The sequence below is a fragment of the Lactuca serriola genome, chromosome 7, assembly GCF_051521515.1.
Source record: "Lactuca serriola cultivar US96UC23 chromosome 7, Lser_US96UC23_V15, whole genome shotgun sequence".
In the NCBI taxonomy this organism is placed as follows: Eukaryota; Viridiplantae; Streptophyta; class Magnoliopsida; order Asterales; family Asteraceae; genus Lactuca; species Lactuca serriola.
The window spans coordinates 80,626,765-80,697,974 of NC_136414.1; the positions used below are offsets into that span (position 1 = coordinate 80,626,765).

General features: G+C 37.1%; 6 protein-coding genes and 1 non-coding gene across 12 annotated transcripts in view; 1 reads left to right on the top strand and 6 right to left on the bottom strand.

The window, feature by feature from the left end:
• NFU3 (NFU domain protein 3) overlaps positions 1–377 on the bottom strand; it is a 1,761-nt gene extending 1,384 nt beyond the window's left edge. The window contains exon 1 of the mRNA XM_079010972.1: positions 60–377. Within this exon, the coding sequence (XP_078867098.1) occupies positions 60–179 (120 nt within the window). The 5' untranslated portion in view covers positions 180–377. The remainder of the gene's footprint in view (positions 1–59) is intronic.
• Positions 378–19,435: 19,058 nt separating this feature from the next.
• On the bottom strand, positions 19,436–22,184 carry LOC145062061 (putative glucose-6-phosphate 1-epimerase). Its single transcript, XM_079009677.1, has 9 exons — positions 21,966–22,184; positions 21,206–21,280; positions 21,044–21,100; positions 20,793–20,953; positions 20,550–20,690; positions 20,376–20,478; positions 20,194–20,293; positions 19,819–20,071; positions 19,436–19,587 (listed from the first exon to the last, which is right to left on the bottom strand). Exons 1-8 carry the CDS (start codon positions 22,071–22,073, stop codon positions 19,866–19,868), a joined length of 951 nt encoding a protein of 316 aa, XP_078865803.1. The 5' UTR covers positions 22,074–22,184; the 3' UTR covers positions 19,436–19,587; positions 19,819–19,865.
• Positions 22,185–24,005: 1,821 nt separating this feature from the next.
• TRNAG-GCC (transfer RNA glycine (anticodon GCC)) lies at positions 24,006–24,076 on the bottom strand. The gene has a single exon. It is a non-coding gene; the product is annotated as a tRNA-Gly (tRNA).
• Positions 24,077–31,160: 7,084 nt separating this feature from the next.
• On the bottom strand, positions 31,161–33,494 carry LOC145063367 (F-box/kelch-repeat protein At3g06240-like). 2 transcript variants are annotated; one of them, XM_079010970.1, is made up of 5 exons: positions 33,350–33,465; positions 33,215–33,267; positions 32,905–32,951; positions 32,584–32,687; positions 31,161–32,483 (listed from the first exon to the last, which is right to left on the bottom strand). In XM_079010970.1, exons 3-5 carry the CDS (start codon positions 32,947–32,949, stop codon positions 31,313–31,315), a joined length of 1,320 nt encoding a protein of 439 aa, XP_078867096.1. In that variant the 5' UTR covers positions 32,950–32,951; positions 33,215–33,267; positions 33,350–33,465; the 3' UTR covers positions 31,161–31,312. The 2 variants fall into 2 exon arrangements, with proteins under 2 accessions (XP_078867096.1, XP_078867094.1); XM_079010968.1 differs by lacking the exon at positions 33,215–33,267 and having other exon boundaries at positions 33,329–33,494.
• Positions 33,495–36,267: 2,773 nt separating this feature from the next.
• On the top strand, positions 36,268–39,575 carry LOC145064451 (F-box/kelch-repeat protein At3g06240-like). Its single transcript, XM_079011901.1, has 4 exons — positions 36,268–36,519; positions 37,352–37,398; positions 37,827–37,912; positions 38,034–39,575. Exons 1-4 carry the CDS (start codon positions 36,438–36,440, stop codon positions 39,307–39,309), a joined length of 1,491 nt encoding a protein of 496 aa, XP_078868027.1. The 5' UTR covers positions 36,268–36,437; the 3' UTR covers positions 39,310–39,575.
• Positions 39,576–47,299: 7,724 nt separating this feature from the next.
• Positions 47,300–49,729, bottom strand: LOC145063065 (F-box/kelch-repeat protein At3g06240-like). 5 transcript variants are annotated; one of them, XR_013687829.1, is made up of 3 exons: positions 49,542–49,729; positions 48,650–48,693; positions 47,300–48,422 (listed from the first exon to the last, which is right to left on the bottom strand). XR_013687829.1 is itself a non-coding variant. In XM_079010661.1 (3 exons), the coding sequence occupies exons 1-3, from the start codon at positions 49,627–49,629 to the stop codon at positions 47,470–47,472; spliced, it is 804 nt and encodes a 267-aa protein (XP_078866787.1). In that variant the 5' UTR covers positions 49,630–49,729; the 3' UTR covers positions 47,300–47,469. The 5 variants fall into 5 exon arrangements, 1 of the variants encoding a protein (XP_078866787.1); XM_079010661.1 differs by having other exon boundaries at positions 47,300–48,141; XR_013687827.1 differs by having other exon boundaries at positions 47,300–49,114.
• Positions 49,730–58,849: 9,120 nt separating this feature from the next.
• On the bottom strand, positions 58,850–61,458 carry LOC145064796 (cold-responsive protein kinase 1-like). Its single transcript, XM_079012163.1, has 7 exons — positions 61,010–61,458; positions 60,632–60,823; positions 60,412–60,542; positions 60,059–60,272; positions 59,746–59,977; positions 59,521–59,671; positions 58,850–59,410 (listed from the first exon to the last, which is right to left on the bottom strand). The coding sequence occupies exons 1-7, from the start codon at positions 61,026–61,028 to the stop codon at positions 59,051–59,053; spliced, it is 1,299 nt and encodes a 432-aa protein (XP_078868289.1). The 5' UTR covers positions 61,029–61,458; the 3' UTR covers positions 58,850–59,050.
• Between the last annotated feature and the right edge of the window lie 9,752 nt (positions 61,459–71,210).

Consider the following 71,210-nt stretch of genomic DNA (forward strand, 5'->3'; position numbering starts at 1 on the left):
TCGTAACCAATTTCGAGTAATAATGGAAAAGGTTTAGCGAAATGAGCAGAAATCAGTACCTTTCTGGGGAGGAAAACGTGTGAAGGAGAAGGTTTATCGTCTGATGAATAACAACAGATAGATGTTGAAGAAGATGGTGTTGATTTCAAACATCTTGTTTGAGTGGCGATTGCACCCATTAGTTTTGCTCGATCAATAATGAAATTACTGGGATTCGATTTCGATTGAAAACGGTTGATGAGAGATTGTTGATATGATTATGACGAAATCAAATTCGAATTTTTATGGATTTGGAGAGGCATTTTCCTCCCGCATATCTGTGGACAGAAACTCATCTTCAAATGTTTAGCTTCTTTTCCCCTCATCGACACGGATAGGATAATACATTTTCAGTAGGAAAAAGTAAATTTAAAAACATTTATATTTTGAAAAATTGAGAAATCTAAGTGTACGTTTAGTTGCGCAATTTTTCGGAAAAATTTTTCGAGAAAAATGAGAATTTTGAAAACTCCTTTAGTTCGTTTATTTATCTAAATTTTTCATGGAAAATGAAAATTTTTTGTTTTCGAAAATTACAAAGAAAAACTGATAATCATTGTTTTCCACATTTTCCTAATTTCAAAATTTTTCTATAAACACACACCCACTACACCCTATCCACCTCTACCTACCCCCACCTTAACACCCCCACCCACACAGACATACATACCCACCCGCACACACACACACCAACCCACAAACACACACACACATACATACCTACTCACACACACACACCCGCACACACACACACACACACCCACTCGCACACACACACATACATACCCATCCACACACACACACCCACCCACCCCCACCCCCCTCCCCCCCCCCCCACACACCCACCCACACCTACCCCTACCCCCACCCTCACCCTCACAGACACACACACCCACACACACACAAACCTACACCTACCCCCAAAAACACACACATACACACACACACTCGCACCCCCACCCACCCAACACCACCACAACAATCACCGACCTACCATCACCACCACCACCACCGTTGCCGCCACCATCACCACCATTGACAAAATTGACGCCGCCACCATCACCGCCTGTCATCACCACCACCACCGCTGCCGACCCGCTACCGTCACCGCCCCCACCCACACCCTACCACCACTACCGTTTTTTAAAAATGAAAACCGATAGAAAAATACACATCTAAACACGTTTTCTAATTTTCTAAAACTGAAAATGAAAAATGAATAAGTTTAACTAAACGCGTTTTCTAAATTTTTCAATGAAAAATGAAAACGGAAAATGAAAATCGAAAAGGGAAAACAAAAAACGGAAAATGAAAATTGTTTTTCCGTAACTAAACGCAACCTAAGGTTCTTTCGGTTACGGAAAAATAGTTTTCATTTTCTGATTTTCGTTTTCTTTTTCAGTTTCCGTTTTTAATTTTTATTTTTCATTGGAAAATTTAGAAAACGCTTTTAGTTAAAACTTATTCATTTTTCATTTTCAGTTTTAGAAAAATAGAAAAACACATTTCGATGCGTATATTTCTATCAGTTTTCATTTTTAGAAAACGGTAGCGGTGGTAGGATGGGGACAACGGCGGGGGGCAGTGGTGGTGGTGGTGATTGCGGCAACGGTGGTGATGGGGGCAGTGGTGGTGGTGATGGTGATGGTAGGTCGGTGATTGTGGTTGTGGTGTTGGGTGTGTGTGTTTATAGGGGTGGGGGTGAGTGTGGATGTGTGTTTGTGTGTGAGTGGGGGTTGGGGTGGGTGTGTATTTGTGTGTGTGTGTGTGGGGGGGGGGGTATGGGTGGGGGTAGGTGTGTGTTATGTGTGTGTGTGTGTGTTTGTGGGGATGAGTTTGGGAGTGGGTGGGTAGGTGTGTGTGTGTGTATGTTTGTGGGGATGAGCTTGGGAGTGGGTGAGTGTGGATAGGTAGGGGTGTGGTGGGTTGGAGGTGTAGAAATGGGATAAGGTAGAGGTGGGAGTGAGTGTGTGTTTTTATATATTAGAAAAAATTTGGAATTAGAAAAATGTGGAAAACAATAATTATTGGTTTTCTAAAAATTTCTAACTTCTTTGTAATTTTAGAAAACTGAAAATTTTCATTTTCCGTGAAAAATTTAGAAAAATAAACGAACTAAACGCATTTTTAAAATTCTCATTTTTCCTGAATTTTTTTTTTCCGGAAAATGGTCTATTTTCCGCAACTAAACGCACCCTAACCGTTTTTCAATATTTTAAAAACAATAATCATTTAAAAAAAAATTGACCATAAAGTCCGAAACTGGTTATTCTGGACATGTTTTTCGAAAATGGTCACGTTTATAAGATCCAACCTGACCCGGTTTTGTGGTCCCTATAAATTTCGTTTTAGAGATAATTTATATGATTTCATTTATTCCGGAGAACGTTTTGGACCTACATTCCAAAGACGTTTCAAACTTAATAAATCACAAATTTCTTATTCGTGAGGCGAAGAGATTCACTTTTTTATATGTAAGTTTATAATTATATGTCTTTACTGCAGATTGTATGTGAACATCGGCATAATTTATGTAATTATATAGGTTTTTTTATGTGACTTTTAGTGGTTTAAAGGTGATTATATAATTACATTTACTTATATATGTACATCACATCAAAAAATCTTACAAATATAATCATTTTGACTCGTCTGGAATGAATCCAAAATCTGTAAAACACCTCCGGTATACTAAGAACTTGTTCGAAATACAACAAACAGTTCCAGAATATAAATCTAGATTTTTATTTCCCGAAATCCATATCCGGAAAAGGATTCCAAATTTTTGATCCAAAATAGTGGTTTGTATTGTGTATGTAACATCCGGAATTCCAGGTATTATATTTTATCATTTATTTTTGGGAAAAAGAGAGGGACTCGACGAGTTGGGTCGTAGACTCGTCGAGTAGGACCGCGACTGCTGACTGGATTAATGAACGGACTCGACGAGTCGGAAAGGGTGGACTCGACGACTCCGCGCTGTGGAATGAAACCCTAATTCTCGGGGTCTGTGCCCTATTTAAAGGCCTTTATGGCCTCCATTTGCGGCTACCAGTCCATAGAGAGATACCCTAGCGATTGTGAGCGAGTTGTGATAGAGTTTGGGCCTTTCGATCATTTTTGGTGTGATTTTGCAAAGGAGAAAGTGTTTCCAGCAAGGGGAGGTCAAGAGGATTGCATACCAGTGGGTTTTCAACTTGGATCTTCAAGTTTGAGGTAGCTATTCGATCCTATCCTTCTGTTTTGCTTAAGGGCATTGAATTTAGGGTTTTCTATACCCTTTTATCGATTGTTTAATTGTGTATAGTGTCTCATTGAGTGCTAAACTCTAGATCTGGACCTTTTGAGGCCCAGAGAGCCTGAACCATGCTGCTTTTTGTGGTTCTATGGAGGAAATGGACCTAGGTTGCCATATTAGAAGGGATTTCACCAAAATAAGCCTTGGGAGCATTGCATGTGTAGCAAGATTCGACCTTTACGTGTTTATTGGTCATGGGGGAAGTCAGATCTATAGATTAGAGAAGCAGATCTGACCTCAAGAGGTCAAATGAGTGTTGTCATGGGAGGAACTCGCCGAGCCCATAAGGGACTCGACGAGTCGAGTCGGGTTGCCCCGCGATTCGCGACCTGTGATAACCCGTTGAGTGTAGGGTTGACTCAGCGAGTCGAGTGAGGACCAGGGGCGAAGGGGACACGCTTGTACTCGCCGAGTCACACGAGTGCACTCGACGAGTCGGGTCAAAGTTTGACCGTTGACTTTTAGGGGTTTGGTCAACAATTGGACTTGTGGACCATTTGAAGGGTAAAATGGTCTTTTAGCCTGCTTAGAGGATATGGAAGAGACTAGTCTAGCCTGGAGAGCCGTTATTGATTTGAGATGCTAGATCAGTATACACGTGTGCGAGATTATCCGAGATAGCCGAGGTGAGTCTTCTCACTATACTGTACCTAGAATGGTGCCTATGTGTGACCGGAAGGTCTTGTATGCCATGAAATGTATGTGCTATATGCTGTTATGAGATATTTATGTGTTATGTATGTTATGTATGACGTGGACCGGAAGATCAGGAGGTTACGGACCGGAAGGTCGATACCGGGAGGACCAGAAGGTCTACAGGGATTCAGGACGGAAGTCCCCTGAGACACTTGGATCGGAAGATCCTACAGAGTTATGGCCTGGAAAGGCGTATGTGTTGTATATGGTATTTTGGGGAACTCACTAAACATTTACGCTTACAGTGTTTTGTGTTATGTGTTTCAGGTACTAGTGAGGATCGCGGGAAGACGCCGACATGATCCGTACACACTCATAGAGATTATGTTTTGAGATTCTGGGATTTGTTTGTTATGATGACATTGGATACAGTTTGTTTTATATTGTCTTTAATGATTGAAAATATGATTTAAAAATGAAAAAAATTGTTTTGAAAATTTACGTTGTTACAAGTTGGTATCAGAGCCTTGGTTTGAGGGATTCGGATGAACCTTCGGGCGTATCTGAACTCAAACTGAGGATTTCAGAAAGTTTTTCATAAAAAGGAACAATTTTTCTAACAAAGTAAAAGATTTTGAGAAAAGTGGAAAGGAGCAGTGTGCACGATCAGTCAGCGCCCGAACGGTGATTTCCCAAAATACCCTTACATTATGTGCTATGAGATATGTTATGATATGCGTGCTAGAGTAGGCTAGGTATTCATATTAGGACTAGAGTGGCCTGATTTGTGATGCCTTAGCCTAGGGGGATTTCTGCTGCTATGTGATGCTTGAGAGTGAATAGGTAGCAGTGAGGAGCTTATGAGAGGTCTACCGAAGGGTAGCCTATGCCAGCGAGATGTAGGGTGCTTGTGATCTGGGATCCTAGGAGGAGGACTTAGGGTGAATACTGATGCGGTGTGGACGGTAGTATAGGGCCCATACTACTGAAGACACCGGAGCAGTGCGCACTCTAAGTAAGAACCCTTAGGGTGCTAAGGAACAAGTAGGGTTGAGTTATCGAGTGTAGGTATGCTTGAGCGAGTCTCTGATATTATTATGTTGTATTTCAGAGATATCATGGTTGGGACACGCCACAGACCTGAGACGAGCGGCGTAAGTGACGAGGAGCTTCGACAGATGATCCACGATGAGGTGGCAACGGCGATTCAAGTCGAGATTCCGGAGATGTTTGGGTCTATCATTACCACATTGATTGAGACTTTTGATGAACAGTATGCAACAGTGACTGAGGCTGCGACTGTTGCAGCTACCGCAGCTGTGGCTGCTGTCAGGCCTCAGGGAGGTGACTTGTTGTTTCGAGAGTTCAGCAACACGAAGCCACCAAAGTTTGATGGGACGCAGGATCCGATCGCTGCGATGAGATGGATTTCTGATATCAAGGGATGCTTCTACATGTGTTCATGTCCGGAGCATCTGAGGGTACGGTTCGCGCTGAACCAGCTTCGCTTGGGAGCGAAGGACTGGTGGAAGTTCGTGATGACGAGCTTCACTCTTGCAGAGATTTCAGAGGTGACCTGGGAGAGGTTCACCACCATGTTCAGAGACGAGTATGTTCCCCCAGTGGAGAGGGAACGGTTGGTTCAGGAGTTCTTGACCCTCAAGTAGGGTACTGATTCTGATACTGTGGTTACCAGGAAGTTTCATGAGAGGGCGATGTTCTGCCCTAAGCAGGTATCTACCGAGCAGGCACGCATGAGCCGGTATTTGAGCATTTTGAGGAGGGATATTTGGGAGGTCGTATCGAACTCGACTTACCGGACATTTGATGAGCTTCAGGCAAATGCCCGGAAGAGGGAGATTGAGTTGGAGACCCAGGCCAGGGAAGAGGCCGAGTCTCAGGGGATAGATCGGCGGCCGGCACAATCTCATCCGGCAGCCAAGCGGGCAAAGCCCGCCGATTCTACATCTGGAGGCCAGAAGGGCCGCACTTGCGGAAAGTGCGGCAAGGGAAATGATGGGGTTTGTCGATCGGGTGCTTGCTACAAATGTGGCAAAGAGGGGCATATAGCCAAGGATTGCCCCAAGGGATTCATGGTTTGCTTTCATTGCAACCAAACGGGCCACCGGAAGGCCGAGTGTCCGTAGCTGCGAGGGACATCACAGGTAGCATAGCAGGGATCGGCCCCTACCGCCGTGCGAGCTACTGAGGTTCGACCGGTGAAAGTCGAGGCACCGAAGGCTCGTGGGAGAGCCTTCTAGTTGACAACGGAGGAGGTCCGCGCAGCTCCCGATGTTGTGGCTGGTATGTACTTTTCTTGTGAGTTCTGTACCTGCTTTGGTGTTATTCGACTCAGGTGCGAGTCTTTCATTTTTGTCTTTAGCGTTTAGTTAGCACATCAGTATCGAACGGGAGGCATTGAGTCGACCGCTACGGGTTTCCATAGCTAACGAACGAGCGGTGTATGTTGCGGATGTGATTCGAGGTTGTGTACTCGAGATCTTTGGTGTTGAGTTCCCGATAGATCTGGTACCAATTGCGATGGGGGATGTGTGTGTCATAGTGGGCATGGATTGGTTGAGCCGTTTTGGGGCTGTTATAGATTGCGAGCGTCAGTTGGTGACGATACAAGACCCGAGTGGGGGAGTACTTACGGTGTACGGCAAGGGTACCCGATGTGGGTCAGCGTTTTGTTCGGCTGCCAGAGCAAGACAGAGTTTACAGCAGGGCTGTAGTGGGTTTGTGGATTACGTGATGGACACACGAGTAGCAGTGGAGAGGCCTAGTTCTGTTAATGATGTGCCGATAGTGCGTGAGTTCCCGGGTGTTTTTCCCGAGGAGCTGCCGGGTGTGCCTCCCGAGAGGCAGGTAGAGTTCTGCATCGATTTGGTTCCGAGGGCAGCGCCTATTGCCAAGGCGCCTTATCGCCCTGCGCCGCCTGAGATGCAAGAGTTATCCTCGCAACTTCAGGAGCTTCTGGGAAGGGGTTTATTAGACCGAGTAGTTCCCCTTAGGGAGCGCCGATTCTTTTCGTCAAGAAAAAGGATGGTTCACACCGGATGTGCATTGATTACCGGGAGTTGAACAAGCTAACGATCAAGAACCGTTACCCCTTAACGAGGATCGACGATCTATTCGATCAGTTACAGGGAGCGTCTTGGTTCTCCAAGATTGATCTGAGGTCTGGATATCATCAAATGAGAGTGCGGGATGAGGATATCTAGAAGACAGAGTTCAGGACTCGTTATGGGCATTACGAGTTCGTGGTGATGCCTTTCGGGCTCACTAATGCACCAGCGGCGTTCATGGATCTCATGAATAGGGTGTGCAGGCCGATGTTGGATCGTTCGGTGATCGTGTTTATTGATAACATATTGGTGTATTCGCAATCCAGAGAGCAACATGAGGAGCATTTGAGGGAGATCCTTGGAGTTCTGAGATCGGAGAGGCTTTACGCCAAATTCTCCAAGTGCGGTTTCTGGTTACGAGAGGTCCAGTTCTTAGGACACCTCGTCAACCAGAATGGGATATTGGTCGATCCGGCCAAGATTGAGGCAGTGATGAGTTGGGAGGTATCGAGATCCCCCTCAGAGAGCAGGAGTTTTCTGGGGTTGGCCGACTATTATCGGAGATTTATCAGAGATTTCTCCAAGATTGCCGTTCCTCTCACTAGGTTGACCCAGAAGGGCGTAGCATTCAGTTGGGGCCCAGAGCAGCAGGCCTCATTCGAGACACTTCGCAAGAGATTATGCGAAGCCCCAATGTTAGCCCTTCCGGAGGGGATGGAGGATTTTGTGGTGTATTGTGGCGCGTCGATATCAGGATTGGGTGCGGTGCTGATGTAGAGAGGTCATGTGATAGCATACACATCGAGGCAGTTGAAGCATCATGAGACGAGATATCTCACTCACGATCTGGAGTTGGGGGCTGTGGTATTCGCCCTCAATATTTGGCGTCACTATTTGTATGGGGTCCGGTGTACCATATACACAGATCACAAGAGCTTAAAGTATCTGATGGATCAACCCAACCTGAATATGCGCCAGACGAGATGGCTGGATGTGGTAAAGGATTATGAGTGTGAGATCCTGTACCATCCGAGCAAGGCTAATGTGGTAGCCGATGCCCTGAGTCGCAGGGCGGAGAGTGCCCCGTTACGAGATGTTTGTTTGAGATTGACAGTGATGACTCCGGTGTTGGACACCATTCGAGAGGCCCAGGTAGAGGCCATGAGACCAGAGAACCGCAAGAGAGAACAGGTGATCGGACAGGTATCTGAGTTCATTGCCGATAGCCGAGGGCTTATGACCTTTCAAGGTCGGATTTGGGTGCCATTTGAGGGCGGGGCACGTACCATTCTTATGGAGGAGGCACACAGATCGAGGTTTTCGATTGTCACACCCCCGAACCAGACGGCGGAAACGTCTGAGGGCTATTGTGACTCAATTGAATACCATCACAATGAATATACATGAAACATAACATCATACAATACCAAGCATTGGAATATTACAACTGGTAGCGTTTACATTCAGTACATTGATCCATAATATTAGATGCCCAAAAGTAAATTGTTCGGTACTAATTAAAACAACAGCAAGACGTTACTGAGTACATTTTTCCTTTTCGATTTACCTATTACCTGAGAATACAAGTATTTTGAAAAACGTCAACATATGAAATGTTGGTGAGTTCATAAGTAATGTTTGAAATATAGTGGTTTGTATTGTTTTGAAAATCACCAAAAAATCCGATATTTTCTGAAAAGAACTTAGTATAAAAAGTGTGAAGATCCGTAAGTATGCTTGTTTGTTTCTATAAATGTAAAAGTACAATTTGTAAAACTCGGTATGTAACTCGTAGGCGTATTAATTGAAAACCCTAGGAAAACCCGATGTTTTCCTAATACTTTGCATCAAATGATTTATGTCTTGTTATTTCGTTACGACAGGTGTATTCGTTGAGTCCCGGTGACGTTGAATTAATATGGATTGTGACTTGTTATAAACACACATTAATGAAAATGACTAGTTTACAACCATACAAACGATCCCTTAGGCGTCGATCGCACTATTCACTTAATCCAAACACCCGGACTTCATGTAGCCCCACAACCGAGGAGGAAAAGAGGGTGCGAAGCCCCGATATTTTCCGTAAGTCGTTCAAGGCTATCGTGAATGCGAAGGGCCCTTAGCCCGACTCGTATTTGGTGAATTCTCGACTTTACTAGCAGCACCAGAGGGCCCTTGGGGTCCAACAACACAAAGCCTGTAAAAGTCCTTTTACACGAAATTAGGTCATATAAGACCCAACTACATGTAAGCGAGTTTCCTTCGGGCCTAAAGATCATGTCATTAGGCTAGCTAGGCCCAACAAACACGATTTGAAACTTTTGGGCCCAAAGACGGTGTATCGACGTCTGGTGTATTCTCACATGTGTATTGACTTCCTGAAATTTCTGCGTGTGTATTGAAGTTTCGTCGTGTTAGTAATTTCGGATTCATTATTGATTCGAGACCGAATCAATTCGTTTGATAACGATTTTTGGTGTTGAAGGTGTATTATAATTTGCTGATAGTCGAGGTGCTAGTATTTCATCATGACGAATTTATTGTTTAAAACATTAGGATGTTTCATTATTGCAGCCCCTTTCTTTTGGATAATTTACACATTTAACCCTTTGTATAAAATAAATTTCTATTTTAGTCCTCAAACCATTTTTCTTGACACTTTAGTATCAAAACTTGTAGAAAAGTTATTTTTCAGCTCAAAGTTATTTGAAAAACAGTTTTAGTCCACCAAATGAAATTTTTCTCGGTTGAAACTCTTATGTTCGCAGTTTTTACACTTTTGGCCCAAAATAGAAATTTTTTGCATTTTTGGTCCCTTTTAAATATGAAAAGCATTTTTAACCCTTGAAATGGACTTGGAGCATTAGTAGTCCCCTGTTTTACAGAAAATCACAGTTTCAGCCCCTCTAATTTGAAAATCTCGCATATTGGGCCGAAAAATTCATTTTATGAGACTTGCCAAAAATCTAAATTCTTGATCAATGGAGGAACAATATCACCATTTTTGGCCCAATATGCTTAAAAATTTCACATTTAATCCTTCAAAGAGAATACTTCCAGAAAAATACCTTATTGAAACTGTTTTGACTCATTTCATCCATCAGAATTTGTATTTTGTCATTTTGGGCCCTTTAACCTTATACTTTTAACATTTTGAGTCCAAAAATGGGATTTTTAGCCCAATGAGTTCATATTAACTAACTTGGTTATTTTTCTAGAAATGATTTGTGTGTAATAATATGTTTAACACTTGTTTCATACATCCTAATGCAAATCTCGATTTTAAGGACTTTTTGACTAGTTTCAACACCATAATCACATAAGAACATGTAAACAAACATAGAAATCATACAAAGCATAAATATACTCATAGATCTACACATTTGCTTGTATTCCCCCCCCCCCCCCCCCCCCCAAAAAAAAACAAAACTTATAAAAACCGAAAAATAGGGGGTATGAAGCTCACCTTTGGGTGTGGTTTCGGTTTTGGAGGAGAATGGAAGAAGTTTGATGTTGTTTTCGGCCCTAGCAACTTCTTGAGGAGATTTTCGGACTTAGATGGTTCTAGGGAGTTAGACCATAAATTTTTATGAGTTAAGATGAGATGTTTGATGAATCAAGGAACCTAGATCATAGATTTAAGTATAAACTTACCTTGGATGGTAGTCCTTGTGAAAAATATCCTTGGAATGACCTTAAATCTCGAAAATTTAGAAGAAGGAGGGAGGAGATGTTCTTCAAAACTTAGAGAGGATGAAATGAATTTTTGTGAGTGTATGTGTGTGTGTTCGGCCGAGAATGAGAGAGAGGGAGAAGAAGTAGATCTTGAGGTGACATGTGCATGGAAGTATGGGATAGGTTGCATGGAGAACCAACATGCAAAAATGAGGTGGCTATGAAAGTCAACTCTTCCTTCTTCATGGGCTTGGGCCGAAATTTGAAGAGAAGGAAAAGATTTTTGGGCTTTATTGCCCCCATGCCCATACTAGAGTTAGGTTTGATGATTGTTGGCCCTATAAAATATAAGTGTGATTTTTATACTTTGTTGGGCTAATTTAGGTTAATTATGGTTCATAATATTTAATTTATTTCATTCTAGGCCCAATATGGCCCAAAATGTTGAAATAAATGAACGTGGGTCCAATTAGAGCCCATTTAAAGGTTCTAATCTCATGATAGTCAAATTGGAAGCTTATTGGTCCATTGAGTCCAATAAGGAAGTCCTAGCCCAAAATGGACCTAACAAGAACTTCTAGGGTTTCCAATTGCTTGTTGACTATTTGTAGTACTTGTATGGTGTATTGGATTGAAGTTTTGTTGTCATAGAGTAAGCATCATACATGCTCTTAAGTTTTTGATTCTACATTTTACTTAAGTGTAGTGATTACAAGACACAAAATTTCTAGTTGTGACATCGATCCATCCCGGGGCCACTAGGATGTATTTGGACCTGAAGAGAGACTATTGGTGGCCCTGTATGAAGAAAGATGCTGCGTGGTTTGTGGAGAGGTGCTTGACCTGTTGCAGGGTTAAGGCCGAGCACCAGCGACCGCATGGCAAGTTGCAGCCACTTGAGATTCCCCAGTGGAAGTGGGAACAGATTTCTATGGATTTTATCACCAAATTGCCGAGGACTGCGAGAGGTGTCGATGCAATTTGGGTGATCGTTGACCGGCTGACGAAGAGCGCTCATTTTCTTGCTATCAGTGAGAGCTCTTCTGCTGAGAGGCTGGCAGAGTTGTGTGTGAGAGAGGTAGTATCGCGGAATGGAGTACCGATCTTGATCGTGTCGGATCGAGATGTGCGTTTCACTTCCAGGTTCTGGAAGAAATTCCATGAGGAGTTGGGTACGAGGCTGCATTTCAGTACCGCATACCACCCACAGACGGATGGTTAGAGCGAGTGGACGATTCAGACGCTCGAGGACATGCTCAGGGCGTGTGTTGGACTTCGGAGGAAGTTGGGACACGTATCTGCCGTTGGCTGAGTTTTCTTATAACAACAGCCACCATTCGAGTATCGGTATGCCTCCCTTTGAGTTGTTGTATGAGATAAGGTGTCAGACTCCCATCTGCTGGGGAGAGGTCGAGCAACGAGTGTTGGGCAGCACTCAGTTAGTACTTCAGACAACAGAGCGGATACAACAGGTCAGACAGAGGTTGTTGACAGCTCAAAGTCGCCAGAAGAGTTATGCGGATAGGCGACGGTTCGAGCTTGAGTTCCAGGTGGGAGACTTCGTACTCCTGAAAGTATCTCCTTGGAAAGGAGTGATCCGATTCAGGAAGAGGGGCAAGCTGGGGCCCCGGTACATCGGTCCGTTCAGAGTGACCGCGAGGGTGGGAAGAGTAGCATATCGTTTGGAGCTACCTACGGAGTTGAGCCAGATTCATGATACCTTCCACGTGTCTCAGTTGAGGAAGTGTATAGTCAACGAGACGGCGGTGGTACCATTGAAGGATATTCAGGTGGATGCCAGCTTGAATTATGTTGAGAGGCCAGTTGCGATTGTGGATCGTAAGATCAAGGTTCTGAGGAACAAGGAGGTGCCCCTAGTGCAGGTCCAATGGCAACATCGGAGAGGGTCCGAGCTGACTTGGGAGCCAGAGTTAGAGATGTGCGAGCAGCATCTAGAGTTATTTGTGGAGTAAGACTTCGAGGTCGAAGTCTGATTCTAGTGGGGGAGAATTGTAACATCCGGAATTCCAGGTATTATATTTTATCATTTATTTTTGGGAAAAAGAGAGGGACGCGACGAGTTGGGTCGTAGACTCGTCAAGTAAGACCGCGACTGCTGACTGGATTAATGAACGGACTCGACGAGTCGGAAAGGGTGGACTCGACGAGTCCGCGCTGTGGAATGAAACCTTAATTCTCGGGGTCTGTGCCCTATTTAAAGGCCTTTATGGCCTCCATTTGCGGCTACCAGTCCATAGAGATATACCCTAGCGATTGTGAGCGAGTTGTGAGAGAGTTTGGGCCTTTTGATCATTTTTGGTGTGATTTTGCGAAGGAGAAAGTGTTTCCAACAAGGGGAGGTCAAGAGGATTGCATTCCAGTGGGTTTTCAGCTTGGATCTTCAAGTTTGAGGTAGCTATTCGATCCTATCCTTCTGTTTTGCTTAAGGGCATTGAATTTAGGGTTTTCTATACCCTTTTATCGATTGTTTAATTGTGTATAGTGTCTCATTGAGTGCTAAACTCTAGATCTGGACCTTTTGAGGCCCAGAGAGCCTGAACCATGCTGCTTTTTGTGGTTCTATGGAGGAAATGGACCTAGGTTTCCATATTAGAAGGGATTTCACCAAAACAAGCCTTGGGAGCATTGCATGTGTAGCAAGATTCGACCTTTACGTGTTTATTGGTCATGGGGAAGTCAAATCTATAGATTAGAGAAGCAGATCTGACCTCAAGAGGTCAAATGAGTGTTGTCATGGGAGGAACTCGCCGAGCCCATAAAGGACTCGACGAGTCGAGTCGGGTTGCCCCACGATTCGCGACCTGTGATAACCCATTGAGTGTAGGGTTGACTCAGCGAGTCGAGTGAGGACCAGGGGCGAAGGGGACACGCATGTACTTGCCGAGTCACACGAGTACCCGACGAGTCTGGTCAAAGTTTGACTGTTGACTTTTGTTGACGTTTAGGGGTTTGGTCAACAATTAGACCGGTGGACCATTTGAAGGGTAAAATGGTCTTTTAGCAGCTTCCAGTGTCATCTGGAATGCTCTCGCCTTCGGCTTTGGCGGAATGTTGGGTCTAGCTGCCTCCTTCTTCTTCGGGCAGTCCCTCGACATGTGTCCCTCCTCACCACAACCATAGCAAACTTTCTTAGTGAGGGTACATTCATTGGCATAGTGCCCTGGCTTTCCACATTTGTAGCATGTGTTCGCTACCTCACATTTTCCATGATGCTTCTTCTTACATTTTTCGCACCATTTCGCTTCGCCTCCACTTCCCCTCGAACCAGACTTCGAGAACTTGTTTTTCTTATTGGACCCTGAAGTTCCATCGAACTTCCTCTTTTCACCAACATCTATCCTTTCCAGACCCTTTTCCTTCTGCTGGGCCTCTACATTCTTAGCTGCACGAACAATCGTTTTCAGAGTAGTTGCCATTTTGACTGTCGGACCAAAGTCGGCAGGCAGTCCATTAGCAAACCTCTCAATCTTGGAGAGTTCCGTTGGTACTAGGTACGGAAATAACTTCATTTTCTCAGTGAATGCAGTAGCATAGTCATCTATGCTCATCCTCCCCTTCTTCAAGTTTTGGAACTCATTGTTCAGATCAATCAGATCTATCTCTGAATAATACTGCACCCTTAGTTGTTCCAAGAACTCCTCCCATGACATTTTTAGGGCTTCTCCTCGTGGCATAGTATTTGCCAACAACTTCCACCAACTCAATACTCCAGTCTTCAGTTGTCTAACTGCAAAGACGGTCTTCTGTTTGTTGCTACAGTCGCAACTTTCAAATACCATCTCCATTTCGGAGATCCAATCCATTATCTCAACAGGCTTTGGGCTTCCAGAAAGACTTGGCGGCTTGGCACCCAAGAAGTTCTTGTACATTCGCCCATCCTTGTTGTTTCTCATTTCCGGGTCGTTCCTTCGTTCTCCTTGAGTCCCAACTTGACTCATAATGCGACTATTGTTCCCTTCCTCCGATTGCTCGGGAATCAATTCGGGTTCCTCAATAGGTAGGATAGGTTCATCCCTATTATCATGCAACATATGTCGCATCTCATCCCTTTGTTCGGCTAACATAGCCCGAATCATGGCTTGCACCGTAGCCATTGTTATTGGTTTTGGTGGTGCTGCTACAACAGGTATTTGCTCAATCACTGGCGGTTGATTCCTGTTTTCATCCGCGTTTCCAACGCCACTCCTTGTTCTCACCATTTTTGATCTACACACCGAATAAGGTGAAATTAGATCCTCATTCACGATAGATATTCAAATCATCCTTATTACTCCGAAACGTTTACATGCTAGTTCTAATAACGTAGGCATACGCTTAGAATCCTACACATATAAGGTTTCCAGATCCGGTCGGCAATAGACCATAGATTCGAACAAATAATATCATATATGGCAACATATAACATTTAGCACATAAAAACATTTTAGGCAACTTTCCTAAAATAAACTAGTGCTCGTGTCTAAAACATAACAGACACACATCTCAAAATTTTACTTAGCATTCTAAGTTTAAGTCTAGAAATCCTATAAATTCCTAGTTCGCTTAAACTAATGCTCTGATACCAATTGTGACATCCCCAAAATCACGGCCAGAAAAGACCGATTTCATTTATGCTTTTTAAAATAATTTCAGAGTAAATCCTTTTGATTTAAAAGTGTTGCAGAATTTGTTCTCAAAACAAAACATGATAAAATAATATTTATCAAAGAATTTCATCAAGAGATGCATTTTCATTATATAATCAAAACTCAGGATGTCATGTTCCGATACAGACCATAAAGCATAAACGATAACATTACAAGTCATTCAACAAATATATATATATATATATATATATATATATATATATATATATATATATATATATACATATATATATATATATATATACAGACTTGTAAACAAAACAACTTGATGATTCAACCATCTTATGCCCTCGCGCCACTACCTGTAATACAATTAAAACTGAGTGGGTCAGGCTTGGGAGCCTGATGAGCATATAGGGTTTTCAACCCACAATAAATAAATTATATTTAATTTCACCAACCAATCACTATCCCGATTACCCATTCCCGTTATCCTCACTTTACGTCCCTAAAACAACATCTATCTCAAGGGACCTAATCTAGGATTTTCATCGGGACGGACATCACTGCTAAGGGGTTTCCTCAACAATAGATATCCTAAAGGCAACCATGAGGGGGATAGAGTACACCGGTGAACACATCGTTCACAACACCTACAGGTTATGAACCTGCTAGCGTTCCACTGGACTGTCTAGAAAGAGTCTGTGGTCGTTATCCATACTCTGCTGAATAACTAGATCAACAACAACAGCAACATCGAGGCCTCCCATCTGTTTATTTCACACCAACTATCTACCCATGTTCTACCCAATATATTAGTAGATAAAAATATATATTTTTATACATAGTTTAAAACCTGTATAGCATTTTCATTCAATATATATTCCACATAACAGATGAGGCACACCCACATAACACGTATTTCATAGAAAGCAATTCAGATCTATGAGATGGAAGAGAGTGAATATACATTCACACACATAACAACAAAATTATACACATAACACGTATTTCGTATAAAATACTTCATAATCATGCGTTAGAAGAAAGTAACTACGCACTCACACATATAAACAACAATATACTTAATACACTCGAACCATACTTGTATTATTATCGTGTTTATGAAAGGTAGTATACACTCACTTGATCAGAAGATGATCGGACAGCACTACGGCTTGTAGAAGTAGTAATCCTCAGCAGATCTGGAAGATCTCTACAAAAATCGAACTTCTCGCGGGCAGAGCTTCGGCTCGGGAACCGCACTTCTCGGGATCTTCGGGATCTCAGGACTTGCTTCGGGGCTCGAGAATATTACCGGGGCTTCGGGGTATTTCTGGCACGCAAATCGATTCAAAACGGGAGAGAGAAGAGAGAAAATAGCAAAAGTGTCGGCTGCCCTCGCATCCTATTTATAGGAGGCTGGAGCCTCGGAGTACGCGGGGTGTACTGGTCCGAAATCGTCACTACTTACGTATCCGAAGTGCTCGAGTGCGAGTGTCGACATACCTCGGTGTACGCGGGGCATACACGAGTACGCGGGGGGTACTTCGGATGAGTCCGATGACTCCTCTTCGGATAATGTCGGATTTTCCAATTAAATTTAAATACAAATTATTTAATAAACTCGGAAATTCATATCTTCTTCATACGAACTCTGTTTTCGACGTTTTTTTATATCCACGCGAAGGTGAGACTACGCTCTACAACTTTCGTTTAGACTCCGTCGGCTAATTTTAACTTTATTTTTATTATTTATTTTTAATAGGCCGGGACAGAAAAACTTCGTTATAAATTCATAACTTCTTCGTTTGACGTCCGTTCTCGCCTAACTTTTCATCGCTTCGATACCAACAACGAGACCTTCTATCCTCGTTTAGATTTCTTCGGCTAAAGACCGCTCGATCTCAAATCGAGTATTTCAGGTTGCATACCGCTAAGCCGAAACTTCGATAAATCATAACTTCCTCATACGAAGTCAGATTTGGGCGTTCTATATATATTCGGAAACCTCGTTTCAACTACTACAACATTATCCAAAGATATCAAGTTTATTTTACACTTTAATTTTGACGCTTATTTTTATTCTTAATTAATCAAACCACATAATTAAGCAATTAAGCACAAAACACATAATACTCAAATAATATACTTCTATTATTTCAAAACGGGTTACAAAGGTTAACCTAGACGATTACATTGCTAAAAATGGCAAGCCCGGAAACACAGGCGTTACACACGATTATCGGGGTTGCTTCGACAGGAAAGCATTTTGCTTGATTACCGGGTTGTGGTTCGAGAACTATTCCTCCCCCCCTCGGTTCTGATTTGGCACAGTTTTGAGATGTATGTCCATTTGTGTCGCCTTCACATTCGGTGAGAATGGTTGACCTTATGCATGTGTTCAATGACTTACTTAATCAATTAGGTGATGCAGACGCAGTGAGAGTCTCCCTTCTGTATATGCTAGAGCAGAGAATTTTGGAGAAATAGCCTCGACAACGGTTCCTAATGAACTTGCAATCATCTCTAATTTAGACGACTTTAATAGGTATACAGTTATTTACATACATTATATGAAATGATACATATACTTATTAAGTGCAATTGTTGACACATGTACCCATAGGGTAGAGTGATATGGGATTTCACTTACAAACAACTGCATACAGTTTTTTGATGAGATTGATGAGCATTTGCACCCCACCCAACCAAGAGTCGGTAGTAGACATACATATACTGTGCAGAGATTTGTCTATACATTTAAGGTATGTCGACTATTTTAAAGTTAACAAACGAATGTTAAAGAAAATCATATTATGTATACTATGGGTGATAACTGATAAATATGAAAATTTACAAAATGGAAGAGAGTGAAGATGACATTTTACAAAGTTCAAAGTTGAGGGGATTAAAGTGACATTTTATAAAGTTGAAGGGTAGAAAATGTCATTTTATTGAATTTTTGATGTTTGTATTGACATACAAGGTTGGTACCGCTAATTAATTCCAATTCATAATGCCCTATAAAAATGTATTATATGTGACATGACTCATATGTTGGAAATATACATAAAAATAAGCATGAAAACATACATAAAACTTACGTTGAAATGTAAGGAAACTTGAACTTGACTCATGCGTAGGAAATGTACATAAAATTAAACAAGAAAACATAAAAAAAATACATCAAAAAAAGAAAGTAATCTTTTTTTTAAAAAAAAATAACAAATGGAAGTTCTAAATTTACATCGAGGAAAAAACATCTATTTAAAAAAAATGAACTAAAGTTTTAAATTTACGTTGAGACGATGACCATCTCAAATTTATATTGACACATACATAAAAATAAACACATAATTAATTAGTTTTTTAAGTTAACGAACATAAGTTATTAAGAAAAATTAGAGTATATTTTATTGGGGTAAACATGAAAGTTTAGAAAGTCGAGGGGATGAAAATGATATTTTAGAAAGTTTGACAACGAGGAGGTAAAAGTGACATTTTACAAAGTTGAGGGATCGTATCTGTTGGTGGATGGGGCAAACATTAAAGTTTAGAAAGTCGGGGATGAAAGTGACATTTTAAAATTTTAAAGGGTGGTAGGTATAGAAAAATCAGATTATATATACTGCAAAAGGTAACTACCAAAGTTTAGGAAATAAAGCTGTAAAAATAACATTTTAGAAAGTTCAAAGTTTGAGAGGGAATGACATTTTACAAAGTAGAGGGTGGAAAGTAGGTATGAAATTTAGAACCGAAAAACCGAAATGGAACCGATATAACCGGAATATGCTAAATATATATTTTTAAGCCATTTTATATTTGTTATCTAGTTTATCAACTAGTTTTTACCAAATGCTATTATTTTATTATTATTTTATCATCTACAAGCTAACGTTAAACACAACCGTAATCAAACAACCATATTTGATAAACATTCAAATACCCATCCAACTTATCATGTCACATGACTAGTTTAAGTTTAAAGCCTTTGATTTCTGTAACCATTGTCCCCTTATACCATCATAAAAGATAAAACTCACAATATATAATGAACCCAACATGACCTCATATCAATCCTTCTATGTATATTTTCTTCAAAAATGTTTTTTTTTTTTTTTTTTTTTAATTTTTATTTTTATATCAACCATGCCTATGAAACCATTCCATATTCGCCTTTTGTTTTGTCCACTCCTGTTTGGCATTGGTATGACCATTGCCATTACAATGGTTACAACATTATTTTCCACTTTCCCTGCTAAAAAGTGAATACAAGACTGTTATTTAGAAATACTCAAACAACGTCGTAGTTTTCGATATAAAAATCACTTTCTCGATTTAATGGCTTTTAAAACCACTAAAAATGATGTTTTGAGTAAAAAATAATGTTTTTAAAAAGAAATAATAAAATGACATAAATTTTTGTGGTTACGGGTTTAGTGAAAAGTAGGTGGTTTTATCATTTATGGTTGAACATAATTATATATACCTGTACATGATGATATTAAAACATCCGATTTTCCTTCAACTGCTGCTTTAACAAACTATGTGAGGGTCAAGCTTCCCACTGCAATAGCTTGAATGAACAACCAAAAGTTGTTGCCTCCCTTTCCATTCCTCTCCAAGTTTCAATGTAATCGGGTATTCCACTGCTGCCGCCTCCACACAAAGCATATGCTTGTATTCATCATCTCCAAAATCAGGCATAGCCTTCGCCTTCTTATCCCATGGATTCCAAACCCCTACAAAATATATATTATTATATCATTTCATTACCCATGCAAACAAAGTTTCCCAAAAAATTTCTGCACATTGTTGTTAGAGTCTCAACAGTCAGAGTATTTGAAAATTTTCTTGATCTTACCAGCATCAGGAAGGCCATCTTTCCGAATGACAAATGTGCGTTTCTTTTCATGATCAATGATTGCAATCTTTGTTGGTGTGCTCAGGTAAACCTTGTCAATCTGATCATAATAAATAACCCTACATAAGCCTCTAAGTCTAACCATGGAAAACAAAACATTTTCAAGAAACAAAAATCATTACTTCTGATTCAAAAGTTATTGCATCCCCTTGTTCTGTAAATCGCTCCCGATTCTGCAAATTGTCAAGATAATCCAGCGTCTCCAATCCTTCTACACGGATTTCACTGAAACAAGACAATCAAATCTTTTTTGCAAACACAGCTAATTGGGAACAATTAAAACATGATATTGATACCTGATATCTGAAACAGAAAAATAGGTTTTATATGCAACAGTGAAAGAAAATGGTTTTCCATCTGTGTTTGTATTTCTGACACGAGATGTTAACAGCAAGTCTCCAACAGGTCCAAGACTAACCCTCAATCGGTATTCAAAGCTACAAAATAACAAAATGTAGTTTGAACTTTGAATTGAAGCAATTGAAAGACTTGTAAATAGCATAATGTCTAGTAGACAAAAGGGGTGCAATTAAGATCACCTGTGAGGCCATGTCTTCAAATCATCTTCAGTGGATTTGAAAATCAAGTCAATGAAAACTCTATTTGTGGGATTAGTGGGGAAGGGAGGGGGGTCATTGTCAACACTCCATAATCTGTTTCTTGCAAATCCATGTAGTTCAAGAGAGCCTACATTTGAGAACTGCATTCATGAAGCAAGTCTGATCATGTCTATGATATATCCAAATTTTTTTTAATGAAATAGCCAAAAAAGACAAGGAGGCACACATACGTGAGGGAAGCATATAGGAATTCCCCCTCGTATTGGATTTGGAGGCGTGAAGGTTGCCTGCAATGTAAAAGTAAACATTCATTTCTAAATTATGGAAGATAACACAAGGTACAAATAGATTCAAGTCTGCATTAGTATTAGATTCTATAAGATTTGTAATACCTTATTACTCATAAATAGCAACTCTTCACCTTGCTCATTTTTCCAAGATGTCACATGTCCCCCATAAAGATATACCTGTAAATGACAAACAGCAAAAAGCACTAAGGACATAAGTCCACATTCAACTACAGAAAGAGTAAATCCATCTAATCACATGTTTGCAGCATGTATATATAACTACACAATTTATTTGTACAGAACAATGTCTGGTACACCATGTTATGTGTCTTTCTCTTGAGGAGGTCAAGAGTTGATGATAATTTCTGTTCATCATCATTTGGTTATCAATGGCAGGTAGAGGATATTGCTATTGCCCGAGAGTTGTAGGAAATTAAAAAGTGTATGCATGATCTATAATACATAAACCATTTTATATCTTGTTATTGCACCATAGCCATCGCATAAAGAGGTCAAAATAACCCAATAGATCAAAACTTTCGTCTATCAAATATACATATGAAATACACGATTCACACATTGCCAGAACCAAAAAGAACGAAAATACACATACACCTGGATGATTTTAAACATGAATTCCTCCTAAAACAAGAATGCGCATCTAGATTCAATTGCAGAATCGTCACATATTAACCTAATACGACGTAATCTACGTTTCATACGCTAGATGATCATCATTACGAATAATATTGTATATCAAATCAATCAACAATGCATGAAGAACAGGACACATACCACAAAATGATAGTAAGCGTAGAGGAATTGGAAGGAAATAGTTGGATCAATTATTAAGTTTACGGACCTCAACAGAACTGCCGTGGTGTTGATGGAGGACAACTTTTTGGAGGCCATTAATGCCATCAATGATCTCAACAGATCGGTTGCCGGAGGTGGAAATCTCTTCCGTCATTCGTCAAATTGCGTTTATAATCAATCTAGTGGGAAATCTCACAAGAACACCACTATATTTATGTGTTTATGAATCTCTTGTAAGAAACCGTTTCGCTCTCTTCTTCTCCGATAGCGATTAGAAATTGGCCAACTTCCTTCCTCCGTAAATTTACGATATATAATATGTACTAGGAGTGAGACCATGCATTACATCGGTTTATTTAGAAAAAATTAAATATGAAATTTTAACAATTTGAAAAATATGAATTTATAAGAAAAATGAAAAGAATTTTGAATTACTAAAATTAATGATATTTTAATGTATTGAATACACTACATATATAAACTCTTTTAATAAATATCTTACATATATATATTATCTTACATATTAAATGAGGAATTTTAATTTAATAAAATGAAAAATACAATAAAATGACAAGTGGAAAATAGAAAATTCAAAATTTTTAGAAAATGACATGTATCCAAATAAATGAGAAGAGGACATGTGGCAAAAAATTCTTTATTTATTAAGGAGGATTTTTGGATATATTTATTTTATATGACTAAATTGAATATACAAAAGTTAATTATAATGTATTTTTATAATTGATTTTTTTTAAGATACCAATCATACCAACAATTAACGGACCACATTTTCAAGCATGCCCTAATAATATGTCGGGGTAAATGAAAAAATAGTAATGTATAGAGGTTTTGTATATCTTGTTATATTTATATTTTCAAATTAACTTTTTAGAGCATTGTGATTTGAAAAATATATTATTATAGGTTTATTTAACCCGATTTAAAAGATAGCAAGTTATCAATTGATATAATGAGATAAAAAAAATACAATGAAAACTTTGAAAACCAAGCACACTCACGGATCTCATTATAATAAGATAGAAAGAGGTAGATATGGAGAGTCATGCCTCCACATGGAGAAAACGATTGTGTCACAAAGATTACCTCTAACTCGTGTTAAAGAAAAATATAATGAAAACTTTGAAAACTATATTGTTTTTTTTCTTGGTATAGTCCTTTATAAAATGCTCAAATACATATAGTTTTTTCCCAATTTATGCCAAAATGCATTTAAACAAATACGATGTTCTCTACAAAATTTAGTATTTATTTTTCAATGGCAAACAATGTGCAATTTATTAAGTTTCTTAACAATACAGGAAATGTATATCATTTTAATCGAATCTTATGTAAATAAAAAACTATTGTATTGTTGAATGGACACTTTTACATTTACTTGCTATGACTAGCTCGTTGAAAGTCCAAAATAGTTTTGCTACCTTCATCCATATTTTTGCAAAATCAGTATTATTAATTTCAAATAATGAATAATCATGAGTAAAAGTATTAGGGATTTTCTAATATGTGCCCTAAGAAGTATTAATTATGAAAAATATTACCATAATTAAATTCGAAATACATTTATTATGGAAATTATTAATGCACTTCATATTTAATTATGGTAACATTTCTTATAATTAATGTATTTTATAATTAATTATAATAATATATATCATCAACTAATGTTACTTATATATGCCCTTAGGGCACATATTAGAAAATCCCAAAGTATTATTCAATAAAATTCACAGTATCATTCATATCCACTAACAAAAATAAACATATCCGGTATCCACGATTGACCATCTATAACTTTCGTGTATATATTTCTTTCTATCTCACACTAGAGTGTCTCTTAAATTTCTGGTGATGAAATGCATTATATATCCACAACCTACTGAGATGTTACTTTGAAAACTTTAGTATAAATTATTGTTATGATAACATTTAATAAATTTGAAATTATTTAGATGTTATTAATAACTTAAAAAAGCAAAAAGTGAGATAGATTCGCCGCATACATGTCTCGCGTTAATGAATAAAATGACAACACTTTCATGTTAAATCAGTTATACAAAAAAACTAATGCACCAGCCGGGAATCGAACCCGGGTCTATACCGTGGCAGGGTACTATTCTACCACTAGACCACTGGTGCTTTGATGTTTTAGCTCTCCCGTCAGATCTATAAATCCTATTTACCAGGGATGTAGTAAATTGGTTTCAACACATACGTTACTTTCGTTACCCTAAAAACGTTATAACCTTTTTCAATTTTGTCCTTTCTTGATTTCCACCGTCTATTTTGATTCTGATTAATTTTATTGTTCTTTTTTTTAGAACTGACATAAATATATTTAAAAAATTAGCAAGAATTTAACAAAAATTAACAAAGTTATAGAAACAAAAGACCGGTCATGCAGGCATCCAATCCAACTAAAGTTACATATTTTTAATTCTTTTGCTAATCCAAAAATTGAAAATTGTCTTTTTTTTTTTTTAATTGATTTATATGGTTTTGCCGCTAAAAATCACAATGTTGTTTCGAATCGCATCAAAAAATTTACTTTGACTGCCATTAGCCTTCATATCGTCCGTTAGGGCTGTTAATCGGGTTTCGGGTTAAACGGGTCGGGTTAGTCGGGTTTTTCTAGAAAAACTATTCACCCGAAACCCGACCCTAATAAGGTACGGGTTAGTCGGGTTCGGGTTAATCGGGTTTGTAGGGTCGGGTTAGTCGGGTTGAAGTTGAAATGTAAGATGAATTTATGTTGTGTCATTTTAATACATAATCCACATATATAGAGACTTAAAATGTAAAGTTGGTATTGGATATGAATTTTTGGAGTTTCTTTTACCATATTAGTAATGTAAACAGTAAATAAAATTCGTAAAATTGTTACAACACAACCGTACTGCATTAAGAAGAGAGGAAAGTTATGTCATTTTAAACATCTCTATACATAGTAATTTTACTATCTGGTTTGTTTAATTAGGAAATATGTATTAGTTGTGAAATCTCATGGGATCTTGAATTCATGTCATTCAACGCAGTAAAAAAAAATTTGGTAATAAATTCTTAATTGGGTTAATCGGGTTATTCGGGTTAACCCGACTAACCCGAATTATTATTAGGGTCGGGTTTAGGGTTGATTTTTTCAAAACAATTCGGGTTTCGGGTCAACCCGACTAACCCGAGTTATTATTCGGGTCGGGTTTAGGGTTGATTTTTTCAAAACAATTCGGGTTTCGGGTCAACCCGAATAACCCGATTAAGAGTTCTGACCCTATTAAACCCGACCCTAATTACCTTATTCGGGTTCGGGTCGAATCGGGTTAATCGGGTTTGGGTTTTTTTGATACCCCTATCGTCCATCCACAAGATCCACCTATCCATAATTATGAGAGGGGCACACACCCTACCATCTCGCAATGAGACGCCGTTTAGTTAGCTAGTTATGTGTCTGGTCTTTATCTTATTTTTTTTGAACTTGGAAGGTCTTTTCTGTTTGTTTTTTGTTGCACGCTTGGTCTCTGACTTACCTAAAAAGACTATTTTGTTATTGATTGATTTATTTATTTAAATAAAACATCCCAACTCCACCCACCTCACCTTATTTTACCTAAAAGGACTATTTTAATTTATTTAAATGAGGGCATAATAGTCCTTTTAGATAAGACAATGACCAAACGTGTAACAAAAACAAATAGTAGGGACCTTCCGAGTTAAAAAAAAATAAATTAAGGACCAAACGCACAAATTACCCAAAACCATAGGGACCATTCGTGTAATTTACTCTTTTTTTTTAGAAAATCTCTTTTTGGTCACTTTTGTCTACAGGTGGACAAAAGTTTCCTTCGCAGATTGTTTGACTTTTAGAAGACCACAATGTTAAAACATCTATGCATCCTCTCTCCAAAAAGACATGGTTCAATGACTTTTAGAACACATCTAAGCCAAAGATCCTCCAATAAGCTTGCTAGGCCGAGAATAGCATCATACTTCTTCCATTCTTCTTCAAAACCGAACCCACAAACTCAATGTGAGTTCATACCCCCTCTATTTTTGGTTTTCATGTGTTTTATGGGGGAGAATACAAGTAAAATGTGTAGATCTATGTGTATGTGTATGTTATGTGTGATTTCATGTGTTTATGTGGTAAATGTGTAACAAAAAGAATAGAAATTTGAGATCTATGGATCTAGGAGGAAGATAAACATGATCTAATAAGTATTACACTAAAACAAGTCAAGAAAAATTACCTTCTAAGATTTAAAAATATACATATTACAACATAAAACCCATTTTTGGGCTAAAATTGGCAAACAAACAAAAGTTGGGTTGAAAAATTGCCATTCACGGTTTTATTAAGGGCTAAAAGAGTCAAATCAGTAAAAATAAATGTTTTTATGGATGTCATACTATTTTAAGGGCTAGAAGTGTAAATTGTAGTTTAATGGGCCAGATTTTGGGCTTTTCGGCCCATTAAGCCCTAATTTGCGAAAATTCCAATTTTTAAGGGGGTGAAATGATAAAATTCTCAAACAAGGGGTAAAAAGGGTTAATGAAACTAATTCAGGGGTCAAAATGATGTATTTTCCAAACAAGGATAAAAAATGTAAACTTTTTGGATTTTGGACCAAATTTGTAAAAGTTACAAAAAGTTTGGGCTTAAACCGAAAAACAATTTTCTGGAAGGGCTGAAACTGATAAAAGTAAATTTTGAGCTAAAATCATCACTTAAACAAAGTCTATGGGTCAAAAATGACAAGAGAATGGTTTTTAGGGCCAACAATGTCTTTTTATATATATATAAGGGACTAAAATTGTCATTTGTATTAAAGAAGGGCTGAAAAGGTAAAACCAATATTTTGAGTCATTTATTCTATCATTAAGATATTTGAGTCAAAATTCCAAACCACAACTTATGAAAAATGACAAGATGATTATACATAAATTTCCAAATATCGTTATAAACGACTGTCCGGTCTCGTATTGACACAAATTTAACAATTGTTCAATTAAACATTTCCGACATTTATACTATACCTAAAACAAGTAAACATTAAATCCTTTGGACTTGAAAGTTCCAAACATGCTTATTGGGCCTTTGTGACCCATTAACATGATTTTTGGGACCAAGGGATAATTATAAATGTTATTGGGCCTTCTATGACCTAATTTCATATTTAAGGGACCCTCATTGGCTTTTAAGTGCTATTGGGCCTTAGTAGCCCATTAACATTGCTAGTAAGGTCAAAGTAAATCAAATGCGAAATGGGTCAGCGTGTCCTTCGTATAATCAATAGCCATAAATAATACGCGAGAATAGTAGAATCTTGTAATCATCTTCTCCTCGTTTATTAGGCCTATTGTCAATCCAAGGAAACAAATACGGGTCGATAATCAATAGTAATCAAAGTCAATTGGGATTTAGTGAGTAATAACGGGTGACACCAACGTGTGTCGGTCGTAGTCTGTAGTTATAATCAAAGTCTCCTAGAGGGAGAGTGAGAGTTTATGTATAGATCTATACGAGGGTGACTCCCCCACACCTCAGCTGTTCGCTACAGTTAGACTCGGCCAGTCTACAGTGACAAAATCTTAAGATCAATTCTGGCATTCACCAGAGTGTCAAGACAGACGAATTAGTCATTATCATGCATGGTTATAACAACTCACATAAATAAATCCAATAATAATCAAGTAATCAAGATAAATCAAAATCATTCAAGGGTGGGATAACAATATGCACAGTTGTACGATATTTTGTTTATTTTTGGAAAACATCGGGTTTTCCGGAGAAGTTCAACAATTTTTCACTGGTACTTTTAATACGAAGTTTTTCAACTATACACGTTTTGAAATCATCATGCATATATTTACGGATTTTCACACTTTTATACAAACAATGGTCTTTTCAGAAAATATCGGATTTTCTGGGTTGTTTTCTTACAAATTACACAAAACATTTTCATATCAAACCTACTTATGAACTCACCAACATTTCATATGTTGACCATTTTCAAAATAACTTGTATTCTTAGGTAACAGGTAAGTTGAGGAGTAGTACCAAGTTATGTTAGAGTGTTGTGCTTTTGAAAACTATCAAACAATTTATGTTATGGATTTGAAATGTTAAAACAATGTATTTGATGTGAACAATGTCAGTTGTAATATATTGATGCATGGTGATGCTTATGTTATGATTCATGTATATTCATTGTGATGATATTCAAATTTAGTCACGTGAGCCCTCAAACGTTTCCGCCGTCTGGTTCGGGGGTGTGACATGAACCATAATAGTCCATAGAAAGGTTCCCCGGTTCGCCACAAAATTAAGGAGATCTGTCACACCATTGAATTGAGTAGTAGGTATTTCACACCATTTTAGAATCCATTGTTGGGCCTCCATCGCAAATCAGCAACTGATTAGAATATGATCACATGTTTCTTTTAAATTAGTTGAGTGGTAAATCTTATACAATATATCTTGACATCCTCGGTTCGAGTCATACCCAATATAACTCTAGGGTTGTAATTGGAAATAAAATTGGGCATTTTCAAAAAAAATTAAAAATAAATCAAAATGTCAGCTGTTTCTTTGGGTTAATATTAACTTTATGATGTGGGGGGTTATTGTCGTCAGCATCATATGTGGCTTGGATTGGCTTGGATTTGTCAGCGACAAACATAGGCCTATGGTCCTCTTTTTCATTGAGAGTTTAGAAATGTTAAATAAAAATAGCTAAGTATCACTTAGGTTACTCAGTATGGTCAACGTTGTTCAAAGGGAACAACTATGTGAGCATAAATCTTTGTCTTCTTCACAACACCATTAATAGTGATGGTGTTTCAAAGAAAAACATTGTTAATGAAGAAGAAAACTAGAGGGTAGAAACACGTTAAGGGGTGTTACACTGGCAATGGGAAACAACAAGAAACTAAGAGGAACGGTGTTACGACCGTTATCACGGCGTTACGAAGCTTCCACGTTAGCAAAAACTACCTTGGGCATATACTATAAGATTTTGCAAAGTTAGTTGGAAAGACGGATACTAACTTTAAAAAAGCATGAAGTAATGAAATATTAACATATTTTTTAATTATGTTATTTAGTTTATTGTTTTTTTTTTTTTTTTTTTTTTTTTGTAAATACTTTTTGCTTAGAATAACAAAATTATCACAATGCACTTTGTCTTTTTTTTTTTCATTGTTATAATACCGTGTAAATATTAAAATTAATGCATCGTGTCTTTTTTTTTTCATTATTATAATACTTGTGAATATTAAGACAAATAAGAAGACTGTCTGAAACTAATTGCTTCCAAATTAATAGATAATCAATTTGTAGATTTTTAACAAAATTAAAGGATGGAAATCAAATATGAATTAAACTAAAAACAAAACAGATTCGGGGTGCATTACTTGCAAAAAGATTGCATGCAATATGATAGACATGAGATTCACATGATTAATTAAGTTTATTCGGGTTGACCCCGACCTGAAAAAATTATATAAAGCTAACCTACAACCCGACCCTAAATATATTTTGGGTTAGTTGGGTTAACGCAAATAACCCGATTTTGATTTCAGACCATATTAAACCCGACCCTAATTATCTTAGAGGTCGTTTGATAATGAACTGATTGGGTTCGTTCAACAAAATTTGGCTGACTCGGTACCGTTGTAGATCCCAAATTGGCTGACTTGGTCAGTAATAGCTGACCAATCTCCTGATTTGGTAAGTACAAAAAACATAGCTGACCGGAAAAGAAACCCATTTGCCCTTATTTGCCCTTTGTTCTACTTCTTCCTTTCTGGTCAATCGAACCTGCAACTCTCTCGAACTGCTCTCTCAACTTCTCCTCACATTGAGGATTGAAGGGTCGATCAGAAGGGTGGATTTCAATCGATTTCATGATTCTTCTTTTTATTTGACTCCTAATACGATCATTCCATTTCACTCAAGTCCTACGATTTGAAGAACTCTTCATAGAGATTTTTCTAATCAAAAAACATGAAACCAGGGCTTTTGATATTTCCTTTCATTTTACGGTACATGATGCAGTGCTTGTAGTATATTGGTTACTTATTCATTTCTAATAGGTGTGAAATCGTTGTAGACTTTTAAACACATCAAGAAAACATGTAAATTTCTTGATCACAAGACAATCTCAATCAAATGTGTAAATTAAAAGTAGAAAGGAATTGGAACAAATAGTCAACGTGAATAATCCATATATTTGCACTATGTTATGCCTTTTTATGTTGTTAGATTTAGTTTGCATCTTGGGTTTTAATTTATTTTTGGCTTTCTGATGTAGGTGTTGAAACTTGAAAGTTAAGAACAGTGATGATGGGTGTTGGATGAATTGATATAATTTCATATTGGGTGTAGTTTTTGGAGTAAACAAATTCTACTAGGCACTTGCTTTCAAAGATAGGGGAAGGACCAGAAGCCTTGGCAACCTGATGGATATTTTTTTTTGTTTTGATGAATCTCTATTCTATATGGTGCTTATTTTGTAATGTTATTTCTTTTGAATGTTTATGAGCTCAAGTGACAATCTTTTAAGCTGTAACAAAGATTGAAGAGATTATTACGTTAGCTCTAAAGAAACATATTTACGAGTATTTTTAACTTGGTTTATCTGTATGTAAATTACATCATTTTTTTCTTGTGTTATATTTTTATACGCATCTTTTTTGTAGAATAGTTGTAAATTACTAATATTTTGTAAATTACATTATAATGTTATAAATTAAATGCTTAATGATAAAGGAATTATTATAAAAAAATATATTTTGAGATTAATATAGTCATTTTACATGGTCATATGCAAAATCAAACAGCAAGTTTAATGTTAACTCATTCAGAACTTCTAACCCAGTCAGCTGTAATCCAGTTAGCAACTATCAAATAATCCCTTATTCGGGTTAGTGTCAGCTCGGGTTAATCGGGTTTGGGTATTTTTGACACCTCTAATTGTAAGTGTTAAATTATATATTTTAATTAAATAAGTGATTCGAAGTGCTCGTAACCTTGACATAATAAAAAACATAATTCATTATTGCATGTTTCATATATATTATCAAATCATATGTCCATGTCACGACCAATTCTATCACTACCCCAACCTCCTTGTCACGAACATTTCTCTGTGACTACGCCAACCCAACAGGTAACAGATTAAAAATTACCTAATTTCACAAAAATTAAACAAAATTGAAAGTAGAGTTTTTAAACACTTAAACCACTTCAATTAACATTGAAAAACTTAGCACAACTCGAAAACCTAGACTCCACAAAACTTTAGGATTTTACAAGATAAAATTCAAACGTACATGTCCACATGTTAAACAAGGTAACATCTCTCGCTTTTAACTTTGTCATGCACCATTCACCATCTCACGCATGGGATGTGCCACCCAAATAAGACTGTCGATATACTCCACAAATTTTTCCATGCTGTCATTTCCATGACAAAATTTGTCTAAGATTTTAGCTTTCCTTGCAGTTGGGTCATACAAAACAATACGGAAATCATCATCTACAATAAGAACCTCATTGTGTGATGTGAATCCATAACCTACACCACTCGGTAAATGCAAATGCGACATTACATAGTGTTTCGCCCATGATTCAGTCACCCCATACTCATCCATCACCCACACCTCACATACATCATCCTCCTCATACCATGACATCACACAAAGCTTTCCCTCCAAACCTCCTAAAGCATTCGAGCGTTTGCTATCAAGTACAGAATCTGGAAAACGTATCTCACGGAATGTCTCTGAACCCAAATCAAATGCCACTATCGTTTCTAGCTCCTCCTCCTGATCAAGAATAAAGGCATGCCAATGAAGATATCCACCATGCCCATCTACACTAACGACGTCGCAATTGATTAGCATTATGACGTGCGATGGTAACCTTTGAGAAACAAACTCCCATGAACCTCTTTTCATGCTATAAACCTCAACTTGCAGCCACTCTTCAACAATATGTGGTAAAGTACCGGTAAGGCCTATAATCTTAACAACTTTGTAATCCTCTGTTTTTGGATCAAACCCAAACCGGAAATAAATTTCATAACTATGATCACTGGAGGGTATATAATGTGGTGGGAGAGTTGACACGGTGGAAATAGAATGATTCCAAATTTGAATGACATCATAACCGTAACGAGAGCATATTAAGCCGTGAACAGAACCGATGACTCTGATGCTGCTGGTAGTATGTCCAGATTTGGGATTAACCGCAGGGAGTTTGATGAAATTAGTGGGTTCGGGATATGGAGATCGACATGGGTGTACAGTGAATGGTTCAGGGTCAGAAGAAGATGTCTCGTTGTAGAAGACCAAGAGAAGTCGATCCTTGTTATTGATGGAATGATGGAGGTGGGATTTTATAAAGGATGGATGAGATAAGAAGGCATTCCAAGATTTCGAGACGGATCTCATTTGAGCAACCTGTTTTGCCAATAATCGGATGAATATGTTTACCAAAGCATCATCCGGGAGATTTTCCATAGTCGTTGGGTGTTGAATTTTAGACCTGTAGGATCAGTATAACAGATATCAGTAAAGTCACCACCAAGAGCATTAATATTTAAAAACAACAGTGTGTTTAGGAGTGTACTAAAAGAAAGACCAACCAAGTAAAGGTTTTCTGTTTGCACATTTGTTGTAGCTCTGATACCCCGGTGGAAGCAGAGATGCTAGTAGAATTTGCACCTTCATCTGATACTCCAGTTGAATTCTTCAGTTCATGAAATCAAAAGTTATATCAAGGTTTCAAACATTATGGTTGGATAAAGCTTCAATACAGAGACCTAAGAATATACGTATTCCTAATGAAGTTGTAAGAAAAAAGTCCCCTCCATCTACTTTTGATAGTTAATTGTAATGACTCTTGAGTTAGACTTAAAACTACTAATAAATGAAGTAAAAAAGTAAACATCAAGAGAGCAACTTACATTTCGCCCAGCCTCCTGAGAAACACTCTGGGGTTCTTCATTCATCTCTGGGGTCATAAGAGAGGCAAGTACACCATCAGCAGAAATATTCAATTGAAGTAATACAAAAGCTATTTATTAGTATGAATATATCGAAGCTCATATTTACAACAAGAACCATTGCCGCTTATCACTTATTAATTACCAAAAACTAAATTCTTGCATGAACTATGACGTGGTAAAATAAATGCTTTTCTAAAGTCGAAGAAGGAAACCTAACCAATTGAAAAAAGATGCAGCAATCATCCAATGAAACAAACTAAATACTTACCAAGCAACAACAATCATAATACCTTGCGATAGCCATAACAATTAGCATCAACACTACAGCCAAATAGACCCCAAATATTAATAATTGTTTTAATCGAAAGAAACAGTGTCGAACCTGGACGAAAAGGCCTCTTACGGGGTTTTTCTTCGGCTCCACCGCTTTCGTAGCGAGCCCTTCCATCGTTCACCGTCGCCATAAACTTAAGCTGGAGAATTGAGGAGATGAATACTGAAAACTAGGGGGGTTTTCAGGGTCCTAATAGTCATAAGAAAAAAGCCTAAACCGATACAAAAACCGACGTGTGGTTTTTATGTTCACAAAACCGACCATCGGTATGATGCGGTTTACCTAGAAACCATTATGTTAAAATTTTAAATAATTATATATGTCAAACTTCAAAAATTAAAATTTCACGCCAAAATATCTTTAACCTTATAAACATTTTTTTTTTTTACAAAAATACCATTTTTTTTAATTTTTTTGGTAAAGTAGTCACATTCTTTGGCACCTATTGTTCCAGAGAGTTCTCCAGAATTCGATTTCGAACCATTGTTCCGGAATACATTTGATTTTTTTTTTTGCGTGTAAGTTTTGTTTTCATAAAATGTAATACATTGTTTCGGAATATATTTGTAATACATGGTTCCAGAGTATAATGTATAAGTTTTGCTTTCATAAAATTTATAATTTTTGGTTTTATAAAATATAAAATGTAATTAAACGAACTAACAACTAATAAATACATAAACTAAATAAAGTATGTGTGTGAGTTATATTACAAATACGATGTTTAAATTATCTTTGTCTTTATACTCAAAAATATTTCCGCTAGTCGTTTTCTATAACCATAGCCTATGGACCAATGGTTTTACCCTCTATATAAATCGATTTCCTGTTGATCGACGCCTTCAGGAACTAACACAAAAATACCTCACAATCCCCTCTGCTGCCAATCTGTTGTGGTATGTATGGGGTTTTTTCGATGGGTTATCTTGAAACTCTCGAGTGAGATTGAATCAGTTGGTTCGGTACCCAAGTAGTTGACTCTCACTAGCAGTTTGTCAATGCAAGTTCTCATACCTATAAACCAATCCTTGTTTTTCGAATAGTAGTCGCCCTTCAAATAACTATGGTATATAGTCGTTTGGAATGTCTTCAAATCTAAAACATCCGAAAAACAATGAGCATGTGGTATATTGATTGAAATGTATAGCTACAAAAAAATGTTAAAAATAATTAATTAGTATATAAATACTCAGGCAATGTAATCCAAACAAAATTATATCGTATCACACTCTGCCCAAACTGGGTAAACGGATCCGTTAGCCATGACACTTCAGTCAAATGTAGCAGTGTTGAAAGTTAACGGTACAACGTCCACCAAGCATCAGCCGTTCTACGCTATACCAGCAATGAGATCCATATCATTATGTCTACAAAGTTCATAAAAAAATTAAACATGTTTAAAAAGATCCAACCAAAAAAGAAAATATTATTTACAGAAATGGTAAAAAAATAAAAAATCAAAGTGTTTTTTTAATCAAGTTATAAAAAATTTGTGGAAATTATAAAAAGAAATTATATTAAATCCGTAAAACAAAGTTTAGAACAATTGAAGTTTTAAAAAAAAACAAAGTTAAAAAAAAATTTATATCAAAATTCTAAAAAAAAAGATAATTTAAAAAAAATAAAAGACGAAAAAATTTAAAAAAATAAATCAAATGTTGTGCCACACATAAGACACAAATTTTTTGTAGTGTGAAAACCTTGAAACCTAGACAAAGAGCCCACCTGAGTGTGACAAATTTGTTAAATTTGTCCTTCTTCATTCATTTTTCTATTGTTAAGTTTAAATGAATAATATCTTTAAATATTTGATCTAAACCTTTTATTAGACCATTGTATTTATTTTTTCTTTTCATTTTATTATTTTGTTACTTATCTGTTTTTCCAAAAAAAATATTTTTAATAAAATTGGCCAAAACTTTCATACCGAAAATCAAAATGTTACATTATATGACCAAATAGTAACGTTTTCGTAGCTTCAATGGTTATTTAAGTCACTCGTCTATTTTAGAACCTAGTTTCCATTCCTTAAAACCGAACTGTATAAATTGATTTAAACGAATCATTCAGTTGATTTGAATTAGGTTTTAATTTTATTTTATTAATATCTATACTTTAAAAACCAAAATCAATTTGAATTAGGTTTAACAATCGTGTTGTGTTTGGGTTAGCGGGTCGCAAGTTGGCGGGTCAATATATACCAACCCGAACACAACCCATTTAATTATATAGGTCACGGGTTAGCGGGTTTGGAACATAAACTCATATATGATCCATCAACCCACTTATTTATATGGGTTCACATGTTGTCGTGGTCGGAGTTGGGTTCGTGGGTCAGATCTGAGTTTGTGTGTGGTCAGATTCCATATATAAAATTGATAATTAAAGATGAATAAATTCTTGATGCAAACATATCCGAATTTTAGAAACTTAAGTCTTAAACATCCAAATGAAAATTAAAAATATTTATGGAAACATGTTCAAACTAAAACATTAATACAACATAGATAAATTTAATCGCATGCTTCGACGTCGTTCGATAATGATTCAATCATTCATGCCGCCGTTCTTTGTTAAGTTAATTTGATCGTTCATCACAAATGGGAGACTGGGAGAGGGCTTATTCGATTTTGTTTATGAGATACTGACATTATTTAGGGCAAATGCCAAACGTATTACAAATCAGCAAATGGTTAACCACATGTCAAATGGTCAGTATCAGGTATTAGGTATCCTATCCTAGTATAAAGTATAAACTATATGGTGTATAATACTTAATATATTTAAAAAATATATAATTTTTTTATTAAAATTCTAAATGGGTTGGTGGGTCAACCCGTATATGTTTTTAAAAACCCATATATGACAAGTTTAGTAAACGGATTAACGAGTTAACGGGTTAAAAAACTCAACCTAAATCCGATTATTTCGTGTGTATCTTGTCGAAAATTATAGATCTATCTTATTTATTAAGTCAAATTGGTGTCAATCGACCCGTACTATCAAAAACCCTGGCCATAACCTAAACCCTTAACCCTTCATGTAATTCACTGATTCATTCTACAATTACAAACACTAATTTTACCGCTCTATTTTTCTCCAAGCTCCACCTTTCACTTCATCTGTATACGCGATTTAATCTCCACCAGCTTCCCGTATGGCGACGGCGAGCGATGGAAGGGCTCCGTACGAAAGCCGTGGAGACGGTGAAAAGTCCCGCAAGAGGCCTTTCCGGCCAGGTTTATCACTGTTTGCTCTAAGTCAGATCTATTTTTATTATTTATTGCTCCCGTGTGCTTATTTAGGGCCTATTTGATTTCTTATGGCTGCTGCATCCTTTTTCGACAGATTATTTTTTATTTTTTGCTGTATCTTTGAATTGCTCATCTCTTTTTATAATGTACGTCTTTATCTTTAGACATATGTGTTTTCTATTGATTGATTAAGTAGTACACTGCCTGTGCTTTACTTCATTATGGCTGCAGAAAGCCACTTACGTGTTCATGATAGTTTTTACTCATTTAATTTTGTACTATGCGAAAGTTTAGTGTTCATGATGATACTTTTTGGGGGTGATCGAGGGATGTATCACGATGACAGTGAAAGTTAGTCAATGATCCTCATCATCTTCGAGGTGTAGTATGTAAGTGTGTTTATATGAAAAGAAATCATTTTTGTGTTGGATGAATATTATTGTTGAAAGTTTTTGTCATCGGATTCAAGCATGTGGAAAAGAGAATATCTGTTCATGTGCCCAATTTGGATTTTTTAACTTTTGAATTGTCACGTGGTGGGACCATCACAATATACAATATATATTAACCATTAAATAAATCATTACCTGGATCATTGTTTTCATATTAGGTTATGAATCTAAACATCTGTTTGTCTCTCATAGATTTGCATCTTTAAATAAATTTTCTTGTGGTAAGTGATAAGTGGTAATGGGTCAGTCTTATTGTCGATGTTTCTATCTGTCTGTCTAAAACTTAATATATTCATTATTAATAGCCTTCTGTATTACTTCAGTTGACTTTCTGCTTATGATGTACATGCCTCTTATGTGACCAGAGCTTAATGAAGAACCCCAGAATGTTTCACAGGAGGGAGGGCAAAATGTAAGTCGTCTCATAAGTTTTGCTAAATTTAGTAAGATGCAAAATGATAATTTTTGTACTTTTTTTAATGTTAATTTCTTCATGACTTGTGTTGCAATTATAATATGCTATTTCTTGGGAGTTGCAAGTGTTTTTTTATCGTTGGAAATGCTCTTAAGCTAAGCTACCTGTAACATTGTTGGCAACAACTTATTTAAAAAAGCTCGTTTGATAATTTGAAAATAGTTTCAACCCCATACTTGAGAGTCATTAGAATTACCTATCAAAGTAGATGGAAACCTAGTATAAATTGGTATCAGGTGTAGTATCTTTTTTTATGTGTTCATTGGTAATATGTATATTCTAATGTCATTGTCTCAATGCTTTATCCAACCATTTTTTCTAAAACCATTGTAACCTTGATGCACTTTTGATTTCATAAACCGAAGAATTTAGCTGGGAATCGTGCTAGCACTTCTGTTATCATTGGGACATCTGAGCTTGAACAAATGTTGAACCAGATGACCTTTACTAGGTTGGCTTTTCTTTAAGTACAATCTTATACTTTAATATTATTTACATTCTATTTTAGGTGCCTCATTCATTCTTGAGAATTATTCGGCCACTAGCTACTGAGGTTTTATATCCTGTTACAGTTCTGAAATCCAACGCTTGACAGCATTGCTGCATTCAAGAGCTTGTGATAATGTTGTTGTTGAACGCGATGTTCCAATGACACGAATGGCTTCACCACAACAGACAACAAGTATAGAGAACCTTTCGGGTGATCTTCTATCAAAAATATTCATCCTCTTAATGGCAAAACAGCTCGCTCAGATGAGATGCGTCTCGAAATCATGGAATGCCATCTTATCTCAATCCTCCTTTATAAAATCCCACCTCCATCATTCCATCAATAACAACGATCAAATTCTCGTAGTCTTCGTCAACAATCTGTCTATAAACCACAAACTGTTCACCTCATACCTCTATCCGACTCATTCCCCCCATCGCGTACTCGCTAATTTCATCAAAATCCCCCGGGTGAAGCCTGGGTATACTTATCGTATGATCAAAATTATCGGTTCTGTTCACGGATTGATATGCTCTAGTTATGGTGATTCTGTCATTCACATTTGGAATCCCTCTCTCCGCGCTGAGTCAGCTCTCCCCCCATATTCTTTCCCCTATTGCGGTTGTTATGAAATCTCTTTCCGCTTCGGGTTTGATTCCAAAACTCTGGATTACAAAGTTGTTAAGATTACAGGCCTCACCGGACCGGAGCAAACATCAACATCAGAAGAAGAAGAAGAAGAAGACGATGTTCCTAGTTTTCGGTATCTCATCATAAAGTGGCTGCAGGTTGAGATTTACAGCATGAGAACGGGCTCATGGAAGTTAATCACTCAAAGGTTTCCATCTCATATCACGAGGATTTTCGATAATGATAAGGCATGTGTAGATGGCCATGATGGGCGTCTTCATTGGGTTGGTCATACTAATGAGAAGCTTGATTCAGAAGTGATAGTGGCGTTTGATTTGGGTTCAGAGACTTTCCTTGAGATGACTTTTCCGGATTCTATACTGGATTACTATCGCTCCAACACTTTAGGAGTTTTGGGGGGAAAGCTTTGTGTGACGTCAGGAGATGGGGATGCTGAAATCCAGGTGTGGGTGATGGAGGAGTATGGGGTGGCTGAATCATGGGTCAAACGCCATGTCTTTCACTTTTCACATGATCCTGATCACGCGTTTAATGGATTCACATCACACAATGAGTTTTTCATCGAAGATGCCGATGATTGTCTTGTTTTCTATGATCATATTGCAGACAAGGCTAAAATATTGGAGAAATATCCTGGTGGAAAATGTAACACAAATAGGATCGTGGAGTATGTCGACAGTCTTGTTTGGATTGCACCTCCCCCATGAGATGAGCAGCGTCTATTGATTTCACATTTTGAAGAATCATCTCTACAAAAGACAAGACATCAGATCTACTTCTTCTATATGCTTCGTGACTTTTGAAAGAATTTGATATCTTTTGAGTCCTGTGGCTAACAGGAGCGTAACATATTTACATTAACAAATTTTAAAAGCAAAACGTCAGTTATGTATTTTCTGTTAATCTTTTGGTTTGCTCAAGATTACAGACTTCTAATGATTAAATCTGCCAACATCATCGCTCTTCTATTTAACTGTTTGTGATTCTTTTAATCTTTTGAATGGAGGCTATATATATGATTGCTTAACTTTTTTGGATTTTTTTTTACAATTTTCAGTTCGTAGATGCCATGGCTAGGTGGTTTTTGACTTATTGTCGAGATCATATTGTGTTTAACCATTTACCTGGTTGAAATTTTCAATAATACCATGCTGTTTGATGATTCTGGATGCTCCCTTTGTTCTAACATATAAATACGTTTGTACTTGTACACTCAAGGATCCAAAGATATAGAACAAGTATTATTTGTCTTTCAGTTTTGACGTAGCGAGTACTTCTAGTTTCTCTCTTACGTGGTATGGAAAACCGGTTATAGTAAGTTAGGTAGTGTTTGTTTTTTGTCTGCAGATCTGCGCGACCTCTTCTGTCTGCGCCGTGCAGACCACGCGCAGACATTAGCTTTCGCAGACTGTTTGTTTTTTTGAAGACTGCAGACCTAAAAATGTCTGTGCGTCCTCTTCTTGGCGCAGACGTGGACCAGAGTCTTCTAACATCTTCAGACATTTTCTAGCCTAAAAAAACATATATATCTTTATTTTTTTCAAGTTTTTTTTTATTTTTTTAAATTTATATTTTTTCCAACTTTATTAATGATGAACAATTTGAAAAAAAAATTACAAAACTTAAAAAAACGTTCGACGATACAAACATTATATTTTTGACAAATTTATAAATAAAAATTTATTATAATAATAGTCGTTGAAGTTGTTTATATAAATATGACAAAAAAATCATAATATATTCTTATATTTTTTTGCCAAATTTTGTAAAACATTATTTAATACAATATCGTCAATTTCTCGAGAAAATATTTATGGTACTTTTTTAATGGATTTAATTGAAAAATCAAAGTTTATTTGTATCCATTTATGTATCAAATTTTTTGATCACTAATTATAATGTTTACTTATAACTTTGCAACCAAAGTTGTTGGTTTTTATAAAATATATACGTTAATTTATATCATTTTTATTTTTATTTTTTATACAATAATACATAAAAGTTGATATAGATTCGTTGATTATTTATAACAAAGTCATAAAAATATTAAAAAATCACTTTGAAGTTTAAAAAAATCAGTTTATTTAGATTTCAGTTTATTTTAATAGCCCGCAGATGTTAAAAAAACAAACAGTCTTCTTTTTTCAGACTGCAGACGTTTGGTCTACCTCTTCTACTGAAGAGGTCTACATATGTGGTCCGCAGACTGCAGACATTTTGCTTCAGAAAAAACAAACAGCACCTTAGTTACCCAAATTAGCAGGTAAAACTTGAGTTTATGCCACTACAATGCAAAACAAATTATAATTATTAATAATAAATAAATAAAAACTTAAGGGCCCTTTTAAACCAAAAACCAATACTTGATTGGCTACATTAACAAAAACCCCACTGTGGAATTTCAGGCTAAAAAGTCTAAATTTGCTAACTTGCCTATTTAAGCACCGTACTCAACTTCTTTCCATATTATGGCACAGCCTCAATGTATAACATTCTACCTTGGAGCCTTTCTCTTGACAAAGCAAGATTGTACACAAGAAGCATTCATACATGGCTGTAAATTAGTGGTTTAAAATGCTTGTAATCTTCAACTTCAAAAGTGCAAGACAAATCACGATATAGACTAAAACACATAACTAAGGAATGCATGTTTCGACTATGTTGTCATGTCATGTGTCCACAACCAACAATTCTAGCCTTGTCATTACCCAACAGTTAACAAGTTAAAAGCTTTCTAATTTCATGAAAGTGAAACAAAATTGAAAGTTGAGTTAAAGAAAACATAAAAAACACTAGAAATTTGAACACAACCCAGAAAAATAGAGTCCACAAGCCTTTAGAAATTTTAGAAGAAATGAAACTAAACCATAAAAGATAAACATCCTGACTACTCAATTTTCTCACAGTATAAATTAAATGAGTAAAACGTACTACCAGTAACCCTAAATTGCCTGATTCCTTATGCTGATGTGGCTTTCTGTTCTGCAACCATGCATATTGAAGAAACCTCAAGAAGTTCAAACAGAGCTCTAATATTGACTAAGACGAAACTAAATCCTAATTGCATGACATATTATGTGGTTAAATAAATGCCTTTGTACAGCAAACGAAAAGAAATCAATCAAATAAAAAAGATGAAGCAACCATCTAATGAAACAAAAAAGCCCTAAAACAAAGTCACGCCCATTATGATATGATAGTAATAAGAAATAGCATCTGGTTACAGCCAAAGAGGCCTCGAATAAGCTCACGGAATTAAAAACACAAGTAATTCGGAGAAACGGTGCTAATCCTGGCCGGAAAGGCCTCTTACGCGACTTTTCTTTGGCACCACTGCTTTCGTAAGGAGCTCTTTCGTCGGACGCCGTCGACATATGGAAAGTGAAGCTATTGAGGAGATGACTTGTGTAGACAGAGACCGTAAAAATGAAGAGAGAATAGATATAGATATATGATTATATGGAGCGGGAAATCACTGTCCACGAGACTACGACAGCGGATAGACAATTTATTATATCAAAAAATAAAATATGTTTGTTTTTTTAAAGTAAAAATTTATAAAGTTAAGGGACTATCTCTATAATCAGTAGAAGAGGTGGACCAAACGGCTGCAGACTATAATACGAAGTGTGTTTGTTTTTTTAACATCTGCATGCTGCTGCAGATATTAAAAAATTAAAGACAAAACTGCAAATTTAGTCCCTGTGGTATTCAAAAAACTTTGGATGGGGTCCAAAAACTTTTTCACTTGCATGGAAGGTCCAAAATCAAAACATTTCCTTGATTTTGGTCCAAAAAATCTTGAAAAGACGATTATGCCCTTTTCATTCTCTTTTTGTATTTTTTTTATATTTTCTTTAATAATCTATTAATCAAAAATTTAAAATGAAAGAATTGGGCCCACCCCCACCCCTAATGATACTCTCTCTCTCTCTCTCTCTCTCTCTCTCTCTCTCTCTCTCTCTCTCTCTCTCTCTCTCTCTCTCTCTCTCTCGATCTTTTATGAATGGATAAATGAAAGGGTTGTTGATCTCTAAAGATAATCAATATTTTGAATAAACTTCTCGATTTAAGCATATATTGAAGAGGTGTAAAGTTAGGTCTTCGATTTTAACAGAGGGAGAAAGTGTTCGTCTTCACCAAAAGGATCTCCAGATCCTCAGTCGAAACCTGATGCCGCTGCCGTTTTTGTTTTTTTTTTTATGCTTCAAGTTGTCGATAAAGGTTTTCGTTCAAGATCTAGATTAGGAATCAATCACTGGAAACACTAGCAATCAACCGCCGCAGCCATTCCGACGAACGCTAGGTTTCAAACGATGATGTCGTCGGATCTATATCTAACCCTAATCAAAATCCGTCTCCATAACCGAGATTTGAAGACGAAATGAGATCTGAAGGCCAAATATCGATTTCTAGAGTGTATGTGGCTGTTCGTGTTTGAAGGCAAAAATTGATTTCTTTCCCCTGAATTCTGGCATTTGTGTATTAGCTATGAGATGAACCTAAGATCTTCATCTTCATATTTCCCCTGATTTCTTCATCTTCATCTAGTTCCCAAATATTCATCTTGTTCAACCTTGTCTTTATGTGTATGAATAAGGAAGATAGAGAAAAAGAAAAGAGGGAGAAAGTGAGAGAGTGTATGAATCTGGTTCAAACATTCATCAGATGGTAGTGGTGATATTCCATTCTTCTGAAAATCAAAATGATGAAGATGGGTTTTGTGGGGAGAGAGAGAGAGAGAGAGAGAGAGGGGGATGGGGTGGGGTGGGGGATAATTTTTTTCTTTTTTCTTTATTTTTTAATTAGAATAGTATTAGAATAATTATAAAAAATACTAAAAAGAAAATAAAAGGGCATAATCGTCTTTTCAAATTTTTTTGGACCAAAATCACGGAAATGTTTTGATTTTGGACCTTCCATGCAAGTGGAAAAGTTTTTGGACCCCATCCAAAGTTTTTTGAATACCACAGGGACTAATTTTGCAGTTTTGTCAAAATTAAAATAAACTGATTTTATAATCCGAAAATAGTTTTTTAATACCAAAAGTTTAATAATATATAATATTTCAGCAAAAAAATAATGATACTTTAACAAAAAAAATATAGATATTTTAACATAAAATAATGATATTTCATCAACAAATTATTATTATTCAATATTAAAAAAAATTCAACAAGAATAAACAAAAAAAAAACGAAAAAAAAAATGTGAAATAAGATTTTAGCAATATGTATTCAATATTTTAGCAAGAAAAAAAAGAAGAAGAAGAGGTAGGAAGAGACAAAACAAGTGTTGCGCCAACAAGAACAGGCGCAAAAGTTTTTTAATATGAAGACTTCTGAAAAACAAACAGCTGCGAAATGAAAAGTGTTGCGCATGTGTTGCGTCGCGCAACAATAAAAGGTCTAAAGAGTTTTTTTTTTCCGAAAAACAAACAACACCTTACACTTTTGATCCCTTTACTGTGTAATTTAGGTGCATGTGAAATGCAATTAATTTTTTTTAGGAACCTACAAATAAGTTTTATAAGATGACACACGCCTAGCAAGAAGCTAGACGAAGGGAAAGAAAAATACAAAGTTTATAAAGTATTAGTTACAAATAAAAGTACAAACACACCAGTTTTCCATTTGAAGGAGCATTTAGCTCTCATGTGTTTGTGTTTTATCCAAGTATACACCAACAATTTAACATTATATCATTGGATGCCACCTTCGTTGGAGTAATACGATATTATTAAACAACCTTTCATTTCGTGCCTTCTCGATCCACACCAAAACGAGCTGTAACAAATACTCACAAATGTTTTCATTTTCTTTTGGCAATTCCCCCACTTGGCAGCATGGTTTATGTGACAACCCGATATTTCAACCAATGTAATGACTTAAAGTGTAACACTCGAAATCAGAAAGGTCAAGAAAGGAAAGGAAAACCATAAGTTAAAGAGGGTGACTCATCGAGTCCAAGGAGGAACTCGGCGAGTCGGAGCGGGAACCGGATGTAAAGTAAGTGACCGACTCGGCGAGTCGGCAAGTGGACTCGGCGAGTCTGGTCTGGGTTGGGAAACCCTAATTCTGGGACTTGGTACCCTATTTAAGCACCTTATTCTCTTCCCCAGGGCTCATTTGCGGCCCTATAGTCCAGAACCCCAAACCCTAGCCACCATATCCTTTTCTTGGAGCAAGGTCTAGCCTTGGAGAAGTAATTTGCAAGCTTTGAAGAAGAAGAAGAAGGAGAAGGAGTTGGGAGGTCCAAGGAGAAGCTTGTTGGTCCAGGATTAGCTTCTCAACCTCATCATTTTCTGGTATAGACTTATGGGTATATGTGTCGGAACCCAATTATTAATTGGGTGTTATTTGGAAGTTGACAGATTCGGGAATCTGTCATCCAACAGCTAAGGTTTTGTCAGCAGGACTTCAACGGTGAGAGGTGAGTTTTCCTCCAGTAGGAACGGGTCTAGGGCACCAATGCCGGCGCGTTTATGTGGTTACAGTATGTCGAGGTAAGCTCGATGCAGTTTATATGTTCAGTTTATTCCGAACTTCGATTCGATGTCGGGGCGGTCCTGAGAAGTAGTTATGTATGCTTGATGTCTTTGTGATTCATGCATGTTTATGTTATGTGTTATATGTTCCGAACTCCGATCCGATGTCGGGCAAGACCGATGGAGTTCATGTGAATATGTTATATATTTACGTTTATGTTATGTTTAGTCTATTCCGGACTTCGGTCCGATGCCGGGCGGGGCCCAATATATGTCGGACCTCGGTCCGATGCCGGGCGGGGCCTGATGCAGTGGACAAGGCCCAGTATTTGTTATATGTGCTATTGTATGGTATGTGGTAGTTTGGGGGAGCTCACTAAGCTTCGTGCTTACAGTTTTCAGTTTTGGTTTTAGGTACTTCCGGTAGCAAGAGGAAGAGCTCGGGGTGATCGCATGGCACACACCACAGTATTCAGCCTGGGATTTGTTTGAAACTCTGATTTTATATCATTTGTTATTGAGATAGTATTTTATATGATATTTTGAGACACATGACACTTGGTTTTCTTATTGAGTATGGATGATTATAGTTTTTATAATACTTTTCAAACGAAATTTTTGGGCCGTATTTTTGGGATGTTTCATTATTAATCCCGATCACCACTCGACTCCATAGTGAAGAGGGTTCGGTTCTCAATCGCCACCATCACTTCACATTGAGAGAGATATTGAGCTCCCTTAGTGATCTGATGCCAAGTCCCCCACAGGGAGTAGCCACTGTTGTTGTTAAGGTTGTTTGGCTTCACAATCCTCTTCTTGAATTGTCATGTTTATTAACTCGTATTAATGTTGTTTTTGTGACAATGTTTTCTTGAATTGTCATGTTTATTAACTAGTATTAATGTTGTTTTTTGTGACAATGTTTTCTTGAATTGTCATGTTTATTAACTCGTATTAATGTTGTTTTTTGTGACAATGTTTTCTTGAATTGTCATGTTTATTAACTCGTATTAATGTTGTTTTTCGTGACAATGTTAGTGCCATGTACCTAGATTCAAACCAATGTAGCACCAAAGAACCAAACATATGGAAATAGGTTTACATTTTGTTAAAGAACATGTTGTCATTGGTCATGTACGTGTACTGCATGTTTCTTCTGCTCATTAGTTTTCTAATATTTTTGCTAAAGGATTACCTACACAGTTATTTTTAGATTTTTGAAACAGTTTACATTTAGGTGTCAATAACAACACCGGACAGGTCCACTCTTACAAGTTGGATCCGCCCTTAGCTATACTTATAGCGCATTCATTATTTTTTGCTTAAGTGATTACTACTATCTTATTCTATATTATAAACCATAATAGTCATATCTTGAGTTTTAAGAAGTATAAATTATAAAGTTTTTTGTACAAATCAATTATGCATAAATATCATTAATATTTGTCAAAAGTTTGAAAATTTGACTTAAGGAAGGTTATTAATAAATTTAATTTGGAGCAAAATGACAATTTTAAAATATTAAATTCATGTATATAAATTAATTTAAATTTCTTAAACTAGACACTAATATTTATTAATTTACATTAAATATATAAACATGCAATATAAATATAAGGCCTAAACATCAATATTTTATTTAAAAGTGGTTATTTTTTACATAATAATTAATAATAAAATCTAATAATTATTTTCCCATGAGAAAGTTGTTCACCAAAAAAGCTATTTATTGTCGTGCATTCAAGATGCCAAGTATCCCCTTTGGTATGATACTTCGAAAAATTGAAAATGTTTGGTATGATACTTCGAAAAATTGAAAGTGTTTGGTATGCAATAGTTTTTTTTGCCATGTATAGCAATTTAGCCTTACAAGCATGAACACACAAAAAAAATAATAAAATAATACATGTTATTTGTTTATGATAAAAAATTTATATACGAATCACCTCTAATACTTTTACCTTAAAATCACATTTTCTAGTTCAAGAGAAGTCCAAAGTAATAGTCTTATTAAATAGTAACAAGTTTGATATTTGTTTGATATATGCATCCCAAAGTTTTATATTTACCTCTTTTTTTTTTTTTTTTTTTTTTTTTTTTTTTTTTTCCATTTTTATGAACTTTTACAGGCTAAACATATAATTTCTTTTTCTTCTTAAAGATGATATAGAAATCAGGTAAACTAATCAAAAACAGCATTCTACTTGGTCTAAAATAACACTTTTTTGTTTTAATAAATGATTGGTTTGGGCAGAAGATCTAACCAATAGTCAAAAATCATGGTACATATAATATTTCACAAACATCCAACTACTTGGTTACTTACTACTCTATGAAATTTCACAAACCCTAATCGAAACATATAGCATATGAGTGAGTGTTATAACAGAATAGAAGAGGATATAATGTCTTGCCAAACAAGACTGTCAATATACTCCACGATTCTCTTTGGTCTATATTTTCCACGACAATGTTTCTCCAAGATTCTCGTCTTGTCAGCAACTGGATCATACAAAACAAGATGACCATCGGTATTTCTATAGATAAACTGACTGTGTGACGTGAATCCATTCAATGGACAACCATTAAAGTGTGAAAAGCAAAACGAATGGCGTTTGACCCATGACTCAGCCACCCCGTACTCCTCCATCACCCACACATCTATTCCCTCATCCTCAAACCACCTATATGACCTCACACAAAGCTTTCCACTCAAAAATCCTAAATGATTCATGCGGTTGTCCTCAAGTATAGCATCTGGAAGAGGCATCTCAAACAATGTCTCTGAACCCAAATCAAACACCACTATCGTTCGTGACTGTGGCTCTCCTTCCTCAACAATATAACCAGACCAATGAAGATGCCCGTCATGCCCATCTACACAAACATAATTGTGTTCGAAAATCATTGCAACGTGAGATGGAATCCTTTGAGTAATGAACTTCCAACAACCCTTTCGCATACTGTAAATCTCAGCTTGCAACCACTCTTTCACAACTAATATAGAAAAACCAGGACGAATGGTGTGTGGCCCAACCACTCTTTCAATTGTCTTCAATAAAATTACAGTTTATTGAAAAAAAAAAAGTCAACACCTAGAGCGTAAATAATAACAGTAAAAAAAGCCAACCTAGTAAAGGTCATCTGTTTCAACATTTGTTCAAGCTCTGATTTCCTAACACCAAAAGTAACAGAAATACTAGCATAATTCCCAACTTGATCTGAATTCTTCAATTCATGAAATCAAAAGTGCATCAAGGTTATAGTTACTTCATCAACTCCACCATTATTGTCAACATTTATCACTTTGTGGCCAATTCAATGATAAAAACACTACAACTCCAAAAAATAATAGAATATATTTGCTCAAGACTTCTAGTAAAAGACACACACACGAATTCAACTCATAAGAGAGCATAACTCGGTACTAGAAACAATATGTAGCAATCACGGATGAAAGCAGCAACCAGTCTCATGAAAAAATACCATAAAACCCAAAAAAATATATATTAACCATTTTCCCTCTTATTAAATTTAGCAAAAATTGAGAGACAACTTACATTTTGCTCTGCCTCCTGTGAAACATTATGGGGATCTTCAATCTCTGGTCACATAAGCAGAAATTCAAGTGAAGTAATAACAAAGGCTATTTATTATTATGAATATCTTCAAGTTCCAAATAGACAAGTACATTTACAAAAAGACTGACATATCGCTTCGGATTAGTTATTACAAGATAAATTATTGAAAGATGCAGATCTATGAAAGACAATTGGATGCTTAACTTCATAAGCTGGTATGAAGACAATGATCCACATAATGATTTAGTGGTTAGCAAAAAAGAATATCCTTCATCAGTTCCTCCAACACAACCAAAAAAGCAAAAAGGAAAAAAAAAAAAAAATTCTATTCACATCAACACACTCACAGACTACACCTCCACATGGTAATGACAGGCATTGACCAACTTTCACTATCATCATAATGCATCCCTTTATTACCCCCAGAAACTCTCATCCTGAACACTAAATCATCTCAAGGTACAAATTAAATGAATAAAAACTATCAGTAACCTTAATCTGACTGATTACTTCACGTATACATAAGTGGATTTCTACATCCATCTTAAAGTAAACCTTAAGCAGATCATACATGCAGCAAGAACTATTCTATCAAAAGAAAACAAACATGCCAAAATGAACCTACAATATAAGAAAAGATAAGCAAACGAAAAGTGCAGAGCTTGGATATCAAGCAACACGAAACTAAATTCTAATTTTGTGACCTACGATGTGGTACAATGCACTTCTTTCTATAGCCAAAGAAGAAAATCTACTCAATCGAAAAAAGTGGCAATCGTCCAATAATACAAATCCATAACAAATCAAATATACCCTAAATAAGCTCATAGGGACAACAAAGAATTTAAAATAGATAGCAACAGTGTTTAACCTGGTCGTAAACGCTTCTTACGGGACTTTTCACCGTCTCCACGGCTTTCATAGGGAGCTCTTCCATCGCATTCGCCCGCGGTCGCCATAGGAGAAACTTGAGCTATCGAGGCGATCAATCGCGTAGACAGAGGAAGTGGGAGTGAAAGAAAGAAAAAGAAAGCTAAGTGGGTGTAGTGGGTGTTTGTTTTAGCTTATTTTTCAAGCTTTGTGGTTTTTAGCTTATTTTTTGTGTTTATGAAAAATTAGTGGTAGGATTTGCTTATTAGTTTAAGTGAGTTTATTTTATATATATACCACTTGTGAGACCTTATATTATACGAGTTGATTAAAACATAATGTTAAATAGGAACGATTAAATGGGAAGTTTATTTGAATTTGAAATATGAAATAAGTCAACATTATGACAAAAAAAAACATGCAAAAGGTAAATTAATTAAAATTATGTGTTTAATTATCAGACTCGTGTACTAAACGAGTTATTATAACAAAATGTTAAATACAAAGGTTAAAGTGTAAATTTATTTGAAATTGGAATTAAAATTTCAAATTTCAAATTTGAAATTAATAATTATTATGGTAGGTTTAATTTATGGAAACTAAATTAATGATATATTAGAAATGAATAATGAAATAAATGATAAGTGGAAAATTAATATATCTCAAAAATATGATAAAATAACATGTGGGCAATTAAATGAGAGAAAACAAGTGACAATAACATTTCATTTATTAGGGTATATATATATATATATATATATATATATATATATATATATATATATATATATATATATATATATATATATATATATATATAACTTTTGTATTGTGAGACAATAGCACTTAGCTAAGAGTGCAATTGTTGGAGCACAGTGTACTACTATCTTAATGCGTTGACTTCAGGTTTAATCCCTTAATTTTGTATACGTCGTTACTTGAAACATTTTTTTTTAAATGATATTTTTCATCCCTTTACTTTTTAAAATTCTTAAAGCACAATGTACAACTATCTTAATGCGTAAACTTCAAATTCAATCCCTCAACTTTGTATTATCTATCACTTGCAACTCATCTATTTTGTAAAATGATATTTTTTTTATCACTCTACTTTTTAAAATATCGCTTTCACTCATTCCACTTTCAACTTTATAAAATGTCACTCTTAACCCTCTATTTTCTAAACTTTCATGTTTATCCCAAGTCCCCATAGTATGTATATATAATATGATTTTCACTCTTCTACTTTTCTAATACGCAACAAAAACACGTAAAAACTCACAACAAAGTGCGGGCTCAATTATTAGTTTTATCTAAAAATAAGCCAATTTTTATAAGCTAAGTGAAAACAACGTTTTTTTTTTCCAAATGATTGGTTTATTTGTCTATATTTACCTATTTACCCTCAAACCTAAATGTAACATCTCAATCCTCAGGTATGAAATTTGATTCTTTTAGCATATTTTCTTGGTCCAACTCGGCTAGTTGGAAGGCCTCAATCCGGCGTGTTGAGGTGACGTTGGCCACGGATATTAATGGATCAACTCGGCGAGTTGGCAGCTGAATAAGAAACTCTAATTCTTAGGGTATTGCATCATATTTAAAGGCCTTAAGTCCCTTGGTTGGCCTCCTTACCAACCTACTCTGTCAAAAAACTCTAATTTCATGCATCTTCTTTCAAAGTTGAGTCTGTGAGCTTGAAGGGTTGATTTTTAGTGTTCTTTTGAAGGAGCTTGAAGTTTGAGGTATCTAGATTGAAAGGAGGGCTATAGATCCATAAAATCCTCTCTTGTTGCAGTCTTTTGAGGTATAAAGTTGAAACCTTTCTTCCTTATATCTTAGATCTCTTCCTTGAAAGTTTTATTGGGATATTTGGCTCATTGTCGGATTGTTCATGGGGTTGAGCATTTCATGGGTTGTCACCTTAGATCTAGCCATTTTGTGGCCTCATTTGGCTTAAAGTTGCAAGCTTTATTAGGTTCTAAACCTCATTCATACATTAAGTTCTTTATTAAGTCTTTCATGAGTTCTAGAGCTTCTTTTGGCATGCATGAACGTAAAGTTGGCAACTTTACATGGTTTTCCAGCCCCATAGTACCAGATCTACATCTTGCAGCTTTAGATTCGATAGAAAGGACTGAATGTGTTAAGCTGGGAAAACTCGACGAGTTGGCTAGGGTTTTCTCGACCTTTTGAGTACCTTGGAAACTCGACGAGTTTGTGGGTGCACTCAGCGAATTAAGTCAACATGGACTGTTAACCTTGACCTTTTGACTTTGAACATGGTTGGCCAAGCTGACCTTGAGGGCATTTTGGGTATTTTGGGGTTTTAATGGAATTAGTCACATGGTGGTTGTAGGAATTTTAGTCGGGAGCTGATATTCGGAGTTAGATCTTATCAGTTCAGCTACTTGTGAGGTGAGTTATCCTCAATGTACTTTCGGGTCGAAGGCACCAAGGTCGGCCCATTGGTTTGATAACCATATATTCGTTGATATGCTGAGATGGAATAGATATGCATGCTAGATTAATATGCTAGTCTGGTAGATATGTAGGACTACCTGTGATATTGTTTGTTTATCTGTATATGATATTATCTATTATGTATCGACATATTGTATGGGTTGGGTTGAGGCTGTACTGCTCCGTGTTGTAGCCAACAAACCCTGGAGTATGCCAGATATAAGATAAGGGACAAGGAGGGCATGCCAGACTCATACTGAGGACTCATGAGCATTCCAGATATGGGCTGAGGGCCAAAAAGAGCATGCGAGACTCGTACTGAGGGCTTAGTGGTGTTCAGTTCAAGGACTGAATCTGGTCGTGTAAGCGGCGAGGTCAGATCCAGTCACTTTAAGGTTCCACAACTCATGCTCCAAATTTTACACTTCGCCCCTTGGGCAATACTCTTCTAGCATTAAGATCTTCATGTATTCCCATCTCATGGAATTTGCTACCGAGAGGGTTAATGCCTTGACATGGCCCTTCCACCAAGTAAGAGCTCTGTCAGAGAAAGTGTAAGCTGCATATTTGACTTTACTTGTTTCTGGACACGCACATATTTTGAAGACTGATTCAGTCCTCTCGAACCATTGCAATAGTGCGATTACGCCTCCGCTTCAGTTGAAGGTTTTAGGTTTTCCGTTGGTGAAGTCTTTGTATGAACACTCCCTTGGGTGTCCGTGACTTTCTCCATGGTTAGAAGGGTGAGCACCACTACCCGCCCTAGTGGCACCACTTGTGTTAACGTGCGTCATGGCTGCTGCTATGGCGGCTGTGACTGCTGCTTGGAACATAGCAGAGTGAAACTGTGGAGGTGGTGGCGGTGGTGGAGTTGGTGATGTGTTGTTGACACGTCTGGGATTCCTTCTTGGTGGCATCTTTTTGCTATAGATTTAAATGAAAAGACGGTAAGTATTCAATAATGATTGTAATTCGGGTGTTAATGAACTAATTTTATTAGTTTCTACATGCATTATGTTCCAACTCATAATATGTTTTGTATTCAATTCATAATAGAAATTTATATAAAATATAAACTTATGAATTCCAATAGTAATTCCTTTAATGAAATTCCGAGATTTGATCCATACCCGACCTCTCTAAAATTACAATAAGTAATTATAGATTACCATGAGTAAATAAATTGTAACAATGAAGTCATGAAATGGGTGTTAACTCCTAATGTTGTAAAATGCTTGTCAGTTTCTTTGATATATTTGATACATATGTTTTGGAAATTTTGACCTTGATACCGGTCTACAATACATCAAAGTTTAAAGGAAAATCTTGACAGCATTACAGTTCCCTGAATAGTATAAACGCCTAATCACAGGGTTGAGTTTATATGTAGATAAGAGTAGTATTTAACGCATATCTGCAGTCCTAGTCTATATCAAAATTATGAGTAGTGTAAACACTACTCATGGTGAGCATTGCCCTGAGTATTGGACTTTGCCTCATGGCGCTCTGTTTCCATTAAACGTCCCTCTAATGTAGCCTGATGCTCCCAAAGTGCTCTTATTTCGGCTCGGGCAACACTCATCTCTTCTTGAAGAGCCTCGATGTGGTTCTTGGTCTGATCATGGTCTTCTTCGAGGCGACGAAGGTTAACCGCGTTGACTTGGGCTGTAGCGTTAACTTCCATGATTTGGTTGACCGATGCTCATGTTTGTTCTCCGTTACGAGCTATGCGGCGTACTACGACATGAAGAGCCCTGTCAGCTGAACCTCCTTTAGAGAGGTTATAGAAGCCTCTTTCCATTCTGTAAGGAGAACGTTGGCCTTGCTCTTGGCTCCACCTTCTTAAGTCCACAACCCATCTGGGTGTTGGGCCAAGGAAGTTTTACTTAGGTGCGGGGTATCAGACAGCTCGCGGTGGGTTGTAGACTTCTGGGTCCCAGTCAGTGCCATCCGAATCTTCTTCTTCTTCGTCTTCCATTGGTTCCTCTTCCTCGTCTTCCATTGGTTCTTCTTCCATTATTTGTTCAGGATCCTCTTCCGGGTCCTCTTCAATCCAGCCACGGTTGCCTTGATTTGGGAAATAGGGGTCTCCATGTAGGTGAAATCCTGTCATTGCGTATGTGCGAGAATAAGGATGTGAGAAATACATGAAAAACTAAAGTGCATGAAAGTAAATGTCGAAGCCTAAATATTGTAGTTACGGTTCTTACAGTATCGTAAAATACTCCTACAATATTTTTATTTTATGTTCGATTCAAGAGTTCATAGGGTTGGTAAGTTTTTATACTTGTTGCTCACTACGACTATTCCCATGCGTATGCTAGTCACCTCTCGGAAAAATATAGTTTATCAAGCTATATTTATCCCAAACCTGATTACATATTCCAAGGCATACGCGTAGTGCTCAACGTATATTTAATACTTTTGTTTTGTTCTTATTATGATGTTGTTCTAGTACATATGTATGCATGTATACTTTTTATAAAAATATTATTATATTTAAAAAGTATAACTCTTGGTCAGAGTGTTTTAGTCCCAATGTATTTATAGTTGTATATCATATGGTTCGATATACTTAGTTCACTATAAACAATGCTTTGATACCAATCTGTCACACCCACAAACCGGAACGGCAGAAACGTTCGGGGGTGGAGAACGTCATGTGCAATATCATAACAATTGAATAGTAAAGAAAGCAAACACAACCATCATAGATATAATTTAAAAGGTTACATTGTTTCAAAGTTACATGTTTCCAAATAAATTATCATATGATGACAAAGCTGTGATTACATGTGTTACTGGTTTCCTGAGAATACAAGTTATTCGAAAGAGTGTCAACAATTAAGTTTGTGAGTTCATAAGTATTTGTATGAATAGTTGTATGTTATGAAGTCATATTTGTTTCCAGAAAATCTAATATTTTCTATAAAATGAGTTGTAAGCCATTTGTTGTAAAACGAAAGTGTTTATCCCGGAAAATCCTATATTTTCCAATAAAACTGAATTGTAGTCTTTAACGTTCCATGACCGAAAAGTACAAGTATATATGTCATACTTAGTTTAATAATATGTAGTTTTATTCGTAAATAAAACCATTTGAAGTGACGTGTTTTTACGTAAAATAAGTGTATTTGTCGATTTCACGTAAAATAATGTTTTGTCGTGTATCATGTGAGTGTTCATAACCGTGCTGAAATGAATTGCTTGTCTAGACGTTCTTCAGATGTCGAAGTGTTATGACATTTGTCACCCATAACCTACCGGTCTGACTATAGCTAGTAGTCAGGGTGTGGGATCAGGTATAGTTTGGGAAACATTCACATCATTTTACCCTTTCGGGTGTGGGATCATCAGTCCAATATAGATCTATACACAAGTATCACACTCTCCAAGAGGAGATTTTGGTTATAAAATAGGACTTCCATGTATACCTTTGGTAGGTACGACGAAGACGAACGACTCACAAATTTCCAACGAGATACGTGTTTTTGTAAATAAAATATTCATGTATGAAATTGTTACCCCTTTCGTTATGTTTATAATATATATAAAAATAATCGTATTTTTATATAATCGTTTCTTAGCCCCGAAAGGGTAAAATGATGTGAATGTTTCCCAAACTATACCTGTTATAGTTTAAAATATATGTTTCGTCGAAAATGATAACCGTTTCATTTTAACATGTTTGCATGTAGATGTTTGCAAGTTTGGTAGTAACGTTAGATAGTATATGTGATGTTTTCACTTAATAGATACATAAAAATGTAAGAAAACATAAACAATGGTTTGTACTTTAACACAAGTTTCCTTGTGTTTTACTTGTATTCTCCCCCTTAAAACATAGAAAAAGTTATAAAAATGTAGGGGTATGAACTCACCTCGAGTGTGATAACGATTTTGATAACGAGGTAGAAACGGTGACCTTCGAGTTAGATTACGGGAATGATATCGTTATCCTAATGGTTTTAAACACATAATCATGTGTGATTAAGATGATACAAGTAATATATGTGTTGTATAACATAAGTTTTATGAATAAAACTTACCAAGACTTATAACTTGTAAAGAAGAATGTCTCCAGGAACGTTGAATTGAGAGGAAATATGCTTGATATTTGAGAGAGAATGAGAGTATTTTTGTTTCACTGTGAATCAATTTGGAATTGTGATCCATTTCGTGTCTTAAGTATGAAGAAAGGATAAGAGGTTGATGGGAGGTTTACACCGATAAGTGTATTATATCATCTTGGGAAGTTGAATACCCAATCCACTTGCATCTTACCTTGCTTTTAAAGGAGTTTTCGGCCTAAACAATTGTGATTTCGGTCTATGCATGACCGAAATCCTTCATATACACACATAAGGTGATTTTGGTCCTTAATGGGCCTTAACCAAAGGTTTTCGGTCATGGGGTGCTTTAATGAATGAGATTTCGGTCCTATACTTCCAAATGGAAGTGATTTCGGACATGGTATTCTAGAAGGGTATATCCCATGCTTTTAATTTAATTCTATGACTTGCATTAACTCATAACAATTAAGTTTAACATGGTTGTTCACATATTTATATATAATCCATATAAGCATGGTTTTTTCCAAATGTAAGTATGTATAACTTAAATAGGTATGGTTTTCAAAGTATGTTCATACAATAACTTATATAAACATGCATTTATGGCATCGAAGTTCTTATTGTATAATTGTTACGATGGAAATTCACTTTTACATAGTTGTAGTTTAGACTTTTATTGACTTGAAATAACGAGCTGTTACATTGATACACTTTGGTTATTTTTAAACAATGAACGAATATTTTAGGTGGTTTTAAAAATGAAAATTTTATTTTGTATTTTTGGGATGTTACACCGTCCTTCCCGCAAAAGGTACAATGTTCAATGACATCACTAGGTTTGGTGTCTTTTGATCTCGGAGTATCACGACACTGATTAGAACTTCCTTCACGTCGTCAGGGCATAGTGGTCTTGAAGGTCGTCGCCTTTGTTGTGGGTTTCTTGTTGACGGATATTGCTTTATGTCGTTCATCTTCTGCAACGAGGTGATAGGCGTTCCCAAGGGTGGACGTTGGATTTGTTGCCAATATTTGGGTTCTGATAACAGAAAAATCATTATCAAGTCCCATGAGAAATTCATAAAGTTTCTCTTTTTCTTTGAGTTGGTTTAGGTTCTTTCCTATGTCGCAGGTGCAACCACTACAAAGTTCATTGAGGTGTGGGTAAGGCAACCTGCGTCTCGCACCAGATGCCTCGAAGTCTAGTGTAATATGTTGATACGGAAGATCCATTTTGGTGAATCTTGGTGCGTGCTTGTTTCAACTTGTAGGCCCGAGGGGATCTTTCCTTTCCAAATCTTTCAGGCAGATCAAACCATATCTTTGAAGTCGTATTGGCATATTTTACACTAACCCTGATATCGTTTTCCATTGCCGTCGTGAGCCATCCCTTCACCATAACATCGCATCGCATCCATATCATGTAATCAGGAGAGTATTTTCCAGGTTTCTGGATTGAGCCATCAATGAGGCCTACCTTGTTTTTGGCAAAGAGAAAGTTCATCATCTCTTGAGACCAATCCGCATAGTTGTTGTCGGTAAGGGTGTCATGGACGTGCATTTGTTTTGGGTAATCTGATGCATGGATGTAAAGTGGCGAGTTGGTATCCGGTGCACCTTCGGTCTTCTTGCTTGGTTCTACATCGCTGACCATGGCTGCTGGTTAGGGTTTTGGTTAAGAACCGCTCTGATACCATATAGAAATTGATCGAAAATCTTCTGTATGTATGATTGGTTAAAACCGATTACAAAGGAAGGTAAGGAAAATAAATACAAGGAAGGTAAGGAAAATAAATACGAAGAATATGTTTTATATTCAATAAGATATCTTAAAGGTTCCCCTAGAAATGGAATTAATATACGTAAAAATGAGAGTTTGAAATTGTCTGCTATGTTGATTCTGATCGGGCTACGCGTCGTTTCTCTAGAAAATATATGAACGGTTTTTTCTTGTTGTCATCTCTTGTTTCCCGGAAAAGTAAAAACAATCAATATATGGCCATGGCTACTGTGTGCAATATATATAAATATAGGTTCATTAGACAATGTGTATTTTTTCATCCAACTTAATAAAATTTCTCTCCATCCTTTCTTTTATCTTGGTTCTCTCTCTCCACAAAGCTGATTGTGAATGTACTTCTATATTTCTTGTGGTTGTAATCTTGTTTGATGATGTATGGTTTCTTAAGATTAGCTTTATCAAATTCACATACTAATCGAACTTAAAGAAACTCACATTTGACTTCAGTTTTTTTTTTTTCTTAAAGCTTCGTTTCATTTCAAGTAACATAGTGTTTTATATTATTACCGATTAAACCGAAAATATGATCGACGTCCCTATAACAAAAGATGACGACGCCAAGTAGAGGTGTTCTCATATTTGAACAACATTTATGTTTTTTTATGATTATATACGAAGTACCTACTTTTACAAATATTTCAAATATTACGTGACAAAGACCAAAATATAATCTAGTGTTACGTTTCATTTAAGACATGGATGTCCATTTAATCATAAAAAAAACATATTTTACAAATATTTCAAATTTTATTGTTATATGGACATCCATGTCTATGCAACAATGTTCTATATTTCTCTTAATTTATATAATCTAGTGTTACGTTTTCATTTTAAGACCAAAATATGCAAATATTTTGCTGGTAACCTGTTTAATCGGCTGAAACCCACCCGGTTACAATGTTGCAGATTTTGTTTATAAAATTTATTTTTTCTATAGTATATAAAAAAGCGAAATAGCATTATAAAAATGACGCATATTAGAAGCAGTAGTCCTTTATTGACATTAAAAGAGTTCAAATAATCTTTGGTACAAAGCTTCCCCTTTTCCCCTTATTAATACATGAGCAAAAAGATTATACACAAAATATGTTACATATTCTTTTATGAACAAAAAAGAAAGGATGCAACAAACACACCCAACTAAAAAATACATTAAAAAAATAACAAAATTTCATACTACACTTTCACCATTGGTCCTGAGAAGCTTTGGCTAGCATTATAATCTCTTGAATTTGGAGGAGGAGTCAATGAAGGTGAAGGGAATTCAGCTGAAACAGTTTCCCATGAAGTATTCTCATTTTTCCATCTGTGTCTTCGATCTAAAAAGGTCGGTTTTGATGGTGATTTGACCATTTCGACCTTCCATGTCAGCATGGCTACAATTTCTGACATGGGTGGCCTTGTGTTTGCATGAGCTTGAAGGCAAAGTAAAGCTACATGAATTGTTTGCATAACATCTTTCTCTATAAAACCAGCATTTCGTATTCTTGGATCCACTAGATCAATCATCTTTGACCTCTCGTGTAGCTTCCATGCCTATTATCATGCAAGAGGGTATTTTAGGAAAGCTTTTATATATATATATATATATATATATATATATATATATATATATATTGTCAATAAATAAGATGAAGATGACCTACATATTCTGGGAGGTATTGCATTTCTGATGTTAGTGTAAGATCTGTATTTTTCCTGCAGCTAATGATTTCAAGCACAAGAACTCCAAAACTGTAAATGTCAGCTTTTTCAGACAATTCTCCTCTAATTGCATATTCAGGGGCTGTATATCCGCTATAAAACAACAAAAAGACAAACATTATATGGGTCAAAACAATGTTTTTATCAAGGGTATTTTGGGAAATTACAGTGTTCCAGCAAATGTTGTGCTAAGATAAGCTTGATCCTCAGGGAAGAATCTGGCCAATCCAAAATCTCCAATTCTTGGGTGAAATTTGTCATCGAGAAGAATGTTGCTAGCTTTAATATCTCTATGAACAATACGAAGATGTGAGTCCTCATGTAGATACTGTAATCCTCTAGCAATGCCAAGTATTATTTGGAAACGAGTGTTCCAATTAAGATATTGATCACTTTTGCCTGTTCATTAGAAAGACAAAAAAAAAAAAAGTAGATGGATGAAAAGGGAAGTGAATGTTGAAGAGAATTTAAGTTAAGTACCATAAATAATGTGGTCTAAACTCCTGTTCTTCATGTATTCATACACGAGTAGTCTTTGAGGCCCTTGAGAGCAGCATCCAAGAAGTCGAACAAGGTTTTTGTGTTGTATACTTGTGATCATCTTCACCTCTGAAAGAAATTCAGCTTCTCCTTGTTGTGATTTGTCAAGAGCCAATTTCTTTATAGCAACTAGAAGCCCATCTTCTAATTTACCCTATTAAAAGCCCTTAAAAGTCATATATATCTCTCTACCTTGAACAGCGTTGGAGTTTCAATTTAGGAAAAATGGTAACACTTTATTGCAAAAAAGTAAAAATTCATTGCTCATTTCCAGGTTTTTGTGAGATACTTACAAGATAAACAGGCCCAAATCCACCTTTACCAAGAAGATTAGACTCATGGAAATTCTTGGTCGCCTTTTTTAATGCTTGGAAGCTAAAATAGCTTATTGTTCGAAGATTCCCACTGAGATAATCTTTTCCAGCTGTAATATAAGTCAATTTCGCATCGTAAACAAGAAGATTAATCTCAAAAACCATCAAAGATCATTTATGTTTGGAAAAAAGTGACAACCTTTGCTGCTGTCTTTACGCTTTATCAATTTTTTCAAATATGCTGGTCTGATAAATTTCCGAAAAATAAATGCGAGAATCAGCAAAAGTAGAAGCACAATCAATCCTGCCAGGAAGAAGAATAAGGCCGCTGAGGAGTGGCCGCTGGCAGGCGGACTTTCTTGGTTAAGTACTAATGCCGCTGGAGGAGCCGCTGCATTTACAGTGTAATTGTATTCTTGTTAAGCAAACATGATATACAGTAAATATTTGTATCCTTATCAAGACAAAACTCCCATGTACACCAAGTGTTTGTTCAAATGTTCCTGAGGGGAATTATGAAAAATCCCAATTGCTCGCTTACATAGTAAAGATTTTCAATAAAATCAAGATAAATTACCTTCAAGTATGCGACGCATGGTTTTTCTCTTTCAAATTGTATTCAGTATTCTCCAAGCACTCATTATTAGCCGAAAAAAAAAACGGCGGGAATTCTGAGGAACCAGCCAGCTGATCAAACACGAATAACTTTTTGCTGTTTTGGAGAGATCCAGGGACAGGGAGAGAAGCCAACGACAATATGGAGATGATCGAAAAAGACATTGTAGAGTATCTGAGATTTCCATGTGTTTATAAATCCGAGGTGAGAAGAAAAATGAAAAGGGGAATATTGTCTTCTTATTGAAGTCGGCTAATCAAGAAATGGAGTTAGGATCAAGAAAGAATGATCGACGCTTCGCTGTGATTCCACTTTGCGAGTATCATATTGATATCGAAGCTTTTCTTGTTTCTAGCCGTTGTCTTGGCTTATAATCTCCGGCGAGTTTAATGCTGATCAATGATCATTAGTCGAGTCGCAACGTTTTTTCGATTTTACAATTTTATAAAATTAAGACAGAATTTACAAAAATATCCCTGTATTTAGTCCAAAATTGACATTTTGGTCCTTTTTGAACTAACACCACATGTCCAAAATTAAGTCTTTTAATATGATTTTGGTCCTAAACAACAGTGGAAATACTATTTTGCCCTTATTATTTTATTTTTCTTTTTTTTTTACCTTCTTTACCAATTTTGAGATTACAAAAGAAAAAAAATCTAACACCCAACCCACACCTAATCTTTAACACACAAACTATGTCTATCTCTTTTCACTGTCTCGTCAGGTGTCACTGTCGACTACCCGAACGACCAGAGTCATCACCCTTCTTCGTATCACCACCATCTTCACACCATATGTTCAACGTCAAAGGCATCAAAACCCTAGCGCCATTGGAGGCATCAAAACCATAACATCTCCATCACCGGGCACCCTAGTGCTACCTTCACCAGCGCTTTCATATCTCATTCAGATGATCTTCTGTGAGTGAGTGAGAGAGAGAGAGAGAGATAGAGAGAGATAAAGTCATTGTTGACAAATATGTAAACCCTAACACCCCGTTGTTCAAATCTAAAACATCCATGGCAAGCGACGGAGGCAACGGTGCCTTTTATTGTGTGAAAACACTAAATCGCTTCGGTAGAAAGGTGCCAGATACGGCTCCGGTGTCTACAAATCGAAAGGTAAATAGTGGAGATTGTAACGCCCATAGAACGCCGAAATCCGAGTTATAACGAAGAAGTTATGGTCCGTCGAAGTTTTACGGCAAAACCGGCACGACACCAGGAGACGTAAATAGTGAATTTACGACGGAGGACTTTTTAGCCTTAGAAATATAAACAAAAGTTTTAGTATACGTTAAACCAAGAACATACAAAAAAGAACGCCCAAATCTGACTTCGTATGAGGAAGTTATGAATTGTCTAAGATTTGGCTTAGCAGTGCACAGCCCGAAACTCGAATTTTAGATCGAGCGGTTTTTAGCCTACGCGACCTAAATGAGAATTTAAGATCTCATAAATAGGAACTCAACGGTAAAAATACATACGAAAACAGAGTCCGTATGTAGAAGTTATGAATTTTACGCGGACATTTAACAGTATAATCTTCTCGTACTGTTAAATTTAAGATCGATTGAGAATTAGCCGACGAAGTCAAAATGAAAGTTGTAGATCTTATTTTTACCTACGTGTGGATATAAATAACGTCAAAAACGGAGCTTGTATGCGAACGTTATGTCACACCCCAAAACCACGAACGGCGGAAACGTTCAGGGGTGGAGGACGTCATGTACAGTATCACAACAGTGTAAAATAGTAAACAGGCAACAACATCATCCATTGCATTAAAAGCAAAGTTTTAATACATGAGTGTTATTTCATAATGTACAACAATAATATAAATAATCAAAATAAGGCGAGTCTTGTATGTGCTCCATCTTCTCCGAATCTGGCCATCGCACCTGTCTAACTGATGACCTGAGAATACAAGTTATTTTGAAAGCGAGTATCAGCTTTAAAGCTGGTGAATTCATAAGTATTTAGGTGTCATTGTCTGGCTTATGAAAATCTATTATGAAGGCCATATAAACCTTTAATGAAAATGTTGATGTAAGTATGAAAAACCCTAGAAAATCCCTTGCTTTCTATAAGTATGAAATGTAGTCTTCTACCAAGACCCGAATGTTTTGTTATGACAATGTAGTCTTCTACCAAGACCCGAATGTTTTGTTATGACAATGTAGTCTTCTACCAAGACCCGAATGTTTTGTTATGATAATGTAGTCTTCTACCAAGACTCGAATGTTTTGTTATGATAATGCAGTCTTCTACCAAGACCCAAATGTTTTGTTATGATAATGTAGTCTTCTACCAAGACTCGAATGTTTTGTAAGTAAAATGATAGTTTTTCCTTCAATTGTTTAGTACTAAAGTACTTAGTCTAACTCATTGTTTATGTGAAAGTATCACAAAATAAAGTAAACAGGAAAATGTACTACTGTAAGTGTTGTCACTGGGTACTAGGACTAACACAACATCGCATTAAGCGAAATATGTAACCTAATGAACATCCGAAGATTGTCCAGAACAAGTATTAATGTAAGTTTTACTACTGTAAGTGTTGTCACTGGGTACCAGGACTAACACAACATCGCATTAAGTGAAATATGTAACCTAATGAACATCCGAATATTGTCTAGAACAAGTATTAATGTAAGTGTCATCGCTGGGTACTAGGAGTAACACAACATCGCAATAATCGAAAGGTATAACCTTATGAACAATCGAAGATTGTCCACTTGTCCTCTGTAGCAGCAGCAGGTGGGTGGAGGGGTTAGCCCTGATTATCGATCTACCTAGTATAAGTAGTAACCTTAGACCTCCGTAGATGGTCATCGACCACTGGTGCTAATCAGTGGGGTTTGGAATGGTAAGTCCCGTCTAAATATCCCGAGGTACTGGGGGATAGGGTCCCGTCTAAATATCCCGAGGTACTGGGGGGATAAGGAGGATAAGTTACACAGAAGGTACTAATAAATCATCCTCGCAATTCGAGATACAAGTATACATGTAAGTAATACACAGGTAAATGTATCTACATAAAGGTACTCATGTAAGGTATTCATGTATCATGTAAGCATATGTAAACGTATGCGTGTATCAGGTAATGTACTAGTAAAGACTCATGAATGAACTGACTCTTGTGTGATTCCTTGTAATAGGAATAATGTTTGATATCTTCAAATTATCCCTATGATAATTTACTGAATGGTAATTAGTTGTTCAAGTAGGTTTATACACTCTTACTACTCAAGGGTGTGAGAAACTAAATGAAAGATGTAAACTATAACATCAATACATATATAAGAATATAAGTGTATATGCATAGTTTAGTTCAAGAATGTAAAATGGTTTTGTAAGACATCCTATGGGTTTTGAACAATAATTAACAATGAATTGATGTCATTTTAATAAACATTTCAAAAGTAAAACATTTGATAACAAAGTATTTTTAAGATTTAAAACCATTTCATGCATCACATTTTGTAGTATGTGAAATCTGTTGAATGAAAACACAGTTATAAAATACATATAGATGATTTAATAACATGCTGTTTTCTACTTGTATTCTCTCCCCCCCCCCCCCCATTAAAGCATTTAAAATCATTTAAAACATTGATTAGGGGTATGAACTCACTTGTAGTTGGTAGTTTAGATGAACTAGACAGTGTAGGATTGTTAGGCGTCAAGTGAGGACTTGTACACACACTACGATCCTAATGAACATATAATCACACATATATGCACTCAATTAATCTCAAATTACTAATTGATAATGTTAAGACATCCTAGACATAATAAACACTTTATATAAGTGTTTTAAGTCCTAAGGATTGCATCTAAGCTATTGTGGGACAAGGTACTTGTGTTTAGGGTTCCAAAGGACCCCATATATGAGTTTACTCCTCATATACCAACACACATGGAGTTTACGGTTGTAAAATCTTGAGTTTACGGCCGTAAACTCCAAGACTCAATGTCTTTGGTTGTTTTAAGGTGTTAAATAATCCCTAGAATTATTCCAACTTGGTGGTTAAGTCCTTGGAAGGGTTTAAGACATAGAAACACTCCATTTAGGAGTTTACGGCCCTAAGGCCATTTCCCTTAGAGTTTGCGGCCGTAAACTCTTAAGTATGGGTGTTTTTGATGCTTTCAAGTCTCTTGGACATGTGGTATAGGTTCTAGACTTTTATTCCAAGCATATGAAGGCCTTAGGCACACTTTGGTGCCCTTCTTTCATGTTCACGGACCAAGAACCATGTCTTGGCCATAAACTCCCTTGGAAAGGAGATTTTGATGTGTTTTGGTCCTTGATTTAAGTGGGAACAATTCCTAGTAAATGTCCAATGCTTTAGGTGCCTTAAAAGCACCCTTTTGTGCATGATTTTGGAGTTTACGGCCTAAGATACTCTTGGGCCGTGAACTCCCAAACTTGGGTGATTCTTTCTTGATTTCATGTCCCTAATACACTCCTATACAAGTCCAAGGCAGTAGTATATCACGGGGGACAGTCTAGGCTCGGTTTCGGGAGTTTACCGCCCAAGAACACCTTGGGGAGTAAACTCCTAAATCTAATGATTTAGCTATGTAATCTATGTTATGAACACATTTAAAGCTATATAATACTACTAGAGAGGGGTACTCATGATTTGGGATAAAAACCCGAAGATCCGTGAGAGAGAAAATGGCTTTTCTCTAGTTGGAAATGCGAATAATGAATGAATTTGGTTCAGAATTCTATTTATAGTCCTGAGATATTTTTGGCAGAAAATATTTTTATTCCCGAAATGATTTCTAATATGACAGAGTGTTGGAATAATAGTGTTGCACGAAACCCTAGTGCATCCACTCTCCTGATATCTCCTGAAGTGTAAACCCTGAATTACTCAAACTTATCCGAAAAGTCTGAAAATTTACTGTGACTATTATAACTTCTATTGAAGTGATATTGTTTGTTCAGAATGGAAATTTCGGGTTGTCACACGTTACGGGGTTTAGAAGTCGGCAGGGTGCTACCGTAAAAAGGGTGACATGACACAATCTTGGTCATTGCTTTCTCCACAAGGCTTGCCACTAGATGGTAACATGTGGCACCAATTTTAGCCATATTTCAACCTATAAATACAACCCCTTCCACCCTTATTTTTTTCACACATTTCCCATTCTTTCTTATCTTTACTCTCTCTAGAACCTCTCTCTAGGCCCGAAACCCCCCGAAAAGCCTAGGGAACCTCCCTAGCACGAGGCGGAAGCCCCGGAGTGCTCGATGGCTTCGAGAAGAAGAGCTTTTCGGCTCAGGAACGCTGCTCCAAGAAAAACGGTTTTCTATAAAACCCGTTGTAAGTGAGCTACGCCTACACTATTTTTAATATAGCTTTTATTTAACTATAGTAACGTTATTAGGAACTTATAATAAGTATTTGGGCTATTATTATGGGTTATATAAGTATTGTTTAATGCTTATATAATAGTAATAATAGCTAGACTATTAATTAGTCTCGACGAATAATAGACTAAACTCTAGTGGTAATAATACTAGGTTTCATCAAAGGAAATTATTTTTAAGAAAAGAAGCGTTGTCTGAGTTCGGAATCACCACCTTTTCAAGTGAGTGCATGGTCCCTTTCATCTTACACATAGATATGAAGTATTTTATATAAACTACGTGTTATGTGTGCATATTATCTGTATACTTGCTATCTATGTTGGATGAACGATTTTATACAAGTTTTATATGATTTAAACTGTATATGTATTTATATCTACATAATATGTTGGGTAAAACATGGGTAGATGAAATATGAGTTGGATGATGAGTTGAGAGGTGATATAGACCATGAGGTAAGGGTGAGAGGTGGATGATGTGAGAAGCCTTGTTCCCAAATGTTGGCCCCGTCATCTAGCAGAGTATCGATGACAACCACAGACTATTCTAGACAGTCCAGTGGAACACTAGCAGGCTTGCAACCTGTAGGTTTTGTGAACGATGTGTTCATCAGTGTACTCTAAAAACACATTGACATGTATTGCGAGTGGACTCTCGAAAACGATACTATCAATAAACGAGATAACCCTAGCAACTGTGCTCGAAGGACAATACTGGCAGCTGCGCCTCACATAGAATGTCACAATTCTGGCAACAGCGTCTAAGCGATAGAACTAGCAGTTGTGCTTGACAGCTGTGTCTGTGACAACCCAACGTTAATCCGTTATATAATTCCATTTCCGCTAACGAAATGCGTCCTTTTATAAAAAGTTCCGTAATTTGGAGTTGTCGAATAAATAAATATTTATTTATTTATTTATATATCATGTGATCATTATCATAGTAAATTAAATATAACCCGTTAATGTTATTTACATTTAATGGAATAGAGTTATATTATTCAACCACTTAACCCAGGTAAAAAGTTTAAACCCCGTTAAGCTTTAGCATCGGGTAGTTGTGTACTGGGTGCAATACCCGAGGCATATATAAGGAGAGTGAATACCTCTTGGAAGCTTTTTACCACTCAAACACTCTCTCTCTCACACTACTTTCTCTCTCTAGACTCGTTTTCGGCTCCAAAACCGCAAATTCCGGCTTCCAAACGTAAGATCTTCCTCCCTAACTTGTTCTAAACATGCATCATAGGGATTATAGCTCAAAAATTGTGTGAATGGAACATGAACAAGGAGTTTACGGCCTAAGAAGCTCCTTAGGCCGTAAACACCCAAAAGTTGGCCAAATGTCCCAAATTTCCTTCTTTTAAGCTTGGATACTAGTTAGGGATTTTACCTAGGAGTGTTTGAGCATCAAAACCATGACATTTAGGGCATTAAAGAGAGTTTACGGCCCAAGCACAAGCTTAGGCCATAAACACCCTTTTCCCATGTAAAAATGCCCCAAAACCCTTCCAATGCATGTTTAGGCTTGAGATATGATTTTAGGAAATACCATTTCGAGTTTGGGGCCATTAAACATCACATTTTGAGGGGTAATTTAGAGTTTACGGCCCAAGCACAAGCTAGGACCGTAAACTCCCCCAAACCTCACCAAATGAGGGTTTAAACCCCCTAATTAGCCCTAGACCTTCACTAGAAAATTAAAGGGATTGATTTAAGGGCTTTTGTAACAACGCAAATTTTCAAACAAATTTTTTCATTTTTAAAAAAATAAAGTATTTCCATTCAAAACAAGGCATAAATAGTTTAAATATTATGTCAATACAATTAGTCTAAATCCCAAGATCATAAAAACATCCTTCAGTGTGTATCGATCACGCCGGCGCCTTCCCACGGTCCTCGCTAGTACCTGAAACACATGCATAACAACTGTAAGCATAAATGCTTAGTGAGTTCCCCAATATACAACTTACGCACATACGCCTTTCCAGGCCCTGACCTTCCGGTCCTTGTGTCTCAGGGGACTTCCGTCCCTGCTGGGTAAACCTTCCGGTCCTACCCACGCCGACCTTCCGGTCCATCACACAATCATATCGCCTTCCGGCCCATAACATATTGCCTTCCGGCCCATAATATAATCGCCTTCCGGCCCATGACATACGTAGCACATATAACAAATAACTTACCACATATAGCATACATATCACATATCATATCCGACCTTCCGGTCACACAGTCAAACCCTTCCGGGTACAGTATAGTGAGAAGACTCACCTCGTGAATGCTGAAAGCTAGCAAATCCTGAAATCACTCGTGCACAATCCGACGAGCTACAACCTCCCTATAACATCACATATCCCTCATTAACACTTATATCTTCTAAGTGTGACTATCCCTAAGAAGTCAGACTTAGGTCAACTCTGGTCAACGGTCAACGGTCAACTCGACCGGACTCGGCGAGTCTAGACGTCCTCCCCAACTTCCCCTGATGTTCCCTTTCTACTCGTCGAGTATCCCTCTTGGCTCGACGAGATCCTCGTGGAAGAATCGCGGGGCCACCCCGACTCCACTCGCCGAGTCTGAAGAACAGCTCGACGAGTTCCAGTCAATCTCCAAGCTACTCGCCGAGTCTGTTCATCGGACTCGGCGAGTCCATGCCATGCAGTCGATCAAACTGCTTCCTGAGATAAGTTTTGTCCCGAAATACACAAGCATGGGACCTTCTGGACCTCTAAAGGTCCTAATACAGGGTTATAGTCGTTTGGGTAACAAGGCAATAATCCATCTAATCACCAAATGGGTTCCATAAACCCTAGATCCCTACACACATCAATGTAACAGAAATGATCCGAAATATTACCTGATTAACGCACTCTCTGTGTCCCCAAACCTCAGAACTCGAATCCCTTGCAGTTCCTTTAGCCAAGACTCTCCTCCTCCTTGCACCACCATTTCTTCAAATCACCAATGGCCCTCAATCTTGCTCTAAATGCCCACAACCGCTTAGGGTTCTTCTCAGTCGACTAAAAGACGGACAATGACGGCATATAGTGCGTTATATACGACCCAAACCTGAACGGTTAGGGTTTTCGCTAAACAGCGTAGACTCGCCGAGTCCATATCGGACTCGTCGAGTCCAGTCGCGAACCCGCGACCAAGTCTGCGATCCTACTCGGCGAGTCTAGGCTCCAACTCGCCGAGTCCCCTCTTAACTCACCCCAAAAACATAATTTAACAATACCTGAGATTCCGGGCTGTTACAACTCTCCCCCACTTGGATTAGACTTCGCCCTCGAAGTCTCACTCTGAAAATAGTTCCGGATGCTGCTCCCGCATCTCACGTTCCGGCTCCCAAGTCATTTCCGACCCCTTACGGTGTTGCCACTGGACCAACACCAGAGGTACTTCCTTGTTCCTCAGAACCTTGATCTTCCGATCCCTGATGGCCACTGGTCTCTCGGCATAATTCAGGCTCGCATCCACCTGAATGTCCTCTAATGGAACCACTGCCGACTCATCGGCTATGCACTTCCTCAATTGCGATACATGGAAGGTGTCGTGGATCTGTCCCAACTCCGCTGGCAACTCCAACCGATAGGCTACCCGGCCTATCCTGGCAATCACACGAAATGGCCCAATATATCGGGGCCCCAACTTGCCCCTCTTCCTGAATCGAATCACTCCTTTCCAAGGAGAGACCTTCAGGAGAACGAAGTCGCCGACTTGAAACTCAAGCTCGGATCGGCGCCTGTCTGCATAACTCTTCTGTCGGCTCTGGGCAGTCAATAACCTCTGCCTAACTTGCTGAATCTGTTCTGTCGTCTGAAGCATGATCTCCGTGCTGCCCATCACTCTCTGTCCCACCTCTCCCCAGCAAATGGGGGTCCGACACCTCCTACCATACAACAGCTCAAAAGGTGGCATACCAATGCTCGAATGATGGCTGTTGTTGTAGGAAAACTCTGCTAAGGGTAAATATGCATCCCAGCTACCCCCGAAGTCTAACACACACGCTCGAAGCATGTCCTCCAGCGTCTGAATCGTCCGTTCGCTCTGACCGTCTGTCTGGGGATGGTATGCGGTACTAAAATGCAATTTAGTACCCAGCTCCTCATGAAATTTCTTCCAGAACCTGGAAGTGAAACGCACATCACGGTCTGAAACAATCGAGATCGGTACCCCATTCCGAGATACCACCTCTCTCACATATATCTCCGCCAACTTCTCCGCTGAAGAACTCTCACTGATGGCAAGGAAGTGTGCACTCTTCGTCAACCTATCCACAATCACCCAAATTGCATCAACTCCCCTGGCAGTCCTCGGCAATTTGGTGATGAAATCCATGGTGATCTGTTCCCACTTCCACTCGGGAATCTCCAATGGCTGTAACTTGCCATGCGGTCTCTGGTGCTCGGCCTTAACCCTACGGCAGGTCAAGCACCTCTCAACGAACCATGCGACGTCCCTCTTCATACAGGGCCACCAATACTCCTTCCTCAAATCCAAATACATCTTCGTAGCACCGGGATGGATCGAGAATTTCGATCTATGAGCCTCTTCCATCAAAGTAATACGTGTACCGCCCACGAACGGTACCCAAATCCGACCCTGAAACGTCATAAGCCCTCGACTATCCTTAATGAACTCTGAAATTAACCCCACAACCCGCTCTTTCTTCTGCATTTCTGGTCGCACAGCCTCGGCATGTGCCCCACGAATAGCATCCAATACTGGAGTCATCACAGTCAGTCTCAAGCATACATCTCGCAATGGAG

What these genes read in the sequence shown, in the direction of transcription:
- LOC145062061 (XM_079009677.1), bottom strand. Translation starts at nt 22,073, where the DNA reads ATGACGGAAGAGATTTCCACCTCCGGCAACCGATCTGTTGAGATCATT. An exon ending in TGCTATTTATGAGTAATAAG is followed by an intron (nt 21,101 to 21,205) that starts GTATTACAAATC and finishes TTTACATTGCAG; the next exon opens with GCAACCTTCACGCCTCCAAA. An exon ending in CAATAACTTTTGAATCAGAA is followed by an intron (nt 20,294 to 20,375) that starts GTAATGATTTTT and finishes TATTATGATCAG; the next exon opens with ATTGACAAGGTTTACCTGAG.
- LOC145063367 (XM_079010968.1), bottom strand. Translation starts at nt 33,410, where the DNA reads ATGGCGACGGTGAACGATGGAAGGGCTCGCTACGAAAGCGGTGGAGCC. An exon ending in TAAGAGGCCTTTTCGTCCAG is followed by an intron (nt 32,952 to 33,328) that starts GTTCGACACTGT and finishes TTATGACCCCAG; the next exon opens with AGATGAATGAAGAACCCCAG. An exon ending in AAACAGAAAACCTTTACTTG is followed by an intron (nt 32,484 to 32,583) that starts GTTGGTCTTTCT and finishes CTGATCCTACAG; the next exon opens with GTCTAAAATTCAACACCCAA.
- LOC145064451 (XM_079011901.1), top strand. Translation starts at nt 36,438, where the DNA reads ATGGCGACGGCGAGCGATGGAAGGGCTCCGTACGAAAGCCGTGGAGAC. An exon ending in CAAGAGGCCTTTCCGGCCAG is followed by an intron (nt 36,520 to 37,351) that starts GTTTATCACTGT and finishes TTATGTGACCAG; the next exon opens with AGCTTAATGAAGAACCCCAG. An exon ending in CACAGGAGGGAGGGCAAAAT is followed by an intron (nt 37,399 to 37,826) that starts GTAAGTCGTCTC and finishes CATAAACCGAAG; the next exon opens with AATTTAGCTGGGAATCGTGC.
- LOC145063065 (XM_079010661.1), bottom strand. Translation starts at nt 49,629, where the DNA reads ATGGCGACCGCGGGCGAATGCGATGGAAGAGCTCCCTATGAAAGCCGT. An exon ending in TAAGAAGCGTTTACGACCAG is followed by an intron (nt 48,694 to 49,541) that starts GTTAAACACTGT and finishes TTATGTGACCAG; the next exon opens with AGATTGAAGATCCCCATAAT. An exon ending in CACAGGAGGCAGAGCAAAAT is followed by an intron (nt 48,142 to 48,649) that starts GTAAGTTGTCTC and finishes ATTTTATTGAAG; the next exon opens with ACAATTGAAAGAGTGGTTGG.
- LOC145064796 (XM_079012163.1), bottom strand. An exon ending in ACAACATTTGCTGGAACACT is followed by an intron (nt 59,672 to 59,745) that starts GTAATTTCCCAA and finishes GTTGTTTTATAG; the next exon opens with CGGATATACAGCCCCTGAAT. An exon ending in TGCAATACCTCCCAGAATAT is followed by an intron (nt 59,411 to 59,520) that starts GTAGGTCATCTT and finishes GCATGATAATAG; the next exon opens with GCATGGAAGCTACACGAGAG.